Here is a 72,089-nt window from a genome sequence, read left to right as displayed (position 1 = left end):
TGGCCCTGCCGCTGCCGCGCCGCGCTCCGCGGCCGCCTCCGTCATCAGGCTGGAACATAGGGCGGCCAGCTCGAATATCTTGCTCATGACGAAGACTCGAGCGTCCACAGACACCTTGTTCGCGGGCGCCGAGCAGAAGGCGAGCACTTCAGCCTGAATATCCTGGCACCGCCGCTCGGCCCCGCCCGCAGGGCCCGCCGGGAGCGCCGCGGCCACGGCCGTGCCCTCCGAAACGGAGGATTGGATGTCGTCCTCCCCGCCATCGCCGGCCGGGGGCCGGTTCTCCTCGGCGACGGGGATCTGGTCCACGAGGGCACAGAATCGCGCGATAACCGCGTCGCCGTCCTCGGAAAACTCGGAGTCCCGCGAGCGGGGCGACCCCCCGGCGGCCGAGGGCCGCGGTGGCGAGCGGGACGGCGACGCGTTTTTGCCCCTGCGCGTGTGGGGCATGGCCGGGACTCAGAGGGTATGAGCCCAGGCCATTGTGAACCCGACAGCCGGCAGCAAGGAGATAACGAATAAATGCGAAATTAAGCCCCTTTTTGCCCCGGTTTTGCGTCGAATGTGTTCCCTACGTGTTTAAAAACAAGTCCAGCTAAAATTTGGAAAAGCCAAATGCGAAATACCGTATTTTTGGGAAGAAAAGCAGGAGCCCGATTCCACCGGCCAGCCAAGCACTTGCACGAGCGCTCGTGCAAGTGTTCGGCTGGCCGGCTGTATCGGGCTCTCGCTTTTTTCTTCAAAAACAAGGTATTTCGCATTTCGCACTTCTGAATTATAGCTTGGGTTACTTTTAAACGTGTAGGGGCCTCATTCGTTGTGAAAACCGGGCGGGGAAGGGCATTATTTTCGATATCTCGGTGTTTTCTTGGTCGGCCAGCCATCGGGCACAAGATGGCCAGGGCTCATACCCTTTGAGCCTGAGTCCGGCCATGCCCAATACTGCCCGTGACCATACGGTCTCGCCGTCGCCGCCTGCAACGGCCAGCGCGGGTGCGTCGCCGCAATCGGATTTTGCTCATACCCTTTGAGCCTGAGTCCGGCCATGCCCAATACTGCCCGTGACCATACGGTCTCGCCGTCGCCGCCTGCAACGGCCAGCGCGGGTGCGTCGCCGCAATCGGATTTTTCCGATGCTGGCGACGACATACTCGCGGCAATCGCGTTACAGGAAGGGACCGCGGACGGGACGACGCCGGCTGCGGCGGGCGAAGAAGACGACCAGCTGTCCTCGGTTTCCCTGGCGACCGCGGTGGCGTCTCCCGCGCTCGCGGGGGACCGCGGCGAGCGGGGGCAGGCTCGCCTGCAGGAGATCCAGGAGGAAATCCACCAGTACCTCTCGAACGCTGCGAATAAGGTGCCCGTCGCGGCGCGCAGCCTCATCTCGACCCGGCTCTACGAGATCGTCCATCTATTCTCGGACCTGCGGTCGGACGTGTCGATGGAGCGGGGCGCGGCCGTCGCCCTGCGTGGCGAGTTGGTTGAGGCGCGCCGGGAGGTCGCGGCGCTGCATCGACGGGCCATCGTCGCCGAGGGGCGCCTCGAGGGCTCCATCATCCTGGCACCCGGTCCGGGGTGTGCGGCACACGATCCCGGCGCGTCCGCGGCGGCTGCCGGCTCGGGCCCTGGTGTACCGGCCGCGGCGGCGGGCGCCGTCAGCTACGCCGCGGCGCTGAGGGCGTCGCCCGCGGCGGAGGCGGGCGGCGTCGGTCCGGCCGTGGCGGCGGGCGGCGGGGGCGCGCGGACGGCGCCGACGTTCGAGCATGTGGCCTTCCTCACGCCCACGGCACCGACGACGACACCGGCGAGAGACGCTCTACGCCTGTTGAAGACGAACATCGATCCGGCCGCCAAGAACGTCAAGGAGGTCACGCTGCGGCACACAAGGTACGGCCTGACAGTTTTTTCGCACGCGCGCGAATCGATAGATAATCTGAAGGCGGCGATCGCGGAGAATTCAGTCACGCGCTCCTCGCTGTTAGTCCGCGTCGGCGAGAAGCGGAACCCACACGTTAAGTTTAGCGGGGTTGACCCGGACGTCGCGCCGGACGAATTTCTACGTGTGCTCAACGAGAGGAACCCCGGCCTCGACCTGGACGTCGACGCGTGCAAGGTGCGTGTGACGTACAGGGAGAGGTCGGGTACGTGCGCGTACGTCGCGGAGGTTGACCCGCCCGCGTTCGCGCGCATCATGAGGCGGCCCCGATTGTCGATAGGATGGACGGCGGTGCGGGCGGTGGAGGACTTGCACGTTCCCACGTGCACTGTTGGGATCGCACCGCTGGCACGAGTTGTTGGGAACTCGGCGCTGACGCCCGTTGTTGCACCTGGGTCGCAAGCCCCAAGGGTAGCGTTGGCCTGGCGGCCTGGGGTACAACTGGAAGCATCCGAAGGTCCCGGCAAAGCATGAGTCGACTGGTAACAACAAAACAACTTGTTTATTCTAACATCGCAAAGAGGTGGCGGTCAGGTCGACCGAAGTAGAGAGACGGGAGAGCACGTTACTCAACAGAAGAAATCGGAGCCTCTCTTGGCGTCCGGGGGCAGCTGCTTTTATACTCTCGCAGTTGAGGGCAAGAAGGAACCCCTCTATAGACGAGCACGTGACTGTGCCGCTCGGGCACAATGGGATAAGGTAGCGCAGCCGTCGTGCCGGCGCCGTTCGGGCACAATGGGAAGAGAAGGTGGCGCATACGTCGTGTCGGCGCCGGTCAGACCCCTCGCTTACAGTTGGGGGAGCTCCTCTCCCCGGTTGCCGCGCTTCGACAAGCGTGGGCACCAACATGCACATACACACACACACGCACATGAAGACACGTGGCATTGGAACATGCCTGGACGCGCTTGGCAGGGAGGCGTAGCGGCGGCGCCGAACGGGCCAAAATGTCTGCCGCTTTGAACGAAGCCCCGGCGTCCGTTGCATCCGCGCCGGCTTTACCGCGCGTCGTAGGCGAAACGTAACAGACCGCCCCGCCGGGGGAAGGAGATCCCGATGGTCAGGGGACTGCATTCGCTGTCCGGAGGGATGTCGCTCGATGATGCTCATAACCGAAGTCGGGCGTCCCTCGACGTTTCTTGAGCGCAGCGCACAGAGAAGGCCTCGTTCTCTCGTTCAGGTTCACACAGGACACAGCAAAGTGACTTCGGGAGAGTTCACATTTTTGTTCTCGTTCCCGGCAAGCGTTAGAACTACGCCGAAACACAACCGCTCAGTCAGCAAGCACGGCACAACCCTCACTAAGCCCTGCCAGGCTCTTTCCCCTTCTATACCACTGCCTAGTTCCTTACAGTAGTCTAGCAGCACTCAGAACGCGTCCACAAATTGGAAAATTGCACTAGAAAGCACATCATCACTTTGAAACACTAAACAAAAGCAATATGTTAAAAATCCTGCCTCAGGAAGAAAAACATCAGTAACAAACAATTTTGAGGCTGATTCCTACGTTAGGGGCTTCGACTTAAGCCATCGGCGTTACCGTTGAGACTCCCCTTTTTGTAACGCACCTCAAAGGAATATTGTTGCAAAGCGAGGCTCCAGCGCAGGAGGCGGCCATTTTTGGGAGAGATGGTCTGCAGCCATTGGAGAGGGCAGTGATCCGTCTCAATGATAAACCTCGAGCCGGCTAGATAGCATGACAATTTCTGAACGGCCCACACGAGACACGCACACTCTTTCTCGGTGGCGCTATACGCCTGCTCACGACTGGTCAGCTTACGACTAGCATACAGGACGGGGTGTTCTACTTCTCCATTTTCCCGTTGGCACAGTACAACGCCCATGCCTCGCTCACTAGCATCGCACTGAACTACGAACCCTTTTGTGTAGTCTGGCGATCGTAGCACAGGCTGGCTTGTTAGGGCGCTCTTTAGGGCGCTAAAAGCTCTTTCCTTTGTCTCGTCCCAGACGACTGTTTGCGGCTCTGTCTTTCTTAGAGCATCCGTCAGGGGAGCCGCGATATCAGAGTACCTGGGGATGTACCTCTGATAGTAGCCGGCGACACCTAAGAACGACCGAATATCGGTCTTCGTGCGCGGTTGCGGGAAGTCTCGCACAGCGGCCACCTTTATTTCAGAGGGGCGGCGACGACCCTGACCAATCACGTGACCGAGGTAGACAACCTCGGCTTGTGTTAACTGGCACTTGGGAGCCTTGACTGTCAAGCCCGCTTCGCGCAGGCGGGTTAATACTGCCCGCAAGTGTGCCATATGCTCAGACCAGGATGCGGAGAATATCGCTACGTCGTCTAGATACGGTAAAGCGAATTCTTGCTGTCCCCGCAACACTTTATCCATGAGGCTTGAAAAGCAGTATGGCGCGTTCTTCAAACCAAAACTCAACACTTTAGGACGGAATGTTCCCATTGGTGAAATGAACGCCGCATACCTACTAGCCTCTTCTGTAAGTGGAACCTGCCAATAACCCCTGACAAGATCTAGGGTGGAAATAAACTGAGCGCTACTAACTTTCTCAAGGCGCTCCTCGATGTTAGGGATCGGATAAATTTGATCTTTAGTGATGGAATTAAGCCTGCGGTAGTCGACGCAAGGACGAGGTTCCTTGCCTGGTACCTCAACTAAAATCAAAGGGGAGGTATAATCACTCTCACCTGCCTCAATAACACCGAGCTGTAGCATTTTCTTTACCTCAGCCTCCATAATATCGCTCTGGCGGGGTGACACCCGGTACGCCTTGGATCGTACTGGCTCTGGGGAGGTAAGTTCTATGTCATGAGTAAGGACAGAAGTCCTACCAGGCCTCTCAGAGAACAGACCTTGAAACTCTTGTAAGAGCTGGTGTAGTTCGGTTTTCTGCTCAGGCGACAGCGATGCTCTACTGATTAAGTCACTAATGACTTGATCGGTGTCTTCCCTGTTCGTCACTGAGCCTAGTCCCGGAAGCTCGACCGGAAGCTCTTCAGGAACGTTTACCATCATGCACACCACTGCTTCCCTTTGTCTATAAGGTTTGAGCAGATTACAGTGGTAAACTTGCTGTGCTTTCCGCTTTCCTGGCAGACTCACCACGTAGTTAACGTCCGACAGTTTCTGAACAATTCGTGCTGGGCCCTCCCACTGCACGTCTAGTTTGTTGTTTAGCGATGTGCGCAATATCATGACCTCATCGCCCACCTCAAAACGACGGGCCCTGGCTGTCCGATCATAATAAACCTTGGCCCTCTGCTGGGCCTTTGCCATTGCTTCACCTGACAACTCCTGTGCCCTTCTTAAGCGTTCGAGGAGCTTAAGCACGTACTCCACCACGACTGGGTCGTCGCCCCTGCCTTCCCACGATTCTCGAAGCATGCGAAGCGGAGATCGCAGCGAGCGACCGTACACCAGCTCAGCTGGCGAAAACCCCGTAGCCGCATGCGGCGCGGTCCTTAATGCAAACATCACCCCAGGCAGACACAGCTCCCAGTCAGTTTCATGTTCAAAACACAATGCTCTCAACACGCGCTTCATGACGGAGTGGAGCTTCTCAACGGAATTCGACTGTGGGTGGTGGACTGAGCTGTGTAACAGCTTTACCCCACACCTTTCGAGAAAAGTTGTCGTCAAAGCGCTAGTAAACACTGTGCCCTGATCTGATTGGATTTCCGCAGGAAAACCAACTCGCGCAAATATGGACAGTAGTGCATTGACTATCTCAACTGAGCTGAGTTCTTTAAGCGGCACTGCTTCAGGGAACTTTGTCGCTGGGCAGATCACAGTCAAAATGTGTCTGTACCCCGGGGCTGTTACCGGCAGAGGTCCCACTGTATCAATAACGAGCCGTCTAAAAGGCTCCGTAATGATAGGTACCAATCTCAACGGTGCCCTCGATTCGTCCCCTGGTTTGCCCACCCGCTGACAGGTGTCACATGTCCTCACGAAATGGTCTGCGTCCCGAAAACACCCTGGCCAATAGTACTCTTGCAAGAGACGGTCCTTAGTTTTCTTAACTCCTAGGTGTCCGGACCACGAACCCCCGTGCGACAAGCGCAACAGATCCTGACGATAGCATTGAGGAACGATCAGCTGATCGAACTCCACTCCCCTGCGGTCTAGATACTTCCGGTACAGGACTCCACCTCTTTCCACAAAACGTGCATTTTTCCTGGCGATACCTTCCTTGACATTGCAGCGTATGTTTTCTAGGCTGCCATCCTTTTTTTGCTCGGCTATCAAAGCTGACCGGCTGACTTTTAGCAACCTATCAAGTCCGTCTGACGTAGGCGCGATGAGCAAATCTGCAGATAACTCTTCTAACTTTCCCGCATCGGCAATTTCCTCTCCAGTATCTGGTGCCTTTAACGTTACAGACTCAATTTTATTCAGTTCGGGCGTGCTCTGAATATCAGCTTGCTGCGCCTCTGACCCTTTTTCATTGTTTGATAACGTCGGCCCCGCAACTACCGCCTTTGCAGCGAGCTCCCGAACCTTCGATCTGGTTAAGGCCTGAACGCTAGCCTCACCAAACAAAAGCCCCTTCTCGCGCAGGAGGTGACCGGACCTGTTCGAAAATAGGTACGGGTACTGGGGGGGCAGCATAGATGACACTGCGGCCTCCGTCTCAAGCGCTCCGAATGGTCCTTCAATAAGCACTTTTGCTACGGGCAGACACACGCTATGAGCTTCCACGGCTTGCTTGATCCATGCGCACTCGCCTGTGAACATATCGGGTTCTACGTAGGAGGGGTGAACTACATCCATCGTAGCTGCGGAATCGCGAAGCACTCGGCACTCTTTCCCGTTCACGAGGAGGTCTCGCATGTAAGGCTCGAGAAGCTTCATGTTCTCGTCAGTGCTGCATATTGACAAAAACACAACTTTTGGTTTTGTTTCCGGACACTGCGCCGAAAAGTGACCCGGCTTCTGGCACGTATAACAAACGCGCGCTTGCCTCGTCTCGAACCGCTTTCTGCGTTCGGCTTCGGCTGCCGCCGTCTCCTTAGGTTCGGTCGCACTGCTTTAACTCGCATCCGCACTACGTGTGTTCCCCTTTGCTCTCATGGGTGTGAACTTTGGCCTCTCAAACTTCGAGCCAAATTCACCCTTTTGACCGTCCTTAGCTCCGCGAGCCCGACGCGTCACAAACTCCTCGGCTAGCTCAGCGACTTTAGCCACCGTACAAACGTCTGGCCTATCCAAGACCCAGTACCGCACGTTCTCAGGTAACCGACTATAAAACTGTTCTAGCCCGAAACACTGCAGAACTTTATCGTGGTCACCAAACGCTTTCTCTTCTTTGAGCCACTCCTGCATGTTTGACATAAGCCTGTACGCAAACTCCGTATATGACTCACTTTTGCCTTTCTCATTTTCCCGAAACTTCCGACGGAACGCCTCCGCTGACAGCCTGTACTTTTTTAGCAGACTCGATTTCACTTTGTCGAAATCCTCTGCCTCCTCTCTATTCAAGCGAGCGACTACGTCGGCCGCCTCGCCGGGTAACAAAGTGAGCAAGCGCTGTGGCCACGTTTCCCGAGAGAACCCCTGCTTCTCGCACGTTCGCTCAAAGTTAACCAGGAACAAACCAATGTCCTCTCCAAGCTTAAACGGCCGCATCAGGTCAGTCATTTTGAACAATACTCGTTCTCCTGCACCGTGTGCCTGACTTCCATTACGAGCGCGTTCCATCTCTACCTCAAGACGCTTCATTTCCAAAGCGTGGTCGCGCTCTTGTTGCTCTCGCTCTTTCTGTTCTTTACGTTCACGCTCTTCTCTTTCTTTCTGTTCTTTAATTTCGCGCTCCTGTCTTTTTGCCGTCTCCCTCTCCTCAATGGTCTCAAGGCATTCCGACAGCTCGTCATCCTCAGCTTCTAACTCAAGAATAGCCCTTAGCAGTTCAGGTTTTCTGAGTTTGTCTGAGACATCCAGACCCAACTCTCTTGCAAGCTCCAGCAATTTCGGTTTGCGCAACGACTTCAAATCCATGGCTGCTCTGAATGCTGCTTTCTCTACTGCCTATTATTGTCTTGCCGCAAACTAACCCGGCAGCAACAACAACCACAATTACCAGCTCTGTTTCTGACACTAACAAAAGCCTGGCAAAGCTCAGAAGAAGAAAGTCCCGCACTCACCAAACCTCGCAGCAAAGAATTCGGCGCAGTCGTTCCGCTGCAGGCAACCAGTCATCACACAGGGCTCGTTGCACTGCTCCCGGATGGTCGTTGAGCTGCTCAGCATACAGTCAACTGCATATCTCCGCTGCTGGCCTCCGTTGTCGCGATCTCACCGCTGGCAGACAGTTGTTGTAATCGCACCGCTGGCACGAGTTGTTGGGAACTCGGCGCTGACGCCCGTTGTTGCACCTGGGTCGCAAGCCCCAAGGGTAGCGTTGGCCTGGCGGCCTGGGGTACAACTGGAAGCATCCGAAGGTCCCGGCAAAGCATGAGTCGACTGGTAACAACAAAACAACTTGTTTATTCTAACATCGCAAAGAGTTGGCGGTCAGGTCGACCGAAGTAGAGAGACGGGAGAGCACGTTACTCAACAGAAGAAATCGGAGCCTCTCTTGGCGTCCGGGGGCAGCTGCTTTTATACTCTCGCAGTTGAGGGCAAGAAGGAACCCCTCTATAGACGAGCACGTGACTGTGCCCCTCGGGCACAATGGGATAAGGTGGCGCAGCCGTCGTGCTGGCGCCGTTCGGGCACAATGGGAAGAGAAGGTGGCGCATACGTCGTGTCGGCGCCGGTCAGACCCTCGCTTCACAGTTGGGGGAGCTCCTCTCCCCGGACAAGCGTGGGCACCAACATGCACATACACACACACACGCACATGAAGACACGTGGCATTGGAACATGCCTGGACGCGCTTGGCAGGGAGGCGTAGCGGCGGCGCCGAACGGGCCAAAATGTCTGCCGCTTTGAACGAAGCCCCGGCGTCCGTTGCATCCGCGCCGGCTTTACCGCGCGTCGTAGGCGAAACGTAACAGCACGTTCTGCGCCTCCTACGGTCACGGTAGGACGACGTGCACGCACAAGGCGGACGCGTCGAAAGCGGTCTGCATGAAATGTTGCGGCAATCACCTGGCCGTAACGTGCCGCGTGCGGATGGGGCAGCCGGAGGTCTGCTGTAACGAGTGCAGGAAGGCAGGCCGCGAGGCGTCCCATCCCGCGGGATGTCCTGAGTGCCCCATCCGCATGGAGAGGGTGGCGCGCCTTAGGGCCCGTACCAACTACGGCCCCCCGCGATAGAGCGGCGCGGGCAGCCGCGTGAGGGGGGGTGCCGGGGCCCTGGGGGAGCGGGTGGGGCCGGCGGTGCGATCCAGATGTGTCAATTGACGCTGGACCATGTCCGCCGCGCGACGGCTTTGTTAACTGATCATATGGCGCGCGAGGGTTGCGTGTTGGCGGCTATCATGGATCCCTACACGCAGCGGGGTAAGCTCCCGAAGCTTCCACCGCACTACCAGGCGTACGCGGCGGCCGACGGCCCGCTGTGTGCGATCGTCACGCGCCGGCCGCCTTTCGACGTGTTCCCGACAGACGTGTCGCGACTGGTGGTCGCGGTGGAGTGCTCAACGCGCGAGTTCGCGATTACGGTCGTGGCCGCGTACGCGCCGCCCCACAGGACGATGGACGACGTCTTTGAACACCTAGCTCACGCCATTGACAGAAGTCGCACGCCCGACATTCTGGTCATGGGTGACTTCAACGCGCACAGCGTCTTGTGGGGCCCTCGCGAGGGAGACGACAGGGGCACTCGGCTGATAGAGTTTGCGGCGGCTGCGGGACTGGTGGTCCTTAACGACGCATCCTCGCCCCCGACGTACGTCACCAAATACGTCGATAGTTGGATCGACGTAACTCTCGCGTCGCCGACGCTCGTGCGGCGCGGCTGCACGTGGCGCGTTTCCGATCAGGAGACGCAATGGGAGCACCGACGCTTGGACATCGCCGTCCACACTGGCGCGTACGCGACTGGCAGGCGCCTCACCAACTACGGTAGGCGTCTGTGGTTGGAGGCTGTCCGCAACTCGCGTTGGTTTGCGAGCGCGGGAGGCGCCGATATCGCCTCGCCGGCCGCCCTGAACGCGGTCCTGGCGAGGTTTTACATTGTTATCGATCGCGAGCGTGTCAAACAACTTCGGCCGGCGCGCGAGCGCAGGGGAGCGGGTGGTAAAACTTGGTGGACGCCTGAGCTGGACGGCGGACGCAGGGCGGTTAACGCGATGCGGCGCCGTTTTCAGCGGTGTCGCTGCGACCAGCTGCGGGCCCATTTCCGCAGCGAGTACAGCCGGGCGCTGGCGGCATACCGCCGAGACGTGGCGCGCGTTAAGGAGGAGGCGGACACGGAGGTCTGCAACCAGTGCAGCCGGCGGTCGCTTTTTCAGGCCCCCTTCCGGTTGTCCGGTTGGCTTTCGGGGCCGCCCGGTCGCATGTCATGCTGCCTCCGCTGACGAGGCAGGGTGGCGGCCGGACGGCGAGCGTCCTCGAGTCGGCGTCGCTGTTGCTCCACCATCTTTTCGCGCGCGACAGGCCCGAGACGGACGCGCCCGCGCACGCCGAGATCCGTGCGGCGATTGGCCGGCCGTACGCCACGGTGGAGCGGGAGAGGCCGTTTTCGCTGGGCGAAATTCAGGCGGTGCTAAGTAGAATGCCGCGCGGCTCCGCTCCTGGTCCGGACGGCCTCACGACCGAGGTAGTCAGCGAGTTATATGCCGCACACCCGAGATTTGCGTGTATGCTGATGAATGCGGCTCTGCGGTTGGGGTACTTCCCCAGGACTTGGCGGAAATGCAGATTGGTCTTTATCCAAAAGCCCGGCAAGCCGGCGGATTCGCCGAGCTCGTACCGGCCGATCTGCATGACCTCCATCCTGGGGAAGGTGCTGGAGAGGCTGTTACAGGGCCGGCTGTATTATTTCGCCTCCTCGTGCGGTTACACGCATCCCCACCAGTACGGCTTCACCCACGGCAGGTGCGCGGTGATGGCGCTGCACGCGCTGTGCGATTTCATCAAGCGCCACAAAGCCGAAGGCACGCCCGTGGTGCTAATATCGCTAGACTTCCGGGGCGCGTTCGACAGTGTATGGCACCCTCTTGTCATCAAGTATTTTAGGGACCGCGGCTGCCCGGCCAACTTGGTCGGCCTGCTCGGTTCATTTCTCGCGGGCCGCACTGTAGAGTACGCGTCGCACGCCGGTTCGGTCTCGGCGGAGACGTCGATCGGCAGTCCACAGGGGTCGCCCATCTCCCCGCTCCTGTGGAACGTGGTGGTGGACGGACTGCTTCGGTTGCCGATGCCGGCTGGGGTGCGGGTGCAGGCGTACGCTGACGACACGATCGTACTCGTGCCGGGTAAGAACAGGGCGCGAGTTATGGAGGCCGCGGCGGAGGCGATACGCCGCATCGAGGCGTGGACAGCCGAATGTAAGCTCGCCCTTAAAAACGATAAAACCTTCTGTGTCCTCTTCTCCTTCGGGAAGGGAGGAATGGAGAAGAGCCACCCGACCATCCGGTTGCAGGGCAGTGCGAGGGGACTTCCGTTTCGCTCGTCGGTCAGGCTCCTGGGGGTAGTGGTTGTCAGGCGCCTGTCGTTCTTCGAGCACGCCGAGCACCTGCAGCGGAAGGCAGAGACACTTGCCATCAAGTCTCTGTCGTTTCTGCGGATGCACACGACCGTGGACTCCACCATGCGGCGCCGCCTGTACCGACAGGTACTCCTGCCGGCGGTGGCGTACGCGTCCCCCATATGGTGGTCGCCGTCACCTGACTGCCGGCTCAAGGCCCGCATGATCACTGTGCAGCGCACCATGCTGCTGGCGATCACGGGCGCGTATCGCACAACACGGACGGCCGCGCTGCAGGTGCTCGCGAACCAGCCGCCCATCGGGCTGGAGCACGACAGGCTCAACGCGGAGTTTGACCTATTCCGCATGCGCCGAACGGTCACGTTCGGCGCGCACACCTTCGCGCCGGACGAGACGCAGTACGCGCACGACGCCTGGGGCGCCCACCCATCGGAGGCGCGTGGGTTTCCTTTCGCGCGGCTTGACGTCACGGCTGCTCGCGCGAGGTCGTGCGTGCCTGGCACGCACGTGTATACCGACGGCTCTCACACGTCGAGGTCCGCGGGCGCGGCGGTGGTGGTGTTGAAGCCGCGGGGCTCCATCGTCGCCGTGCGCAAATATCGCCTCACGGTCGCCTCGAGCGCCAATTGCGCCGAGGTGGTGGCGCTAGCTGAGGCTTTGAATTACCTGGATACGCATGCGTGGGAGCCTCCGGCGCATATTTATGTTGACAACTTGTCGCTGCTCGCCGCGCTGTGCAACGTGGTCACCAGGGACGCGCGCGTCGTGAGCATTAAGGGCGCGCTGTACCGTCTACAAAGACTTGTCGTTGTTCCACGTGCCCGCCCACCGGGGCATCTTTGGGAACGAGCTCGCGGACATCGCGGCGGGCTCTGCGGCGATCTCAGGCGTGGACCGACGGTCGCACCGGTCCTTCCGGGTCGTGGGGGCCGCGTTCTCGGCCGCCGTGCGAGCGCGATGGGCCGTGGAGTGGCGCGGGGAGCACTCCGACACCGAACTGTACAAGTGGGTGCCGGATATCACGCACATACCGCGGGACTTACCGCCGCCTCGGCGATTGGCGTGTCTGCTTACCGCCCACGGCAGATTCCCTTATTATTTCCATCGCTTCCGCATCTCGCAGGACATGCGCTGCCCCTGTGGGGCCACCTGCCGCGACGCGCAGCATTTTTTCGCGAGCTGCGCGTTAACGGCCGCTATCGTGGAGCGGATACGGGCGTCCGGGGGTGCTGTCGCGCCGAGCGATTACCCGCGCCTCCTCAGGGACCGGACGGTGTGCTTGCTGCTCGGGGAGATGGTCGGTATAATTAGTGATCACATGCCCGACCAGGGCCGGGTCGGGATGGCGCCGGACGCTTGGTAGGTCGCGCAGCGTGCCGGGGCGGGGCACCGTGCGTCGTGGGGGGCGGCTTGCGGACGCCTGTGCGACTTTCGTGACGGATCGCCCCTTTTGCTATTCGTTTTTAGCCGCCTTCGGGTTGTTTCGCGCGCGTGCGCGTGGCCGACTGCCGGGGGACCGGTCGTGACTCTGTCCTCTGGACGAGCCGGCCCCTGGCCGAGTAGGGCGGGGCTTTGGCCCCTGCCGGCTCTGCCGAGACAACGAGCGGCGGTCCTTGTGCCGGGGAGGGCACTGCGTGCACGGCGGCCTTTTTACGAGCTGTCGGGTTGTGCCGGGTGTGTCGTAGTGTGTGTGGGGCGGCCGTGTGGCGTTTGCTGTGGCCGGGCCTTCTTCGTGTAGGGCGGTGAGCCCCCCGGCGTGCCGGATGGGTCTCGGGACGACGGAGGCTGCGGAGCGGCCTGTTGTCCTGGCGAATGGGAGCGCGAGGAGGCGTTCCTGGCGACCGGACGGGCCCCCGTGAGAGGCGCGCTCCCTTCGGTGCACAGTTCCTGTCGACGGCCGCAGCTTCAGTGGGAGACACGCGTCCATTGGTGTGCCGTGCGGCTGCCTGCCTTTCCCCCGCCCCTTGGCGTGCCTGGCGTTCCCCGAGGTGATGCTTGGTTTGACGTGGCCGGTTGTCCCTGCGAATGAGAGCGCGGGCGGGCATTCCCGGCGACCGGACTGGCCTCTGCGAGGGACGCGCGCACCATGGAGCGCCGGCCGGGCATTCCCGACGAGGGCACTGGCGTGTGCAGGAGACGCGTGCCTTTTGGCACGCCATGGCGGCGTTCCCGGCACTTGGACCGCCCCGGCGAGTGCTGCGCGCTTCTTGGCGCGCGCCGTGCGTGTTGCCCGGATGCCTGCGTACTTTTGTTTTCTTTTCTTTCTCCTCCTTGTTTTCTTTACTGTGCTTTCAATGCTCGCGCCGGGAGGCGCCCCCGAAGACCGCCGCGACGCGCCCCAGACGTGTCGCAGCTGCTGGGTGTACAGCCGGACGTACTGCGACCGTGTCCACCGACCCGGAGGCGTCCCTGACGCCCGCCACCTTTGCTCGTCAGCACGGAAGGCGAGGGGACGTGCCCGGTTGCTGGGGCGACCACCCCGAGTCGCGTAAACCGCCGGGAAACACCCCCGAAGTCCGCGGCGGCCCCCGCCGACCACCGGAGCCGGTCTGCTTATCGGTGCGGCGTCCCGAAGCACAGCAGGCAGACAACGACGCCGCGGGGGTTCCTGGCACTCGGCGTCGGTGGTGCCGTGCCGCCGGGGGTCGCGCGCCATCTCGGGCGCCTCGACGGCGTGTCCGGCGGCGTCCGGACCTGTCGCTGTTCACGTTCTGCGCCCCGGCCCTTCTTTCGCGTCACTTGTCCTCTTTCCTTCCTGTCCTTTTATTTTTATTTAATGTTCGCGCCGGGAGGCGCCCCCGAAATGTGCTGTGACGCGGCCGGACGGGCCCAAGCTAGTAGGTGCGCTTCGGCACTTCCTGACCCGTGAGCATCGAAGCCGGGGGCGTCCCTGACGCCCGACGCCAGGTCCACTGCGTCCGCGACGCAAGGACGCGTCCCCTGGGATTCGTGGCGCCTCTGCCGAGCGGCGGACCCGAATCGTCGCTTCCGGGTGGCGAAGGCGTCGTCCGGAGGGCCCCGGTCTGCGCGGGAGCGTGCCTGGCAGTTGGCGTCGTCACCTCGCGTCGGGTGTGACGCTGGGAAACACCCCCGCAGTCCGCGGCGGCCCCGTCGACCGGCGGACCGGCTTCACCTGTAGGTGTGATCTACCGCCGAATGGACGAGGGAGAACGACGCCGGGGGTGTTCCTGGCACCCGGCATCGCAGGTGGCGAGCCGCCGCGTGTTGCGCGCCCTCTCGTGGTCGCGATGGCGTGCCCGACAGCGGCCGGAGGCGATCGCCGGCCTCGACGAACTTTTGTACATAGACTGTCGTCATATTCACCTTTCTCACTTTATTTTTTTTTACTTTCTTTTATCTTTACTTCATTTATGGCATGCCCTTGCCACCACGACTCAGCCTCATTATTCACGTTCATTAAATGCCCGGCGCGGGGGTTTCTGCCCTCGCTGAGACACCTTAGGACACATACGCGTTACCATTAGCCCACAATTTTATTTTTCCAATTGGCTTTTCTCCTCAAAAACATGCGCTTTGGGTTTTAATTCACAACCCCTTTTCATTTACTTTTTAATTGGCTTTAAACCTGGTATGCATTTTTGCAGGGACAGGTTCTCCCCACCCTTTATTTTTGCCTTTGCTTTCAGGAATGACGGGGAAGTAGTCGGCCGGGGCGGTACACCCGCCATATGATAACTGGATAGCGCCCGGGCAAGCTGTCTGGTCTTTGCAGCGGCGGCAAAAGCAGTCGTCCTTTGCCCTTGCCGAAGGCCGCACGGAACGGTTCGGAAAATAAAGATTTTCGGCTGCAGTCTTCGCACCGCTCGCGCTCGTCTTTTTCCTTCGCGTTCTCGATCCCGCGGCGGAATTTCGCGAGCGCCTCGCTGTACTGTTGTCGGTGGATCGGCCGAAGCGCGTCGTCGCGGCATCTCTGAAACCTGCGCCTAAAGGCCCGCGTTGTTTTCTTTTCGAGCTGCAGCTCCGGAGTCCACCAACTTTTGCCCGGTTTGTGCGGGAAGACCGGCCTTAGGTATTTGCGGCGCCTTTTCTCAATAATCTCATACATTATAGCGAGCATCATGTCGAGCGCCCGCGCCGATCTAATGTTCGCGCCGCTCGCCCGCTCAAACCACCGGATCTCTCGCAATGCGGCGACAAAGTTTTTCCTGCGGCACTTGGTCAAACGTCTGCCTCGCACGGAGAACTTGCTCGGAGAACGTTTCGTCCGACGACACGCGCCACTTGTATCCTCGACGGACGAGCGCTGCAGTCGCCAGCGTCACATCTATCCAGCTGGCCGTATACATGTTCGAATAGGCAGGGGGGGGGGGGGGGCGCCGTTCAGGACGACCAACGCTCGCGCCGCCGCGAACTCAATTACGCAATAGCCGCGGTTGTCGTCGGCTCGCGGGCCCCACATGGCATGTTTGTCGTTAAGGTCGCCCATGACGAGGACTTCTTGCGTTCTTTGCCCGTCTAAACACGCCGAAATTTCGTCTAAAGTGGGTCTATGGAGCTGTGCGGCGGCGCGTACGCCGCGATCAGCAGCCACTCGCGCTCCTTTTAGTGCATCGCACCGCGACCACCCGCCGGGAGACGTACACCGGAAAGACGTCGAAGTCCGGGAGGCGGACCAAGATGGCGCTGAGCGGCTTCTCTTCCACTCCAAAATACGCAAAATCCGGCGGCAGTTGCGGTCTCGCTTTTTTCGTACACGGCGGATCGTTAATGGCCGCGATGGAGATGTTAAGCTCCTGCATCCGACGCGCCGCGGCCGCCAGCGCGCGCTTCGCGTGGTCCAAGTTGAGCTGCATTAAGATCGTCGCTTCCGGTTGTAGTATGTCGTCGCTCGAGCAGGTGTGTCCGTGACGCTCGCCTGTTCTCTGTTGCATCGCTCTCCCCGTTCCCCCCCCCCCCCCACCCCTCGGCGCTCTTTTTACTTAGGTTCGCCGTACTGGGTGCGCGTTCGGAGGCGGGCCACCTTATATATAAGGACCGGGCAATCAGGGAATCCGCTGGGGTGGTTCTTGTCACTGCGGCCCGCCCTGCCACACTCCGAGCAGCACACCGCGACGTCACCCATCTCGACTTTACATGTTGTTATATCGTGCATATCACTCAGTACGACAGGAATTGAGACATTACTCATCCTCCGCGTTTATTCCCTCCTCTTTTTCCTCCCCCTTAGGTGGCTCCAAGCGCGCGCCTTCTCATGGCGCTGCGGTAGGCAGCGACGCCTTATATAACACATGTCACGGCGAGATGATTGCCGCCGCACTTCATACACCGCGCCTTGGCCCGGTCTGCCTTGTGCGGGCACGTCGTGCGCCCCTGTCCGCATGTCGCGCAATATGTGCACGTCGGCACGTGCAAGTGCTCCCTCGCGCGCACCGACGTCCAGCCCAGAGACAGGCGCGGTCGCGACATGATCTTTTGAAAGCCCTTTGGGTCGTCCTCGGCCACATACGCTCGCGTGCCCGCCCTCTCTCGGAACGTCACGCGGACCTTACACTTCTCGAGGTCTAACTCGAGCCCTTTGTTGCGTTCGTTTAGAAGTTTCAGAAAGTCGTCGGGGCCAATGTCGAGATCAACTCCCGAGAATTTGACGTGCGGTTTGCGCCGTTCCGCGACGCGCATCATTATGGCCACATTTGTTTTCCCCGCAGGGGCGTCTGCGTCAGCAGGCGTTTGGTGTGTTGCGACACCACGTACCCGAGCACACGAGGGTTGGACCCTCCCGCGTGTAGCCGTGCGCGGCTTAGCCGTGTCTGGGGAAAGGGGGATCCTGGAGGTTGAGCCGAAGCTGGGTGTTTGGACCTTTCAGGCCCCCCGGCGGAGGCAACACACCTCTTTGGCCTCTGCTTCACATAGACGGCACCTCCAGACTGACCCACCTGGAGGGAATCGGCAGTCGCCTTTTCCTGTCCTCCTCTGCAATCTTCGTCTTTCTCTCCCACTTTCCCATCTTTCCTGTCTTCTCTTCACTTCTTATTACTTCCGTATTTCCTGGCGGCAAGGGTTAACCGTGTGTGATATATTCAACCTTGGGTATATACATTAGGTTATAGTGGCGCTGTATAGCTGGCGTCTGCAGGTTTCTTGGAACCTGTAGCGTCCCCTTGTTGGGCTCCGTGGTGGGTGGCTACCACCGCCGCCGAATTTTGAAACCATCCAATGGCAGAAGCGTTCCCGCGACTTTCAGATCGGCCTCTGAAAAGAGGTCGCACCGAAGCAGCATTCCAGTTCTTTTTAAAACCAAGCGAAGACACATTTCCGAAATACCACGTTCTTCATAGTGAAGGCAACACCACCGTTAGAAAACTGTCACCATTCACAGTATCGAAATGCCTAGCAAACACAATTGGATCGGGTTACAAGGCCTCAAAGATGGCTAGCGGAGACCTCCTCCTTGAACTGACCAAGAAAAGTCAACTAGAAAAGCTCGCCGAACTCACCAATATCGGTGACATCAAAGTAACAATCTCTCCACACCGCTCACTCAACACTAGCAGGGGAGTTATATCTGAAGAAGACTTCTTGAACCTCAGCGACGAAGAGCTACTCGAAGGATTTCAAGAGCAAAACGTAATTAAGGTTCAGAGAATAACACTACGACGAAATGACCAACAGATCCCGACGAAACATGTGATTTTGACATTTGGTAGTAGCACTGTCCCTAGTTCACTCGACGCTGGATATCTGAAAATCAACGTCAGACCGTACATACCCAACCCAAGGCGGTGTTTCAAGTGCCAGAGGTTCGGGCATGCATCTCAATCATGCAGAGGAAAGGAAACATGCGCGAAGTGTAGTGCCAACGACCATCCATCCGACAACTGTAATGCTCCCGCACAATGTGTCAATTGCAAGGGCGATCATCCTGCTTACTCGCGGAGCTGCCCTTGCTGGAAAAGAGAAAAAGAAATAATTGCACTCACAGTAAAGGAAAAGATTTCATTCTACGAAGCGAGGAAAAGACTAGGACACTTACCTCAAACAAGCTATGCCAGTGTGACGCGGCAGGGGGCAGCGACACACCGGCCTCAGGAATCTACAGGGTCCACGTCCGGTACCCCTGTAGAGACCCCAACCGCCCCCTTGGTGGCTGCAGCCATTGCTGCTCCATCAGCAACGAAGACGGCCCAGCAGACCACAGTGCCGCAGGGCCCTAAGTTGAACCGCACTCCACGGCCCGAGACGCGTGTCTCGGCGCCTGGCTCTCGATCGTCCAGCGCCTCGGGAAAGGCGATGGATGTCGATCCGAAAACCCCTGCGTCATTGACGCCAAAAGACCCGCGTTCCTTGGAGCGCTTACAGAAGGATAAGCATATTATACCTTCGCTAAGAAAAGGAAAGGTAACCTGAACGGTTACCGCCTTTCGTAAGAGTAATCAGCTTTTAAATACATGTCACCTACAACTCTTAAGCTCACACAAACAAGTTTCTTTTTTTCAATCCCAATAACATGGTTTTCATCATTCATTGGAATTGCAGAGGCCTAATTCACAATTTAGGTGACATCAAGGACATTTTAAATAAGTTATCACCAGTGGCATTCTGCCTTCAAGAAACGAACCTAGGACCAAAGCATACAAATTTTCTTAAAGGCTTTACAATCATAAGAAAGGACCGCGAGCACTCCAGTCGTCTATCAGGAGGTGTCGCTATTGTCGTTCAAGGCGGCATTCCTACACGGAACGTTTCACTAAATACTGCCTTTGAGGCAGTAGCTGCCACCGTTTTAACTTTTAAGACTGTCACCATCTGTTCGTTATACATCCCTCCCCATACTCATTTCACGACTCGAGATTTAGAAAATTTAATTGACCAGCTGCCGGAGCCTTTTGTTTTAGTTGGAGATTTCAATGCTCACTGTACTCTTTGGGGTAGCGATAAGAATGACCAAAGAGGACAACTTATCGAAGATTTTATTTTGACTAATAACATCTGTCTTTTAAATTCAGGTGCGCCAACTCATTTCTCAACGAGCTCACATAATTTTAGCTGCATTGATTTAGCGTTTTGCTCTCCGGATATATTTAGCGATCTTAAATGGGACGTACTGGAGAATCCATATGGCAGTGATCATATACCTGCTTTAATCCACCTTCCATCAACACTACCCATTATAGCTCATAAACCACGCCGCTGGAAGTTACAAATGGCCGACTGGACTGTTTTTACAGAAAGTGCCAGGCTGGAGGAACTTAATTTAACAGACCTAAGCATTGAGGAAATTAATGAAAAGTTTACCAATTGCATAATTTCTGCAGCTGAAGAGGCCATTCCGCAGTCTTCTGGCGTGGTTCGGAAAAACCTGAATCCTTGGTGGACACGTGAATGCACCGTAGCAAAAAAGCAGCAGAACAAGGCCTGGGGAATTTTACGCAGATACCCAACACAAAACAATTTTCTCAATTTCAAACAAGCCAGAGCGAAAGCCCGATTTATTCGGAGACAGGCGGAAAAATTGTCTTGGCGAAAATATGTATCTACAATTAATAGCACCGTCACATCCAAAAGGATGTGGGACCAGGTCAGGAAGTTTAAGGGGGACTACTCATCATACACGATACCCATACTCACACCTTCAGGCACTCAGACAACACTACAAGAACAAGCGAATATACTTGGGGAACATTTCTATAACGTCTCTAGCTCGGCTAATTATACAAACAGGTTCTTAAAATACAAACTGTCGGCAGAAAAAGAGAAACTCCCAACTACTTGTATGTCAAGGGACGAATACAACGCTCCATTTACGTTACAAGAGCTTAACAGGGTTCTCTGTACTGGCAAGAAAACTGCAGTAGGTCCGGACCGGATCCATTATTCTATGCTCGCACACCTGTCCCAAGCATCCGTAGATGTTCTCCTTAAATTTTTTAACAAAATATTTGAATCTGGAAGCATGCCAAAAAGTTGGAAAAACGCAATAGTTGTGCCATTTTTAAAACCAGGTAAATCCCCCACATCCCCAAGCAGCTTTCGACCCATTGCCCTGACAAGTTGTTTGGCGAAAACATATGAAAGTATCGTAAATGCCAGATTAACTTTCACGCTTCATATACGGAACTCCATTGATTCTCATCAGTGCGGCTATAAAAAAGGGTGTTCAACGACAGACCACCTCGTCCGACTTGAACACGAAATACGTGAGGCATTCGTACACAAACAGCACTGCCTGGCAGTGTTCTTCGATTTAGAAAAAGCGTATGACACCACGTGGAGGTTTGGAATCTTACGTGACCTCGCCGCGCTAGGAATCCGTGGCAAAATGCTAAACTGTATCGCAGATTTTATATCCAACAGAACATTCCAAATCCGTCTAGGCACTGCGCTCTCCCGCACGTTTATCCAGGAAAACGGCGTGCCACAGGGTTGCGTACTTAGCACAACACTCTTTATTGTAAAAATGAACTCTATCAACAAAGTCATTCCCACTTCTGTTATGCACTCCATATACGTCGATGACTTGCAAATAGCCTGCCGCGCTTCAAACTTACCAACATGTGAAAGGCAGCTCCAGATAACAATAAATAAACTAATGGAGTGGGCTGAGAAAAATGGCTTCCGCTTCTGTACTCAGAAGACTGTTGCAGTGCTATTTTCGCAAAAACGAGGGTTGTACTTAGACCCAGATTTAAAGTTGAATGATGTTGCGCTGCAGGTAAAACAGGAATATAAATTCTTGGGAGTAATCTTCGACAAAAAACTAAACTTCCTTGCCCACATTAGAGCACTGAAGGTTAAGGCAAATAAAGCATTGAATATCCTCAAAGTGTTATCTCATAAGCACTGGGGTTCCGACCGAACGTGTCTTTTACGTATTTACCGGTCTCTTGTTCGTACCCTTTTAGACTACGGCTCCATTGTTTACGGCTCAGCCAGACAATCCTACATCCAACGACTTGATCCAGTACATAACCTTGGACTGCGACTGGCAAGTGGCGCCTACAGAACGTCACCTGTCCAAAGTTTATATGTTGAGTGTAATGAACCCTCATTACAGCAGCGCAGAGCATTACTCACTTTTTCCTACGTACTAAGAATTCAGTCATCACCACAACACATATGCTACAACATCCTCACACAATGCAACTCACGCCTACACTATACAAATAAACCGAACATGATTAAGCCGCTTGTCCTGCGATATGAGGACTATGTCCGGGATTACGACATTCCACGCGAACTGCTCCAGGTTGCCACAAAGCCAAAGCGTTTGCCCCCATGGCACGACTTTGAACCGCTGTGTGACTGGACATTAACACATTTAAAGAAGAAAGACACCCCACGCGAACATATTACACAAGAATTCCGTGAACTTCAGAACAAATATCAAAATAACGTGCAATATTACACTGATGGCTCCAAAACGAAAGAACACGTGGGTGTGGGGGTCATAACGGAAAATTGGGAAAAATGTATTCGATTGCCACAACACGCCTCTGTTTTCACGGCGGAAGTTTTCGCTATATGGGTTGTTGTTAAAAAAATTATCGCTGATAAACACATAAATGCAGTCATATATACAGATTCTTTAAGCACAATGAAGGCACTACATCTGAAATCTGAGCGTGAACCCCTGATTGGAGACATTTTAAACATGGTGGCTTTTAACGAATACGGGAGGTCAATTCGTTTCTGCTGGGTCCCAAGCCATGTTGGGATACCGGGTAACGAAGCAGCTGATCGATATGCATTGAAGGCAGCACACAAAGACATTACAAACACAACACTCCCATATAGAGATAGCATCCGCGCAATTAGAAAAGCCTTAACGGTAAAATGGCAACGCGAATGGGACCGTTGTACCGACAACAAGCTACATCTCACGAAACCCGTAGTTGGGGAGTGGAAGTCATGCTACCATCAGGAGCGGTTCATCGAAGTAGTTTTATGCCGACTACGCATTGGGCACACACACCTCACACACAATTACCTACTTAGGAAAGAAGATACACCAACATGCGAGAAATGTCAACAGCCGCTAACAGTTATACACATATTACTCACATGCACGCAGATTGAAACACATAGACGAACACTTTTGCACAAATTATATAAACTACACATACCGTTACACCCTGCTCTAATTTTAGGTGATGATCCGCTAGTCCCATTATGTGACGTCCGTAAATTTCTAGAAGACACTGGATTTTTACATAAAATATAGGTTCTTAACATAGTCTTTCACTTTATAAACTGTATTTTAGAACACCTCGTGTTTGGCGCAGCATAGCCTTAGCCGCTTTTGCGCCATTAAACCCCCATTTAACTAACTAACTAACTAACATTTGTTTTGAGCAGTCAGAGCACGTCTCGAGCCGGCGTCTGGGTCGTCGCCACCGGCGTCAAGAAGGCGACGTGCTTGTGCTGCGCGCCGGGCCTCCCTGCCTCGGCGCTCGCCGCCGCACCGCCACCGGGTCCAGCCCGGACCGCGCTGGCAGAGGGGGGAATGCCCGCCTTCAACGCGGCCGCGTAATCCATGCGGCCCGCGGGCGCGCCCACCGGGCCGCCAGCGCCCGAGGGCGCGGCGACCCCGCCTGCAGGCGCGGCAGGACCGCGACCGGCGAGCCCCGGGCCAGTCATCGCGATCGCGGGTCCTTCCAGCGCGGCCTCGGTGACCGCCAGGCGTCTCCGCAACTCGGCGGCCTCTCGACGCGCCTCGACAAGTTGGCCCTGTAACGCAAGGGTCGCGCCGCGCTCCGTGGCCGCCTCCGCCCATAAGTCGGAGCTTAGGGCGACCATCTCAAACACCTTTGTCATGAAGAACTTCCGTGCTTCCAATGAGACCCGGTTCGCCGGCAAGGTGCAGTATACGAGGACCTCCTCCTCGATCTCCCGCACCCGCCTCTGCGTCCGCGCCCCGAGATCTCCCAAAAGCGTCGCCGCCACGGCCGTGGTCTCCGAGACGGAGGAGAGTACTTCTTCCTCGCCACCGCCAGCCGGGGGCCGGTCTTACTCCGCAGCCGGCAGCTGGTCTATTAGGGCACAAAATCGCGCTATCACCGCGTCCCCGTCTTCCGAGAAGTCGGAACGCCGCGAGCGGGGTGACTCCTCGACGCCGGAGGCCGTGGGGGGGACTGGGACACCGAGGCGTTTTGGGCCTTGCGCGTAGTTGGCATGGCTGGGCTCAGGGGGCATGAGCCCAGGCCATTGGGCCCAACGGCCGGCGGCAAAAAGATGACTCGAAACCGCTAATGAAACCCCTTTTTCCCCCGGTTTCTGCGCCGAATAGGGTCCCTATATGTTTAAAAACAACCCCAAGCTAAAATTTTGGATGATCGACTAGAAATACCTGATTTTTTCGAGGAAATTGCAGGAGCTCGAAGTGAAGGCACAGCGACATGTTGCGCGAGCGCGCGTGCAACTGGTCGGTGCAGCCAGCGCTTCGGTCTCCTGTATTTCGGCAAAAAGGTCAGTTTCTACTGCTTATTCACTGCTAATATTAGGTTGAGGTGAACTTTAACTGTATAGGGGTCCCATTCGAGGCGTGGACAGGGCGGAAAAGGGGCTCTTTTGTACAATTTTAGAGCATTCTGGCCGGCGGCCGCGGGGCCACAAAATGGCCGTGGCGCATACCCGGTTTTGCTAGCGGGAAATGGCGTAGGCCGCAATTGCTGGGCGAAGTAATGCCCGCCGCGGGCGGGCCCTCAGGTTCGGGGGGCTTGCCTCGTTCGGAGGGCGAAGGCTTTTCCCCTCTTGGCGACAGAGTTCTTGAGGAACTAGTTATTGATTTGGAGCAGATAGAGAAGGGGCAAGGAAAAGAAGGCTGGTGAAACAGTCACTCAATTACTGATGGGCGCGACAACAGAAACGGGTATGAGCCCGAATCCTTCGGGACATGTAAATAGACGCTTTTCGTGTCTAGAGGAAATTGCCACGCACCAGCGGCGCATTGAGGAGATAATTTTCCAAGAAAAATCCAGTTTCAAATCCTATCCGGGCTGAAATAATAAAAGAAGTAAACAGTATGGTCCAGATTTCTGCAGAGATACACGCAGTGGTGGCGAAGAGTGATGGTGTTGTCGAGTAGCTGCGCCGGCAGCTGAACCAGCCAAGGCGGGAGGCTGCTGATCTCCGCATACGGGTGGCGAGTTCGGCGGCGCCGGTGGAAGCGCCGCGATCCTTTGCCGCGGTGGTGCGGGCGCAGGTTCCCGCCGATCGGATGCCATGGATTGGCGGAAGGCGGCGGTGTCCACATGGTCGCCGTCCCGTCCACCTCGCTGGACGTGACAGGCGGTGAGGTGGCCCCGGAAGACCCATATCTGCACGGACACATCGCATTCCTCATGCCAGTTGGTGAGTCGCGCACGCCTGCTAAAGATGTAATTAAGACACTTAAAGCAAACATAGAACCAGGAGCAGCGGGTATCGGGGAAGTTACCTTACGTAGTACACGCTTCGGCGTCACGGTGATAGCTAAGGACAGTACATCAATTGAGAATCTTAAGAAGGCGATCGATCAGGGCACGGTTACCAGAGCAAGCGTAATAATGCGTATTGCTGAAAAGAGAAAGCCACATATAAAACTAATTGGATCGGACCCAGAGGTAGCGCCAAACAGGGTAATTCATGAAATAAAAGACCGAAACCCGGACCTAAATATTGATCCGTCAAAATGCATCCTTAAAACTACTATCACGGAACGCAGTGGTAACAAGTCACATGTCATAGAGTGCTTTCCCATGGATTTCCACAAATCCATGCAACGCGGCCGAGTTAATATTGGTTGAACGTCAGCGCGCGTGGTTGAGGACCTTCACGTGTCCCTATGCACACATATGCGCGACATACGGGAATTCGCGGCGGTTCTGCCCCGACAAATCGGAAGCTTCGAAAGCGGTCTGTACAAAGTGTGCAGAACCACACCTGGCCCAAATGTGCACTGTGCGCATGGGCGACGCAGCAGTAAGATGCGCGGTGTGTCTGAGCGCGGGACGGGAGTCCGCGGGACATCCGCTGGTGATCGCAATTGTCCCTCGCTGGCCGAGAGGGTGGCGCGCATTCGCGCGCGCACAGATTATGGCTAGTAGCCGGATTGGGGGCGCGGGAGGACATGGCTCGCGGCGCGGCGGGGTTCACAGCATATCCACGAGTCACACGTCCAAGGCAGCGCGCGGTAGGCGCGGACTGATAAAATTTAAATCAACAAAAACTAGGAAAGAGGGGGGTGGACGCAACGATCCGGTCCCTCTCGTCCAAAAAATAGAATGACTATGGTTTCTCAGTGAACCCCGTCGCGCGTCCCTCCTGCGCGATGCAATGTATTGCAATTCCCAGGCGCACAGCATCGCGGGGCGGTGCGTGGGGCAACGTCGGGTGACACGAGGAGTGTGTGGTGGACGCGTTTTGCGGTCAACGTGGTGGGCTTCCGGAAATGATAGCGGCCAGCATGAGCGAGTTGTGCAGCGATCGGTTTCTAATAGGCGCCTAACGTCGCTTGTTCTGGTTAATGATATCGTGTACCGACTTTCATGATGGCACTCAATCCAACAATTAAATTCATACAAGCGAATCTGGATCATACAAAGCACGCCATGGCGGTTCTAATAAGGACAATGGAAACCAAGTACATTTCATTTGCGATAATCAGTGACCCTTATGTAACAGCGAACGAAATCATTGGTGTCCCGCCTAGTACTCTTCAATTCAAGGCAAGGCAAAACCTTAAAATGGCAATATTATGCGCAGGACATGGTTACGACTGCTTCCCAGTAATAATTTCCACGCATGTCGTGGCGGTTACATTTTCATCGCCTTCAGTCGCATCTACAGTTATAGGGGTTTACGCACAACCACACACCGACATAGACAACTACTAGATAGGATCACTGAATGCCTTGTCCGGATCGGGCCGGGAATGGCAATCACAGCTGGCGACTTTAACGCCAAGCATACCCTCTGGGGCCGAGGAGGGTGCGACAGTAGGGGCGCAGCAGTGGTACAGCTGGTGTGTCAACACGGGCTACAGATATTAAACGACCCCGCAGCCACATTAGAAAATCACTACAATGCCAGTTGGATCGACCTCACTATGGTGACGTCCTCGATGGCATCTTTAGAATACGAGTGGCATGTTAGTGACAAAGAAAGCCTCGCCGAACACAAACACATTGAATTCGGATTCAGTCCAGAACAGCCACCTCCATTGGGACGTTTGACACTTGCAGGCCGCGCCAGTGTCTTACAAGTCCTTCGGGATATGAATTGGTTTTCGCAGGTTCAGGGAGCTGACATCCCTTCCGGTGAGGCGTTAGAACTCATTACTAAATTTTATACCTTTTATAACAACCTGATCCGCCGTAATTCTCGCTTCATAAAACATGGTCCACGTACCCCGAAATCCTGGTGGACCCCGGAACTAGGGGTGGAAAGAAACAGGGTACGTGCCATGCGACGCAGATATCAGATGGCGCGTCACCCGGCCTTTCGTACACAATTGCGGGCCCTGTTTGCTCGGCCGCGAGGCACATACAGAAAACATATCGCCCAGGCTCAGGAGAGTGCTATTAAGCGATATTGTGAGGAGTGCTCGAAGAGGTCTATCTTTGGTCTTCCTTTCCAGAAAGCGTTTAATAAAATTAGGACGCCTATACATCTGCCAGCGCTCACCCTACCGAATGGTGAGAAAACCACGGACACACTGCAGTCAGCAGCTCTGCTCCTCCAAGCTCAGTTTCCAGCGGACGGAACGATTCACGATAATGCTTTACACACGGCTATCCGACTAGTAGCCAACAGCCAAGCGGTGAGCCGCACGGAGGACAGGGCCTTTATCCATACTGAAATAGAATATGCGATCGCGCAGGGAAGGTTCCGCTCCCGGTCTCGACGGTATTACTCTTCCCATGATCAAAATTATTTTTCAATTTCATCCAGATTTTTTCTTGTTTATCTTTAATTCGGCATTAAAATTGGGTCACTTTCCTCAAACTTGGAAAAAGGGCCGGATTATATTTCTTCCGAAAACAGGTCGTCCTCCTGATCTGACGTCATCCTATAGACCGATCGTCATGAATTCTCTATTCGGTAAAATTCTAGAACGGCTCCTTAACCCTCGAATTTATTTATTTCTCTATTCACATGGCCTTATACATCCTAATCAATTCGGCTTCACACATGGGAGGACTGCCGTCTTGGCCCTATGTGCCCTGCGAGAGCGCCTCATGCAACTTTAACAGAAGAAGATACCGGCATTGATCGTTGCACTTGACTTCAGGGGCGCCTTTGACTCCGTGTGGCACCCGCTGGTGCTTTACTTTATGCAAAAACACGGCTGTCCACGTAATGTTTAATCTGCTAAAGAGCTTTCTCCGTGACAGATTAGTAGTCTATCGATCGCGTTCGGGCGAGGTTTCTGCGTCACATACGCTCGGCAGCCCTCAGGGCTCTCCGTTGAGCCCACTTTTGCGGAACATAGTGGTGCGTGGCCTATTGGAACTCCCAGTTCCACGGGGAGTTGTAATACAGGCGTACGCGGACGACATAATCATCACCATTCCGGGCAAGAACCGGGCGGTCATCGAGACTGGGAGAGGCGGTTTTGACCTCGGTAAATGACTGGGCGCGGGTGACACGCGTTAAGATCAACACGGCGAAATCGTTCTTCATTGCGTTTCCGCACGGATGCAGCTCAATGAAGGCGAGTGCTCTCCGAGTGGTTGTGGGTGATGACCGGTTACAAAGGAAAGAAAAGCTGAAAATTCTTGGGGTGCTATTCGATTCAAGATTAGGTTTCAAAGAACATGTTGATTATATTCGAGAAAAATTGGAACTTAAATGGTTCCCAAAATTACGGCATACTTACAAATGCATCATTGGGTAAATCCTCTTGCCATAAGGTTACTGTACAGGCAATCAGTGCTTCCGGTCATCACATACGCTGCACCGGTCTGGTGGCCAGAATTTCCAGACAGCCTATTACATGCAAAAATAATATCATTACACAGAGTTCCATTAATCACTCTGACAGGGGCTTACCGCACGACGCGTACGTCAGCCCTACAGGTGCTTTTGCGAGCGGCACCGCTTCCTTTAGAGTTGTAGCGGCTTCGTGCCGAGTTTCATCTATTCATGCTTCGACGGCCGACCTGCTACGGTACCGAATATTAGATCCCTTTAACAGTCGATTATCCATACGATCAATGGCTCGATCACCCAGCAGAATGATACAGATGCTCCTTTGAAATACTGAGCAACACAGAGGTAACAATGAAATCGACCGAGCAGGCACTACACATATATACAGACGGCTCGTATTCCGAAACCTCTGCAGGGGCGGCATATGCAGCAATGGGCCCTCGAGACAGAATTCTGAAAATAGGTAAATTTAAAATAGAAAGAGCTGGCGGTGCGTACTGTGGGGACGCCATAGCGTTTCTCGAGGCACTCAATTACGTGGCAGTGTCGCGAACTAACAGGCCAGTTAAGATTTATTCCGATTGCCTCTCTCTGTTATCGGCAATCGCGGCACTACGGTCGGTTGATGCTCGCATAGTAAACATTAAGAGAGTGCTATGTAACCTGTCAACTCACACAGACATAAAATTATATTACGTACGGGGCCACTCCGGTGTTTTAGGAAATGAATTGGCCGACGAGGCGGCAGCGAGTGCTGCGCGATACGGTTTGTTGCGCAGCGCTTCTATATCTATCCATTCCATCAGAACAAAATTCTACAAACAGATGGATAGAGAATGGCAAAGCGAATGGGCCACTGAGAACGCCAGTACAGCAACTTACTTGTGGATACCGACAATAAAATCCATCCCGGCCTTTTTGCCATCTTACAAATCAATAGTTCATATCATTACTGGACATGGTAGATTTCCGTACTACTTGGAAAGATTCAATCTTGCACCACATAACATGTGCCTCTGTGGGCTGGTCTGTCAATCGTTTGAACATTACTTGACTGAATGTCATCTAACAGCGGCACTCGCGGGGCAGCTTACGGGCGCGCCGGGGGGCCGTCTTGACAGGGCCGCGTATACCCACACATTTTGGGTCCCAAACAAAATCGGGCCATCCTCATCAGAATCACCATATTATCTACGAGGCGTTGCCAGATTATCCACGGGGCGCACCGCGTGTGGACGCGTCGTAGGACGCGCTGTCTGCTCCGCGTTCTAATACCCGATACCAATTTCATTTTTCATTTTCCTTACCTTCTCAAATAAAACAGCGAATACGTCTCAGTTACAAGCGCAGCTGGGCAGGAGCACTTTGTTCTACGGCAAGTAAAGTCCATGTTCTGGCCGGCCAACTCTTGAAATCACAATGAGTGCGCCGGTCATGACCAAGGGTCGTAACGCAAGGCCAGACGTGCATGCCCGGTGTCGTGGCTGACACTGAAATCCAGCGGCTGGGACGGCCGTCGGCCATTGCTCCGGCAAAGGGATCGGTCAGCGCCTACTGCTGCCAAATTCATAAAGACATCGCTGAACATCCCCACCGGTCGGCTTGGGGGTCGTGGTGGACCCTTTACTCCAGCGGCTTGGAGGGGTATGCGAGCGTTTACTAACGGCTCGGACGTCAATGGCAATTTAAGCTTGAAACACACCAGTCTGGCACACGGCACAGGTGATCTCATTAAAGCTCACACACAGGTGTGACTGAAGAAGATACCGAACGCACTTACATTCACGGCGGACGAGTGGCACGTCTCAGCAGACGGCTGTTTCAGGTCTTGAATGATATTCATCAACTAAGCATCTGGGAAACGCCCGCCCACGCTGCGTAAGAACGGACGTCTTCGTTATTTTTTTTAATTGCAGTATCATAGTAAGGCTCTTTATGACCTCTGCTCTTTTCACCTTGATGGAGCGTGGGCCTCAAGTTTCGAAGATTAAGGTCGGTTGCGTGGAGCGGGCGGAGCGTCTGGCGTCGCGTTCGCACTGCGCGCTTGCCCGGTGGAAATCTAAAGGGATGAAGAAGAAAAGGAAAGAAAAAAGAAGGAGAAGGAAGAAAACGAAAAGGAAATTACTATTTGCATCGGATGGGCCGGCCTGGGTGCTTATACTCAGCAGACGATACTTGTTGGCCTGATTACTTTGTGCGAGACCCAGGGAGACGGCGCTTCGGACGTTTGGCTGTGACGCGAGGATCCGCAGCGGCTTCGTTGTCCTCAGCAAATCGGGTAAAAGGTACACAATGAATAGCACATAAGGAAATGATCAGCATTCGATCAGTACGCAGCCCACAGTAAGCACGACTATTAGCCAAATACTTCGGTTCAATCATAAGTGTCTCACCCAACATACCCTTGTTTCTTATCACGACACATTTTTCTTTTTCTTATTATGTTGTAAAAAAACTGTCTATAGGCTTAGAGTTCTGCCTTCCCGCTTTTAAGTGTGTGTTAGTTGAGCGTCTTTACGGTACGCTCCGCTCCGAGCTGCCCCGCTAAGCCACAGCGGAGCGGCGGTCGATTTTCACGTTTTAGTTACACGTTTAGCGTAGCGGAGCGAACCTTTCGTAGTTGGAGCGCCCCCTGGCCAAATTCAGGGTAATGAAAGAAAATAAAAACACCTCATGATCACTCTTATACAGTAAAACGTATATATGTATATATATAACTATTCATCCATGAAGTGTCTAGACGTGCGCTTGTAATGCGTTACCGGTCCGTTTTATCCAATGCAAAATAAAGCGCCGTCTTGGGGAACGCCACGTGTTAGCCAGCGCGCTTGCTTTTTGCATCCAATCCAATCCGTTCTGACGCCAACGCTAGCCAAAGCGCTGCGAGGCACGCTCCGCTCAGGCAGCTTCTAAGCGGACCGTGTTCCTCGCTCCGCTAGCCCGCTTACGGCTAAGCGGACGGCGCATGCGCATTCGCGCTTCCGCTCCGCTTACCTGCTTAGCGGAGCGTAAACGCGCTCAACTAAAGCTCTCTATAAGCGTGTGGATGGGAGGCGCAGCTGGTGACAGCTCGACAGACCGTTTGTCGAGCTGTCACCAGCTCGACAAACGAGGGTGGGTAGATAGCTTTATATCCTGGCTAGATTAATAAGGACTTAACACACTCACCATCAGTTGTTCATGATATTACTTTTTTCAAAAAGGGGAAACAAAAGGAAACAATTAGTCTGTTCGCCCAGAGCCCTGCCTTCCAGCTGGTAGGTGCGTGGATGGGAGGGGCAGCGCTCGGAAACAAAACGACAGACATAACCCAGTGGCCCATTCAGTACAAAGTTTGTTAATACCTTCACATTGGAAACAAATTATTGAATTCAGTATTTGATTTACTACTATTATGATTTGTATCATTAATGACCACTAGATTGGTAGCCTAGGAACATTCTGCTGGTCATTACCATTGACCTATTCTTTTCCAAAGTTTTCCAGTGTCTTTTCCCAGCACATGCATCCAGTCTTTGCTGCTTTCGGAATTCACAAGACAACCAAAGCTATCAATCGGGCACCTGTTCTATGGTCTCTCCACATCGTCGTCACATTCTTCATGGTACATCAACGCTTTATGCGGGGCTTCTCTGTCCTCGCGGAAGGAGTTTTGGGACATCTGCAGTTACCGTGCCCACCATTTATTTTTCTAATTGGCTTTTATATTACATTACGCAGGTAGGGCTTTTGCCCCTCATTTTTTATTTACCATTGGCTTTAAACCAGTTATTGCTTTTAGTAGGTACGGGTCTCCCCACTTTTCTTTAGTTTGTTTTTATTTTCGGGGAAAAGACGAAATCCGGGGCGGTACACCCGCCACATAACTCGATAGCGCCAGGGCAAGCTCAGCGCAACAAACAAGGCGGAAACTTCAGTCCTGGGGTGCGATCGCGCAGACAGCTCGCTTTTCCGTTCGTTCGGTCTGGCTGCGACGTCACAAAGTAGGCCGTCCGCAAGATTTGTGAGAACGGGAGGGAGAGCACAGCCAATAAACGAGCGAGCCCAGCCCCGGAAGCTTGCGTCACCAGTTTGGGCTTCGATCGGGGACGATACAATAAGTGCAGCATGTTTGTGATGCTTTAACAATTAAACACGTAATATAAGAAAAAGTTCTTACTGTTGCAACATATAATCTGCCTCGGAAATGTCATGCGAGAGAAGAAAACTAATTTAAGCGGCATATATTTTGGTTTAGTCCGCTAGGTGGTATCGCACACGCCAAAACAAATTGGCGGGAGCGCGCAGTTCAATTGCATAATCGCCGTTTGTCGGCTGCTAAATGTCGTCCCACAAGAATGTCAGGCTTGGCCCTCACGTGTCGCCACACCAACGTGAACTGTTGGTGGCCTTCATGGAGGGCCACCCGTACCTTTTGCGGACATCGTGCGCTCTCACACAGGAGTGCACGGTGGAGCGTAGGCGGCAGCTTTGGAGTGAGCTCGCCGCCCTGCTGAACACAGAGGGCCCGGCCGCCAAGGCAACGGAACAGTGGCAGGTGTTTTGGCGGAAGGAGGTATTTCTCTCCCCCCGAGATGCCGCCGCAGCTTCCGCAAGTCAAAGGTGAGTGCGAGGAGTGGTTCTGTTGCTCGCGATAATTACAATGCTGTGCGTAATTGCAGCGGCACGGGTAGAGGCCGTCTGCCCGGCCTTCGTGGCCGTGTCATCGCCTTGGTTGGCACCTCCACGGTGACGGGAGTGTGTGAGCCCTTCTTCCAACCGCTCGACAAGGTAAGCCATTGACAAACGCGCCAAAAAACGGGAGGACGCGACAGCAATTTACAGTAGTTGCGCCGTGTGTACTGCATCGCGTAAGCAGTGTTATACCCCAATCACGTAGGCCGCTTCATTCGCGATCGCGCCCAGTTTAGATAGAATTTTTCGACAGCCATTGGCTCCTTTCTTCATTCCGCGGAAGGGAGGCAATAGAAATAGAGAAATTTTGCCCCGATCGGGATCGATTCAGACCAAAAGTGCCTGCGTGACACTGGTATAACAGATATAGTTTTTCTTCCTTTATGTGCATGTGTTTGCTGCTGGCATGCACAAGACGGTTTACTACTGGGATTTCAAGAGATTTTTTTTTTCTGCTGTCATAACTCTACGTTAGTTGCACATTGGGAGGAGCAGATTACGCAAACTTGACAAAACTGCTTCTTCGCATCTTATACATAAAGCAGCCCGCCATGGAGGTGACCGTGCGAACACAATCTGTGGGCACTACGGCTGGCACAAGCGGCCTTTCACGTGAAGGTAAGCTTTTGCTCTTCCCTGTTGCCTTCCTGTTTGTGGCATCTGTTTCGTCTATAAGGAACGCAAACTATTTCTACTCTAACCGTTGAGTGAATGTACCCTTTATAACCAATATAGGAGCACTGCAGCAACCAGAAGTGGTCCCTGCCGAGCCACTGCCCCGAAGCCCTCCAGCCACTGCACAGCCTGCAGCTGGCCCTGGCGGAGTGAGAAGCAGTAAGCGAAAAGGAAATATCCTGCAATGTCACAACTTGAATGCACTGGACGTAACGTAGTTGTGCGTTTAGTTCATTATAAAGTGGTACTTTTTCCAGGCTACCAACCCCGCGTGCAGCGCCGGTCTCGAGGCCCTCGTCGGGTATCCCGTTCAACCAAGGAGGCCTTGGTTGAACGGCTCGCCGACGACTGCGCCAGAAGCGTCGTACAGAACGACGAGACAAACGAAGTGCGTGCGCCCTTGCCTGCTTTATATGGTGGAGCGTAATAGAATGACAGTAGACAGGTGTAAAATTTTTTTAGCAATTTGATGAGCTGCACAGGTCACTAACTCACATACATGGCTAACACGTGTTTCAATAGCTGAACTGAAAAAAAAAAGACTAAGGGAGACGGACGAACTAAGGGAGACGGACGAGAACATCATCATACATTATGTACATGGTCATAAACACGGTCACTTGCAATCATTAACACAATGTAACAGCTTCAAACACAGTAATCACTGCCATTAGCATTTCTGCAACAGGCAATAACTGGGTGGACTAGACAACAGGGACACTTGCAATCAATCACACAATAACAGCTTCATACATTCCTATTTCCACTAAAGCTCTTTCTTTTGAGCAGTTTCACAAACATGGCAAGTTGCCTGTAATTAAATCACTCGTTTTAAAACACTGACTCGTATGACTTACTCGTTTCAAGCCTTGGCCGCCCGCTTTGAAGTATTAGCTAATGAATTTTTTCGCATATGCTGTAATTGCACCACACACTTTAGATTGCACATGCAGTGTGATAATTCTCCCCCATCACATAAAAATATTCATGTCTGAAACATTTTTCCCGAGGCAGCGGGGTAAATTTAGTGGCATATGTAAAACACACCTAAAATGCTCTGGGCCCTTCATCTTCATAATTATTTGCAAAGGCTGTAGCTAACTCACAGTTCAAATTTAGCCTGCACATCGCCGTAAAGTTTCCTTTATTTTGCCGCACTTAGAAACACTATAGCTTGCATAGTTCATTGAGGACGATGGAGAACACAAACCTCAATAAACTATTGAAACATAAAAAAGGAGAACACTGTTGATTAATGAGTTGCAATGGTTGTAATTAAGGCAGTAACATGAAAGCTTTGCCACACAATACACTCAGGACTGTGGCTATTTGCACAAAGTTTGAAGTTGGCAACTTGTTCGTGAAGGCTGGCAAACATCACGCATTATGGCAGTGCGACAGCTTGCAATGCTTGAATAACAATTTATATACTGGGTCCAATACATGCTTTTGCAACAAAATGCAACATAGGGCCTAGCATTCTTTGCTACAGTGATACATGTCATCGTCGCTTGCCCATCTGCAATCCCAAATTCATTGCTATGCAACTTTCCGGCGGCTCGAAAGCATAAAAGTACATATGGTATTGATATTTCTTTGCACAACTACATGAAAAGCAACAACAAAAGCAGATACAATGGTGCAGACAGACAACAACATAGAAAGTGTTTGTCCTTGTCCCCATAACTGATGAACATGTGGTAATCTGACTGAGCATACATGCAGTTGAGCGCCTTTATACCTAAAGTGCTTGGGACCACCAAAATCATCAGTTTTACAGCTCACTTTGTAAAGATCGTGCACAGCACGCCTCACACTAGGAACCGACCGAACATAATTACTCTTTCGTTATGCAGGTCACTTTGCTGTAGAGGTGCTTGAACGATTGTGCGGGAATGGATGCTGATGTAATGATTTCTTTATAGCTCCTTCGTGGTATCCGCCAGGGCGTGGACCGGCTGGCTGCAGCTACTGAGCGGGTCGTGGCTGCTGTGGAGCGGCAGGCTGACCAAGTTGCGGAGGCACTGCGGCCAGTGGGCCAGCTTTCGCAGCTCCTGGGCCAGCTAATGCAGGAGTGAGTGGCTGCAAGGAGGCAGTAAACAATGGGAAGTTTTATAATTTATTACTTTTATTTTTTTATTATTTATTATTACTAGTTCATTATAACTTTGATCTCGTTTTCTACATTTATATATTTTTTTACTGATCTCTAAACTTTGAGATGTTACTCGAAGGTAGCAGAAATAAAATAGTTATCTTATTTCCGTTATGTGCACAAGAAATTGCATATTATTTCTGTAACTTTATCGTTAGTATGTTTTAGCATTTTTTGGCAAGTATCATTAATATGTTAAGGGTGTTTCAGTCATATGAGTTTGATGGCAGTCAGGCTAGCGTTGCTCTTTCTGTACTCTGTGTTGTTGCACTGAGGTCCAATTTTTTTTTCTTGCAAGGTTCCATATCCAGCGTCTACCTGAAATCACTAGATGGCTGCTTTAGAATTGTTACACATTACATATAGTGAAGCTAACTCTTGAATGGAAATCATTATTTGGCGCCTGACGGGGAGATTCTCCAGCTAACAGTTGATGCCTTGTACACGGAGAAAAACAGTATTAGTGATATTGTTTTCAACTAGATCGTGTTATTCCTGCCATTTATATCGAAGTACAGAATGCTAGTCAGGCTTGCATGATGTTTTTTATTTGTATGCTTACCACTTTTATAATGAGAGGGTAATAAGTGTTACATGAAGCACTTCTGGCTAGCCACATAGGCTCCTGCTGTGATATTTTTTTGCTACTACTTCCATGTAACTTTATATATGCTAAGCTGCAGCTATGGAGTGTTTTACTGTACCTGATACTGAAGAGTAGTTCAAGGTGCTCTGATATGCTACAGCAGCACGTTAGTCCAGCTCATTGTGACATATTTCGTCACTGTTACTACTTCAGAAATGTTGTATGTGGGGTGTATCTGAATGCAGAAATTGTAGTGGCTGACATTTATCTGTATTTTTTTTTGTCACACGAGCATGTTTACAAAGTTGAAACCATGGAGTACATTAATGTAATACCATTTCCTTGAGCTACACCATGTCTTGGCTTTACTCCATACTGGCTGAATATACTACATGAACAATGTGCCCGTTGCAGTGTGAAACGAAATGTTCTTGTGAAGTTTCAATCTAGCTACCCAGCTGCCTACAGGGGTGGACAAAAATGTCGAAATGGCGCGACAAGTCTTCGTGCAAAACCTACCTCTGTCTGTTTTGTTTGCAAAATTCCCTGTTATAACAGTGTGTCATTTTGTATTTTGTGTTTCTAGTTGTTTAACAATAAAATTACAAAAGAAAAAAAGAACCCGGAAAAGAGATGCAGCAGCACACCCGCTCAGGTGCTTGTGCTGTTTTTTTGTATTCTCCTTGAATTCGCGTTCCCATAAAGAACTAAGTTGCCCAGCAACACTTTTTTAACGTCTCTCTTAAACTGTTTCTAAACCTTTTGTTACTGTGACACACCCTGTGAAAATCCGCAATGGAGATTTCAGTATTAATCAAAACAAATATTTTTGAAAATGCCCTGCATCCTTCTTATCAAGGGCGACCATTTCAATTTTTCAATGGCATTATGAGGTTTGCCTTTTCACGCCTATGTTGGAGAACTCACCTGGCTTTACGGTTGAGCCGTGCGACGAGTCTGCTGTTGCTGCCTCAGCCGACGATGCAGCGCACGCAGGTGAGTGGTACGTCAGGTATAGGAGCCGCAGAGAACAGGTTGACAACCTGGCTCCTCATCTGCTCTGCCCTCATCAGCAGCTCCCTGGGCGTTTCTTGCCGGCAGGTGTGGTGCCCTTCAGACACAGGCAAGCCCTGTTGCAGCGGTGGCTGGTTGTCCTCGGCCTCCTCATCACTGTCCTGCAGCTCCGGCTCCCCTGCCTTCAGAGCAATGTTGTGGAGAGCGGCGCAGGCTGCCACGATTGTGGCTGCATCCTTCGGCTCATAAAGGAGTGTCCGGTACCTTTGAAGGCACCGGAACCTTGCCTTCAAGACGCCAATACCCCTCTCCACAACGTTCCTCATGGAGGCATGGGCCCGGTTGTAGCGCCCCTACGGAGTGTCAATGCCTGGATGGCCTGGCACAGGTGTCAGCAGCCATGGCTCAAGAGGGTAGCCTGAGTCTCCTGCATGTTGGAAACATAACTGTGTAATATACTTCACTGATTGCAACATGTCTGCAGCACTCGCCAAGCACCCATTCTCCACGTCGCAGGTTACGTGTGAGGCGGCCTAACTGTGGTGAGTGCCTCCACACGTACGAGTCGTGGCAGGATCCGGGGAAACGGGGATCGATGTCCACGATGCGCATGTGGGCATCACACACCTGGAGAACAAACGGGCGGAAAATGGTTCAGAATAATCAATTTGAGCTGGAATATTCTCGTATTTCACGTCATGCTGACAGATAAATAGTCTGAATGAAATGTTTTTGCACCAACATGATTTCATAATTCTTTCCCAGACACAGCTGCATTCTTTCTCACATTAGTAAAAAGCAATCTCCGAAATAGTCTTCTTTAATTATTGCAAGAAATTTGCAAAAAGCTACATTCACGACAGATTTGTGAATTAACGCTCATCATATCCGCCTTGGTTGTTCAATGCATACTCTTATACCCGTACCGCAAGGGCACTATCGATCGATTTGATTCGGTTCGAAATTATCAACCGCGATTACCTGCCTCCCGCAGCTTAAGCAAATGTGTCAATCTGGACCGAGAAATCAAATTCCGAACGGGCTCGATCACGATCGATATTGCTTTACGTGGTACCTGTATTGTACGCACTACGACGGCATTACATAAAACCGATAACCTATATAAAAGATGAAAGCGTGCAAAAAAATGTCAGATCGTGAGTACTTACGATCATGGTATTCAAGGCGTAGAACCCTTTTCTTGACATGAAGCCCGCGGTCTCGCCCGGGCTGAGTCCTTCGGGCTGTTTGATCGCTATGAGCGTCCCGTCGACACAGGCCACTACACCGGGAATGCGGCCGCGATCCACAAAGGCCGCCTTTGCACTAGCCTTGCCGGCCGTTGTCTACGGGAAGCTCACCCAACCCTGTTGCCGGCCCACCACGGTTATTGCTTCCGCAACTGCGTGAATGCTCTCGATCACGGAAGCCTGCCCCATGGATACGAATTCTTCGCTGCCGATGGATCTTTGGAAGCTCCCCGTCGCGAAGAAACGGAGAGCACAAAGCACCCTGTCTTGCGTCGTGATGCCACCGGTCCGAAGGCCACCGATGGCGTCTTCCAATTGCTCGCAGAGCCAGCGCACAGTGCGCTTCGAGAGCCTGAAGTGCTCGCGGAACTCTTCCTCGGTAAGCTCGTAAAATGCGTCCGGAAAGATGCGTTGCCCAGGCTGCCCGAGAGACTCCAAAAGCGCGACGATAGGAGTGGCCATCGCGACTCGTGAGCGCCAAACAAACCGCCGAACAATGAAGGCGATTCTCTGAGCACAACGTGAAACGGCGAGCATTCTCGACAAATGCACTCGGATCAATCAAAATTAAAACAGCGCTATTTATATTTATCACAGCGCAGGCGCAACATTTAATTTCATTGTGTTAACAGTTGTTTTCAATAATTAACATCGCTAACGTTCGACGATGGGGATGGCGTTTTAATCTCGAAAAACTCGACCCCCCCCCCAGGGCCAGCCATGTTCGGCGAGCGACGACATTATGAGCAGACGACAGGCGCATCGTCTGCTACTAGCGCTGCTATGGCAACGGCCATTCATTCTTCGAAACGAATGCTTTTGTCGACCGTTCCACGCTAGCGGCCGTTTTCCCTCGCTTTTGGAATGATTGACAGGAGTGTGACAAGCGCATTTTGTGGTCCCGCCCCGGGGCAATGGCTGCCGTGACGAAACGCGCGGGCGCCAACGAATCGCGAGAGGGCAAGCGAGAGAAAGGAAAAGCGAGCTGTTTGCGCGATCGCACCCCTGGATATTTTCCTTCTTTGAAGGGGCTGAGGTAAACGCGAGGACGGGTTCCAAAAAGGATTGTTGTATCGGGTTTTATTAGAGTGCGCTATACCGTACGAAAGTGTCAACAGCGCTGCCGCGTACAGTTTGCCGTATATGGCTAACTAGAGACCAACAGAAATAAAGTTTACTGGGGCGGTAAAGCCGCCACATGATAGCTCGATAGCGCCAGTGCAAGCTCAGGCCAACAAACAAGGCGGAAACTTCAGTGCTGGATATCTTTCTTGTTTGAAGTGGCAGAGGTAAACGCGAGGACGGGTTCAAAAAAGCATTCTTGTATGGCGTTTTATTAAGAGTGCGTGACCATACGAAAGTGTCAAGAGCGCTGTCGCGTCGAGTTCACTGTATATGGCTCACTTGAGGCCAACAGATATAAAGTTTACTGGGGTGGTACGGCCGTTACTATGCAAACTAATTTATTCTGGGCGAACCTGTGCCCGTCAACAAAAACGTCCCTTGAGCTTCGCTTCTTCTAACGTCGTTCTCTTTGTCCCTCCTGTCGCGCGCCAGTCCGATTCTCGCGCACGAGCCGTCGGTCTGTCAGCACCGGCCCAGCGTTGCCTTGCGATGCTTTTCTTGACGCTTGCGGTGTGGCGGCTCTTTGAAACGCAGTTGGGATGTGGCGGTCGTCTTGTGTTCTCGCAATGCTGGCGGCATCAGCCCCTCCAAAGAAGCATCGTCCCGATGCGTAGAAAAGGCCTATAGAGAAGCCAACTGCTTTAAAACGACAGTGGTCAGAGGATGGCTGGTGCTAGGCTTGATCGTACGTGCAAATTCTAGTAGTCAATGCCTTTCATGGTAAGGCTTCATTCGTACTACGTGTACGACCTCTGGGCGAGTCCTGCGTCGTGTGGAGCAGACTTGGCCTTCAGGAGTTACCTCGTAATTTAAGGGACTTAGCCGGCGAAGCACTCTGTAGGCGCCAAAGTAACGGCGCAGTAGCTTCTCCGAAAGACCGGGCGTACGTATAGGCGTCCATATCCACACTTTGTCGCCGGGGTTGTACTGTACCTCTCTTCGCCCTAGGTTGTATCGGTTTGCGTCGATGTTTTGCTGTTGTACGATACGATGCCTTGCCAACTGCCGTGCTTCTTCTGCCCTTTCTATGTACTCGCTAACGTCAGGGTCGTCTTCAGCGCTGTTGTCTACAGGTTACATCGCGTCTAGTGTCGTTGTTACTGTCCGACCGTAAACAAGTTGAAATGGCGTGAAATGTGTCGTTTCTTGTACTGCAGTATTATACGCAAAGGTGGCATATGGTAGAATACTGTCCCATGTCCGATGCTCGACGTCCACGTACATTGAGATCATGTCAGCGAGCGTTCTATTGAGCCGTTCAGTCAGGCCGTTGGTTTGTGGATGGTACGCTGTGGTTTTTCTATGAGCAGTATGCGTTAGTTGCATAACAGACTGCATCAAACGGGCAACAAAAGCTGTTCCTTTGTCTGTTATGAGTACTTTAGGTGCGCCATGTCGTAACACTATGTGTGTGACAAAAAACTGAGCCACTTCAATGGCGGTTCCTTTTGTAAGAGAAGATGTCTCAGCATACCGAGTCAGATAATCGGTGGCTACCACAATCCACCGCTTTCCTGAGGTTGATACGGGAAATGGTCCAAGTAAATCCACTCCTATTTGTTCAAAGGGTGCTGCTGGTGGCTGTATCGGTTGCAGAAAACCTGCTGGTTTGAGTGGCGGTGTTTTGCGTCTTTGACAATCTCGGCATGATTTGACATAGTGCTGCACTGAATTCATCAACTTCGGCCAGTAATATTTCTGGCGGATTCTCGCCAGAGTCCTACTAACGCCCAAGTGGCCAGCTGCAGGGTCATCATGGCAAGCTTCTAACATCTCAGCTCGCAGCGATGATGGTACGAGAAGTAGAAACGTCTCACCACTGTGCTCGAAGTTTCGTTTGTAGAGGACGGTGTTCCGGATGACATACGAACACAATCCGCGGACGAAAACTCGAGGCACTTTCACTTGTCGACCCTCCAGGTACTCGATGAGCAGGAGTGCTTGGCTGGCTGGTGGAATCGGGCTCCTGCTTTTCTTCCCACAAATACGGTATTTCGCATTTGGCTTTTCCAAATTTTAGCTGGACTTGTTTTTAAACACGTAGGGAACGCATTCGACGCGGAACCGGGGCAAAAAGGGGCTTAATTTCGCATTTATTCGTTATCTCCTTGCTGCCGGCTGTCGGGTTCAAAATGGCCTGGGCTCATACCCTCTGAGCCCCGGCCATGCCCCACACGCGCAGGGGCAAACACGCGTCGCCGTCCCGCTCGCCCCCGCGGCCCTCGGCCGCCGGGGGGTCGCCCCGCTCGCGGGACTCCGAGTTTTCCGAGGACGGCGACGCGGTTATCGCGCGATTCTGTGCCCTCGTGGACCAGATTCCCGTCGCCGAGGAGGAGAACGGGCCCCCGGCCGGCGATGGCGGGGAGGACGACATCCAATCCTCCGTTTCGGAGGGCACGGCCGTGGCCGCGGCGCTCCCGGCGGGCCTTGCGGGCGGGGCCGAGCGGCGGTGCCAGGATATCCAGGCTGAAGTGCTCGCCTTCTGCTCGGCGCCCGCGAACAAGGTGTCTGTGGATGCTCGAGTCTTCGTAATGAGCAAGATATTCGAGCTGGCCGCCCTATGTTCCAGCCTGATGACAGAGGCGGCCGCGGAGCGCGGCGCGGCTGCGGCCCTGCAGGGCCAGCTTGTGGCCGCGGTGCAGCGACGGGCGGGCGTCGCAGAGTGCAGGCTGGAGGGCCTTGTCGGGGCCGTGACTGGCCCTGCGAGTGCCGGCCTTCCTAGCGCCGGGGGTGCTGCGGCGGTGGGCGCCGCGGCGTCGGCGGCCGGGCGCCCGTCGTCTGTTGGCGTCGCGGGCGCATGCGCTTCGGGCGCTGCGCCGATGGCGCCCGGCGCGGCGAGTTACGCCGCCGCCCTGCGGTCGGGCGGCCTCCCCGATGCCGGCGCGGCGCCGGGTGCGCCCGGAGGCGCCGCCCGGGGGCCCGGGCAACCCCTGCACGACCACGTCTGTTTCCTTACACCGACGGCCCAGACGACCACGCCAGCGAGGGACGTCGTCCGTCTGCTCAAGGCAAACATCGATCCTGCGGCCAAGGGAATCAAGGACGTGTCACTACGACACACCCGGTACGGCGTTACGGTTTTTTCAGACATAAAACAGTCTTATCGACAATTTACACAAGGCCATACAGGACAATGCCGTCACTAGAGCCGCGCTAACCGTCAGGGTTGCGGAAAAGCGTAATCCGCATGTTCGTTTTTCGGGAGTCGACCCCGACGTCGCGCCGCAGGATATCATCGCGCGGCTTAATGATCGCAACCCGGGACTCAATCTCGACCCCGACAAATGTAGGATGCGGGTAACCTTTAAGGAGAGGTCGGGCACCAACGCCTACATAGCGGAGGTTGACCCGCCGGCTTTCCGCGCTCTCATAGGTCGTCAACGCCTTTCTGTGGGCTGGACTATGGTGCGTGCCCACGAGGACCTTCACGTCCCCACGTGCACCTTTTGTGCCACGTATGGTCACGGCCGCACCACGTGTCCGGTTCGCGCTGACGCTGCGAAAGCAGTGTGCATGCGTTGCGCGCAAAATCACCTAGGCGGCTCATGCAAGGTGCGCATGGGAGACGAGGCGGTGCGTTGCGCAGAGTGCGATCGGGCCGGTTTATCGTCTGCCCACGCTGCAGGATTCCCGCAGTGCCCTATCCTGATGGAGAGGGTGGCGCGGCTGCGAGCGCGCACAAACTATGGCGGGCAGTAGCGCGACGAGCGCTGCGGGAAGGGGGGGCGGAGCGCGAATGGGGGAGCGGTGTGGCGCGGCGCCGGCGGGCGAGCGACCCGGCGGGGGGAACGCCCGACGGGACGCGGCGCGCGCGGACACGGCGGTCAGCATCGCGTTCATCCAATTAAATCTTGATGATGCCAGACTGGCCTCGCAACACTTGGGCGACCGCATGTCGGAGACGGACGTCTCGCTGGCGGCCGTGTCCGACCCTTACAGGCCCGGAGGCAAGCTACCACGTATGCCGCCGGAGTTCAACGTGTATGCCATCGATCGGGATCCGGCGGCAGCGGTGGTTACGCGAGGGCCGCCATACGACGTTTCCCCCCTGTTACTCCCCAAACTGGTCGTCGCCGTGTACTGTGAGGCACGCGATTTTCAATTCATGTTTGTCTCTGCGTACGCGCCGCCCCACCTACCGATGGACGAAACCTTTCGGGGCATCGAGGAGGCTATCGGGAAGGCCCGCACGCCTAACATCGTCGTCGCGGGCAACGCGAAGCACCCGGCGTGGGGTCCCTGCGCGGGGGACGAACGCGGCGCCCGCCTTATAGAGTTTGCCGGGGCGAACCGCCTCGTCGTCCTTAACGATCCCCAGTCGCCACCAACGTACGAGACGCGCTACGCGGCCAGCTGGCTCGATGTCACACTGGCGGCGCCGGCCCTCGTCGCGGCTGGGTTCGATTGGACCGTTCGCGAGGACATCACGTTCTCCGAGCATAAGAACGTTGCGGTTCGCATCGGCGCTGTTCGCGACAACCGTCCTCGCCGTCTCACCCGCTATGCGCGGGAGGAATTGTTGACCGCCCTCGCAAGCGAGCCGTGGTTCGCGCGGGTTTCGGGGGCTACCCCACAATCACCGGGCGCCCTCGACGAGCTACTTGCAGGGTTCCAACGGCTCTTTGACCGGTATTACCGGGCACACCTCCGCCCTGTCAAGGGCCCGGGGAGGCCTTGGTGGACCCCGGCGCTGGCGCGGGAAAGACGTGCCGTGAACGCGTTGCGGCGCAGATACCAGCGCTGCGCGGCAGACGAATTGCGTGCGCAATTCTGGACGGCATACAGCAAGGCCCTCGCGGTTTTTCGCTGCCACGTTCGCGCGGCCAAGACCTCGCACCTCCGCGGGTGGTATACTAGTTGTACGCGGCGCTCTATCTTTTCCGCCGCGTATCGGGAAGCGTTCGGCAGGGCGCGCCCGCGACAGTGTTTGCCGCCGCTCGAGCTGCCGGACGGTACCCGCACGACTACACACCTAGAGTCGGCGGCCCTCTTACTGAGGACGCACGTGGCGGTCGATGATCCCTCCTCTGACGGGCCCTGCCACGCAGAAATCAGGGTGCTAGTGGCGTCGCCCTATTGTACGCGGGTACGCGACGCGCCTTTTACGGCAGCCGAATTGCAATGTGTCCTTCGCAAAACGATGGACGCATCAGCACCCGGGCCGGATAAGATTACGCCCTATATAATCAAGGGGCTCGCGCGGTCGCATAGCGCTTTTCTGCTCGGGCTCTTCAACGCGGCGCTTGCGTTGGGATACTTCCCCCGTTGCTGGCGTACGGGGAGAATCATCTTCCTCCCGCAACCGCAGCGCGCGCCCGAATTACCCACCTCATACAGGCCGATCTGTGTCACGTCGGCACTGGGCAAGGTGCTTGAGCGCCTCTTGAACGGCCGGTTATATTATTTTTTGAAGAGCGGCGGACACCTGCACGAACAACAATACGGGTTTACCCACGGCAGGAGCGCTGTCATGGCTTTATATGCATTAAAGACCCGCCTGCTTGCACTCAAGGAGGCCAAGACACCGGCCATCCTAATGTCGCTGGATTTTCGCGGCGCCTTCGACAGCGTGTGGCACCCCCTCGTCCTTAAATTCTTTAGGGACCGGGGGCTACCGACCAACTTATACCATCTCCTTCGCTCTTTCCTTGAGGACCGCCGTGTGGAGTTCACCTCCCACGCGGGCGCGGTCGAGGCCAGGCCGTCGTTGGGCAGCCCTCAGGGTTCGCCACTGTCTCCACTTTTGTCGAACGTCATCGTACATGGGCTCTTCGAGCTTCCCATGCCCGCCGGAGTGACCGCACAGGCGTACGCCGACGACACAATTCTTGTCATTTCGGCTAAGACGCGTGACGGGCTCGGCGCGGCGGGCTCGGAGGCTCTTCGGCGAGTGGTAGCATGGGCCGAGAGCGTCAAGGTCTCCCTAAACATCGATAAGTCTTACTGTGTTCTGTTTTTTCATGGGCATGGCGGCATGGAACGCGTCTACCCTACCATTCGCCTGGGCACCTCGGGCAGAGGCCTGAAATTCGTGGAGGCCCTCAAGGTCTTAGGCGTGACTTTTGACAGGCGCCTCCACTTTTTAGAGCGCAGCTCTTTGGCGTCCGTTCCTGGGTTTCGCGTCGTCGTCGGCGTTGTCGTCGGCCTCGTAACCAGCTCCGCCCCCCTTTCATCCCCCCAGCGCTAGCAGCGACCGACTGATACCGCTGGATGCCGCTGACGCCGCTAGAGAGTCAAGATAACGTGACTGCATAGAACACCGTCGCCGCCATGCAGAAAGAGGAGGAAAGGGTCCCCCCCCCCTGTTCTTGTGTGGCGGATAGGGTGCTCTGCAGTTGCCGACGCGCCGGTTATTTCGCTGGTCACGTCGACGAATACGTGACCACCTTCCCACGGCTAGACCTGGTTCTTAGCGCTGCGGAAGCGAGGGTATCATATTGTTTCTGTCGGCATCGGCGGCGTTGTCCCTGAAACCAACTCCGCAGCTGGGGTTGACTCACTATCGGCGTCAGCGGCATCAGTCAGTCGCTGCTATCTCTTCCCTCCTCCCTTTATCGTGTTGTCCGCTTGCTGTGCGCGCTTCTGCCCCCATCGTTTGCCGCTGGGTGTACACGCCGCCCCCCTCTTCCTGCGAGTCTCCGGTTGTCAAAGCGCCGGCTCGAACTTAATTCCTTTCTTCGCTCCTCCTCCAATGCAACCCCTGTGCGGTGGCAATCAGAGAGCCAGATCGGTGGCGGCGGATCTGTATATGTGCACCGCCCGAGCCGAAATTGCCGCTGCCGTTCGCCCTGTGCGGTGGCAATCAGAGAGCCAGATCGGTGGCGGCGGACCTGTATATGTGCACCGCCCGAGCCGAAATTGCCGCTGCCGTTCGCCACTGCGAAATTATCTGCCAGTTCTTTCTGAGCCATGAGCGAGACGACCGATGGAAGTCCTCCGTCTGCTGCTGCTGCTGCTGCTGCTAAACGAGCTGCCAGAGCAGAGGCCCAGCGCCGTCGCCGTCAGAATCCAGAGGTGCGTGCCGCCGAAGCAGAAGCTTACCTAGTGGAGTCTTTGTTAAAGGAATACGTTTGAAAAATAAAAAAAAAATTCTGTGATAGCGCATACATGTGTTGCTCGATTTCTTTGCCTCAATCTATCGAAAAGGTGAAACAGCTTATTTGGTGCGCTCAAATTTCGCATTAGGAAGTAACGTAATCGTCGGTAATTTTTTCAACATGCCGACAGCCTCAAGGAGAAGGCCGAACATCTGGCCTGCCGGGCGCTGACGTTCGTGCAAATGCAGGGTACCCTGCGGCCGGCGGCATTAATACACCTTTACCATCAGGTGATGCTGCCGGCCCTCACGTACGCGTCGGCAGTGTGGTGGTCTGCCAAGCCTGACTGCAGACTCAGCGCCCGCGTAACAACCATGCAGCGCACGATCCTGCTGGCGTTGTCGGGCGCGTATCGGACGACGGGCACGGCTTCCCTTCAGGTTTTGATGAAGGTGCCGCCACTGTCACTTGAGCTAGACAGGACCTCGGCGTAATTTAGGCTCTTCGCGCTGCGCGAGGCCGTCGAGTTCGGCGACCTCGCGTTCTCCCCGCGCGATATCCTCTACCCCGCCGACCCTTGGAGAGTACACCCGGCCTCGACGCGCGCTTTTTCGTTTGCGCAACTGTCGGCGCCGGAGGCGCGCAGCAGGTCGCGTGCCGCGGGCCTTCATGTGTTCACCGACGGCTCCTACACGCCGCACTCATCGGGCGCCGCCTTCGTCGTCCTCGGCCCGCGGGAACGGATCGGAGCGGTGGGCCGATTTCGTGTGTGCGCCGCCACGAGTGCCTATTGCGCCGAGGTAATCGCCTTCGCGAAGGCCTTGAATTACCTGTGCGGCCGCCGGCAGACGGGCGCGGTATCTTTATATACCGACTGCCTATCTCTGCTGCAAGCGATCGCGACGCCCGGCTCGGCCGACCCCCGCATTGTCCGTGTTCAGACCGCGCTCGGGGAGGTTGCCTGCTTGTCCGAGGTGCATCTCTATCACGTGCCCGGGCATTGCGGCGTTTTGGGCAACGAGCTCGCCGACTTCCTAGCGTCACGGGCCGCTAGGTACGGGCTCGATCGCAGAGCGCCCATACCTTTCAGATCGATCCGAAATGTATTCAGGGCGGTCCAACGAGAGCGGTGGGCACGGTTATGGCGCGAGAACCACGCGGACAAGGCGCTATTTCGCTGGGTGCCGCGCCTAGAGGAGACGCCATCCTTTTTTTCCTCCCCCTCGGGCTTTGGTTACCCTGCTTACGGGGCACGGCCGCTTCCCTTTCTATTTCTACCGTTTCGGCCTCGCTCACGACTCTCTGTGCCCATGTGGCACAGAGTGCTCGTCTTTCGATCATTACTTGGGCGAATGCAGCCTCACTAGACCGTTAACCGCCTCTCTCGAGCCGCAGAGCTCTTTGACAAGACTAGACCTGCCTGTGCTTTTGCGCTCCAGTCGTAATCGAGCGATTTTGATTCAAATCGTACGGCTCATTAGTGAACACCTGCCCGACTACGTCCGATGACGTCTTCACACAGACACGCTCATTTATGATCGAAGTTAACTGCCTACCGTTTGCGCGCCGGCCATGGCTGGGTGGGCTTGAGCGATGCCTCCGGGGAAGCGCCCGGCGCCTCGCTGACGACTTCCGTGTGGGCGCGGAATTGTCCTGAACACATTTTTATTTTCTTTTTTTTATTTTTTTTCTCTTATATAAAAGTACACAAACATAAGTCGGTTTGCGGAGGCCGCTGTCGTCTTGTCGACCGGAGACGGCGGGGCTTCGCGCCCCTGGCGACACGACCTCGCGCAACCGACCGGCTGTGCGACCTTTCGGTCGGTGTCTGAAAAAACCGTTACGCTGTGCCACTTTGTCTTTCACCCTTGGCCAATACCGCAATCTTCGAGGACGGACGCGCCCCGTAATCGCAGGTTTCGAGCACCCGCTGGAATCCACCGTTACAAGGCAACTCGCCTTACTATGCGGCGATTACCCTCCGTCCTCTTCACGAATGAGGCGGGAGCGCCCTTATCGGCCAAACCTTCATTCCGGAGGGCTGCCGCAACGGATGCTAACAACCGGGCGTCGTCACAAGCATATCGGAAGTTCGACTCTCGCCTGACGCGCCGTGCGCTGCGCGGCGGCATCACCCTACACTCGCCTGACACAGTGATGGACCGGTTCAGCACCACCTCCGGGATCGGCCCCGCCATTCCACTTCGGAGGACTTCCCTTGGACTAATTAACGGCAGTCTTCCGTGGCATCCGTGCGAGCCTCTCGGCCATAGGCGACCGTGCCGTATACACCGTGGCGCAAGCGACGAGGACAAGTCACGGCACAGCATCACAGTGCCAGCTGTGTGTTTTGTGTACTTCTGTGTACAGTGTTTTCTTTTTTATCTATTTTCCTTTTGTTTTTTCATTTTATTTTATTTTTCTCCCTCTTGTCCACACCATGACTTTATTCCTTTTGTTCACGATGCATAGTCCATCCATTTCTTGCCTCTCTTTTTACTTTATTCTTGCCCTTCTCTTTCCCCTTTGATTTCCTGTTGCTTGTTTATTTATTATTTCTTAGTTTTCGTGGGTTTTTCTTTCTTTCATCATTTTCATGGCCACGTCCATGCCCTCACGTCTCCGCCTCATTCATTCATTAAAAGATAGCCCTGTGCGAGGGTTTCTGCCCTCGATGAGACACCTTGGGACACCTGTGCGTTACCTATGCCCACACTTTTATCTTTCCAATTGGCTTTCCTTCACCAAAACATGCGCTTTGGGTATTACTTAAAAACCCCTTTTCATTTATTTTAAATTGGCTTTAAACTTAGTATGCTTTTCTGCAGGTACAGGTTTTCCCCACCCTTTATTTTTGTTTTGCTTTCAGGAATGACGGGGAATTAGTCGGCCGGGGTGGTACACCCGCCGCATAACTCGACAGCGCCAGGGCAAGCTCAGCGCAACAAGGCAGAAACTTCAGTCCTGGATATTTTCCTTGTTTGAAGGGGCTGCGGTAGACGCGAGGACGGTAATCTGCACTTGCACGAGCGCTCGTGCAAGTGGCTGGCTGGCCGGCTGCATCGGGCTCCTGCATTTTTCCTTCGAAACCAGGTATTTCTGATTTGGCTTTCATAAATTTGGGGTTGCTTTTGAACGCGTAGGGTTGCTTTTGAACGCGTAATATTGTATTTATTCGCGATTTCTTTACTGCCGGCCGTTGGGCCCAAGATGGCCTGGGCTCATACCCGCTGAGCCCCGGCTATGCCCAACACGCGCAAGGGGAAGAACGCGTCGCCGTCTCGCTCCCCCCCGAGGCCTCCGGCCGCCGGGGAGTCGCCCCGCTCGCGGGGATCCGATTTTTCGGAGGACGGCGACGTGGTTGTGGTTGTCGCGCGTTTTTGTGACCTCCTTGACCAGCTTCCTGTCGCGGAAGAGGGGAGCCCGCCCCCGGCTGGCGGTGGCGAGGAGGTTCTCTCCTCCGTTTCGGATGGCACGGCCGTGGCGGCGGTGCTTCCCGGGGACCTCGGGAGCCGCACGGAGCGGCGGTGGCGGGAGATCCAGGAAGAAGTCCTCGCCTCTGCTCGGCGCCGGCAAACAAGGTGCCCGTGGAGGCACGCAAGTTCCTGATGAACAAGGTCTTCGAGCTGGCCGCCGTTTGTTCCAGCCTGAGGGCGGAGGCGGCCGCGTAGCGCGGCGCGGTTCTGGCCCTGCAGGGCCAGCTCGTGGAGACGCGCCGGGAGGTGGCCGAGGTGCAGCGACGGGCGGGCGTCGCGGAGTGTAGGCTGGAGGGCCTCGTCGATGCCGCGACTGGTCCTGCGGGTGCCGGCCTGCCTGGCGCCGCGGCGTCGTGTGCCGGGCGCCTGTTGTCCGCCGGCGGCGGGGGCGCGTGCGCTTCGGGCGCTGCGCCGATGGCGCCCGGCGCGGCGAGTTACGCCGCCGCTCTGCGGTCAGGCGGCCTCCTCGATGTCGGCGCGGCGCCGGGTGTGCCCGGGGGCGTCGGGGCGGCGCCCGCGCAGCCCCTGCACGACCACGTCTGCTTTCTATAACACCGACGGCCCAGACGACCACGCCTGCGAGGGATGTCGTCCGCCTACTCAAGACGAACATCGACCCGGCGGCCAAGGGGATCCAGGACGTGTCGCTACGACACACCAGGTACGGCGTCACGGTTTTCTCCAACATCAAACAGTCCATCGTTAACTTACATCAGGCTATACAGGACAACGCCGTCACTAGGGCCGCCTTAATTGTTAGGGTCGCGGAAAAACGTAATCCGCATGTTCGTTTTTCGGGAGTCGACCCCGACGTCGCGCCGCAAGATTTCATCGCGCGGCTTAATGATCGCAACCCGGGACTCAATCTCGACCCCGACAAATCTAGGGTGCGGGTAACTTTTAAGGAGAGGTTGGGGACTAATGTCTACATTGCGGAGGTCGATCCGCCGGCTTTCCGCGAGCTTATAAAGCGTCGGCGCCTTTCCGTGGGATCGACCATGGTGCGGGCCCACGAGGACCTCCATGTCCCCACGTGTACCTTCTGCGCTACGTATGGACACGGCCGCACCACGTGCCCGGTTCGCGCCGACGCTGCGAAGGCTGTGTGCATGCGTTGCGCGGGGCCTCACCTGGGCAGCACATGCACGGTGCGCATGGGGGAGGAGGCGGTACGCTGTGCAGAATGCGATCGCGCTGGCTTGCCCTCTGCCCACCCTGCGGGATTCCCGCAATGCCCCATCCTGGTGGAGCATGTGGCGCGGCTGCGCGCGCGCACGAACTATGGTGTGCAGTAGCGCGGCGGGCGCCGGGGGGACGGGGGCGGCGCGCGAATGTGTGAGCGGGGTGGCGCGGCGGCGGCGAGCGGGCGGCCCGGTGGGGGGACTGTCCGTCGGGACGCGGACGGTCCTGAGCATCGGATTCCTACAGCTCAACTTCGACCATGCCAGGCTGGCCTCCCAACACTTGGGCGACCGTATGTCAGAGCCGGGCGTCCCACTGGCGGCCGTATCCGACCCTTACAGGCCCGGAGGCAAGCTGCCACGTATGTCGACGGAGTTTAACATGTACGCCATCGACCGGGATCCGGCGGTAGTGGTCGTTAGGCGAGGGCCGCCGTACGACGTCTCCGCGCTGTTGCTATCCAAACTGGTGGTCGCCGTGTATTGTGAGGCACGCGACTTTCAGTTCGTGTTTGTTTCCGCGTACGCGCCGCCTCACCGGTCGATGGACGACACCTTTCGCGGCATTGAGGAGGCCATCGCGAAGTCCCGCACGCCTAACATCGTCGTTGCGGGTGATTTTAACGCGAAACACCCGGCGTGGGGTCCCTGTGCAGGCGACGAACGCGGCGCACGCCTTATAGAGTTCGCCGGCGCGAACCGCCTCGTCGTTTTTAACGACCCCCAATCGCCACCAACGTATGAGACGCGGTACGCGGCCAGCTGGCTCGACGTCACATTGGCGGCGCCGGCCTTGGTTGCGGCTGGGTTCGATTGGACCGTTCGTGAGGACCTTACGTTCTCCGAACACAGGAACATAGCGGTCCACATCGGAGCGGCTCGCGTCCGCCGTTCTCGCCGTCTGACCCGCTACGCGCGGGACACCTCCGTCCCGTCAAGGGCCCGGGGAGGCCTTGGTGGACCCCGGCGCTGGCGGAGGAAAGACGCGCCGTGAACGCGTTGCGGCGCCGGTACCAGCGCTGCGCGGCGGAGGAGCTGCGGGCGCACTTCCGCGCTGATTACAGCAGGGCCCTCGCGGTTTTTCGCTGTCACGTTCGCGTGGCCAAGGCCTCGCACCTCCGCGCGTGGTACGCCAGTTGCACGAGGCGGTCCATCTTTTCCGCCGCGTACCGAGAGGCGTTCGGCAGGGTGCGACCGCGGCTGTGATTGCCGCCGCTCGAACTGCCCGACGGTACTCGCACGACCACACCTAGAGTCGGCGGCCCTCCTGCTGAGGACGCAGGTGGCGATCGACGACCCCTCCTCCGACGGGCCCCGCCACGCAGAGATCAGGGTGCTGGCGGCGTCGCCCTATCGTACGCGTGTAAGCGACGCGCCTTTTACGGCCGCAGAACTGCGGCGCGTCCTTCGGAAAACGCTGGACGCATCAGCACCCGGGCCGTACAGGATCACGCCCTATATTATCAAGGGGCTCGCGCGTTCGCATGGCGCATTTCTACTCACGGTCTTTAACGCGGCGCTCGCGCTGGGTTACTTCCCCCGCTGCTGGCGTACGGGGCGGATCATTTTCATCCCGAAACCGCAGCGGGCGCCCGAGTTACCCACCTCGTACAGGCCGATCTGCGTTGCGTCGGCGCTGGGCAAGGTGCTCGAGCGCCTCTTGAACGGCCGGCTGTACTATTTTTTGAAGAGAGGCGGACACCTGCACGAGCGCCAATACGATTTTACTCACGGCAGGAGCGCTGTGATGGCCCTATACGCTTTGAAGACCCGCCTGCTGGCACTCAAGGAGGCCAAGACACCGGCCATCCTAATGTCGCTTGACTTCCGCGGCGCTTTTGACAGCGTGTGGCACCCCTGGTCCTTAAATTCTTTAGGGACCGGGGGCTACCGAGCAATCTGTACCATCTCCTTCGCTCGTTCCTCGAGGACCGCCGTGTGGTGTTCACCTCCCACGCGGGCTCGGTCGAGGCCAGCCCGTCGCTGGGCAGTCCACAAGGTTCACCGCTGTCTCCGCTGTTGTGGAATGTTATCGTGCATGGGCTCCTTGAGCTTTCCATGCCCGCCGGAGTGACCGCGCAGGCGTACGCCGATCACACCATTCTCGTCATTTCGGCTAAGACGCGCGACGAGCTCGGCGCGGCGGGCTCGGAGGCTCTTCGGCGGGTGGTGGCATGGGCTGAGGGCGCGAAGGTCACTTTAAACATCGACAAGTCCTACTGCGTGTCCTGTTTTCCCACGGGCATGGCGGTATGGAGCGCGTCCACCCTACCATCCGCCTGGCCACTTCGGGCAGGGGTTTGAAATTCGTGGAGGCCCTCAAGGTCCTGTGCGTGACTTGATAGGCGCCTCCACTTCTTTCAACACGCCGACAGCCTCAAGGAGAAGGCCGAACATGTGGCCTGCAGGGCACTGACCTTCGTGCAGATGCAGGGTCCCCTGCGGCCGGCGGTATTAACACACCTCTACCATCAGGTGATGCTGCCGGCCCTCACGTACGCGTCTGCGGTGTGGTGGTCAGCCAAGCCCGACTGCAGACTCAGCGCCCGCGTGACAACCATGCAGCGCACAATCCTGCTGGCGCTGTCGGGCGCGTATCGGACGACGCGCACGGCCTACCTACAGGTTTTAATGCGGGTGCCGCCACTGGCGCTCGAGCTGGACAGGACCGCGGCGGAGTTTGAGCTCTTCGCCCTACGCGAGGCGGTCGAGTTCGGCGACCTCGCGTTCTCCCCGCATGACGTCCTCTACCCCGCCGACCCTTGGGAGGTACACCCGGCCGAGCTGCGCGCGTTTTCGTTTACGCAACTGTCGGCGCCGGAGGCGCGCAGCAGGTCGCGTGCCGCGGGCCTTCATATTTACACCGACGGGTCCTATACGCCGCATTCTTCGGGCGCCGATTTCCTCGTCCTCGGCCCGAAGGGGAGGATTGGAGCGGTGGGCCGTTTTCGTGTGCGCGCCGCCACGAGCGCGTATTGCGCGGAGGTTATCGCCTTCGCGGAGGCCGTGACTTACTTTTGCGGTCACGGGCAGACGGGCACGGTGTCTGTGTATACCGACTGCCTCTCGCTGCTGCAAGCGCTCGCGACGCCCGGCTCTGCCGATCCTCGGATTGTTCGCATTCAGGCCGGGCTCGGGGAGGTTGCCCGCTTGTCCGAGGTGCGTCTCTATCACGTACCCGGTCATTGCGGAGTTTTCGGCAACGAGCTCGCCGACTTCCTCGCGTCGCGGGCCGCTAGGTACGGGCTCGACCGCAGAGCGCCCCTACCTTTTAGGGCGGTTCGCACTGCGTTCCGGGCGGTTCAACGAGAGCGGTGGGCGTGCTAGTGGCGCGAGGACCATGCGGACACGGCCCTGTTTTGGTGGGTACCGCGCCTCGAGGAGGCGCCGTCCTTTTTCCCCCCTCCGCGGGCTTTGGTCACCATGCTCACGGGGCACGGCCGCTTCCCTTTTTACTTCCACCGTTTCGGCCTCGCTCGCGACTCTCTGTGCCGTTGTGGCACTGTGTGCACATCGTTCGACCACTACTTGGGCGACTGCACCCTTACGCGCCCGTTGACCACCTCGCTCGAGCCGCAGGGCGCGTTGGAGCGACGAGACCTGCCCGCGCTTTTGCGCCCCAATCGTAATAGGGCTCTATTCATTCAAATTGTACGGGTCATCAGTGAAAACCTGCCCGATTACGTTCGCTGACGTTTTCGCATCGACGTGTTCGTTTATGACCCGTGTTCGGCGCTTACCGTTTGCGCTCCGGCCGTGGCCGGGTGGGTTGGAGCGAGGGCTCCGGGGATGTGTCCCGCGCTTGCTGGCAGCCCCCGCGTAGGCACGCACGGTGCCCGCTGGGCGCGAATGGTGCGAGGGGACATCGCGACCCGTGACGGGACCCCTCCTGCGCCTGCCATCCAGCCGCAACGCCCTCCGACCCCTTCGGCCTGGTCCCGGCGGCCCTGACACAGGCTCATACCCGCGCCCACCCTGCGGTTGGGGGTTCGATCCCCACTGACGGGACTGTCCTCACACTGCACATATCTTTTTTAAATATATCTGTACAAGTACACAAACACAAGTCGGGTTGTGGGGGGCCGTTGCTGTCCTGTCGGCCGGAGACGGCGGGGCTCAGCGCCCCTGGCAGCACGGCCTCACGCAACCGACTGGCTGTGCGACCTTTGGTCCGGTGTTTGAGAGAGCCGTGATGCTGTGCCGCTGTCGTCATTGACCCCTGGCGGACGCCGCCATCTTGGCGGACGAGCGCGCCCTGCGGTAGACGGTTTCATCATGGAACACCCGCTGGATGGCCGCCGCTCACCGGCGGCCGCGCCTTTAAGCGCCGCGCGTTGCCCTTCGTCCTCCCCACTACCGAGGCGGGCGCGCCCTTACTGGACCCACCATCTTTCCGGAGGACGCCGCTGCGACTGCTGTCACCTACCAGTCGTCGTGCCCCGCTTGTGTGAGGGGCGCCTGCCCGCCCGTGTGCGCCGCGGGGGCACCGCGCTGCACTCGCCGCCGCAGTACCCGTGTAATGCTCGGCCCGGTTCTCCACTACCTCCGGGTTCGGCCCGCCATTCCTTTCCGGAGGTCGCCGCTGTGTACTGTGAACCGCGCCGTGCGTACTGCGGCGCCCACACCGTGGAAACGACTCGGCAACACCGTGCAGCTATGTGTTTGTGTACTTACGTGTACTGTGTTTTTTTTGCTTCTTTCTCCTCTATTGTCCCTCTCGTCCCCTCTAAGACTTTGCTTTCACCTGTTCCCAATGGATGGTTTCTCCTTTCCTTGCCTTTTATTTTACTTTTCTTCCCCTCCCTTTCATTTTCCCTTTGCTTTCCTGTTTGTTTATTTATTCATTTCTTCCTTTGTTTTCCTATTTTATTTTATTCTCTCTTTTTTTTATCATCTTCATGGGCGTGTTCATGCCCTCACGTCTCCGCCTCATTTATTCATTAAAACATAGCCCTGTGCGAGGGTTTCTGCCCTCCTTGAGACGCCTTGGGACACAAATGCGTTACCTATGCCCACACTTTTCTTTTTCCAATTGGCTTTTCTTCAATGATGATGATGTGTGGAGTTTTATGGCGCAAGGGCCAGGTGTGGCCAAAGAGCGCCATGTCTGTGGTAATGAGTTTGCGGTGTAATTATGATTGCTATGAAGTTGGTGTGAGGTGGCTGTAAAGAGGCCTTAAAATATACGCTCTAAAGTGCGTAAAATCTGTGTGATAAAATTATGGCTATGACGTATGACTTGTACTATGAAAATTTAGATGAATATAGAAAGAATGATACGATAGGTAAAATATATCACGATTGTAAGAAATGCCAGAGCACTACTGCCTCCTTAGAGCCCTTGAAGCACAAGGGCCTGGAGGCATGTGCTACGCAAAACAATTATCGCAGTGGCATCCTCTCGAGAGAGGAGGCGCTACGAATTCATGGGACTAATAACATGTAAGACGACATCTCTGAGGAAACCTAGGACACTGTTTGTATTAAAAAGCGGTTCTGGACCGAGAAACATTAGAGGATGAAGAGGGATGTGCCGGCGGTATGCTAAGGAAAAATATCTCTTTCTCTCAGATTCGGCTCCCGGACACTCCAGGACGACGTGGAGTACGGTCAGCCTCTCCCCGCATCTACCACAGGTTGGAGGCTCACTTCCGTTGAGTAGAAAATTATGGGTGCCAAACGTGTGTCCTATTCTGAGACGACAGAATAGGACATCTGTTCGGCGCGATTTTGTAGTAGAGGGCCAGAATCCTAACTGTGGTTTTATCAGGTGGAGCTTATTATCCGTTTCCGCATCCCACATGTGTTGCCTCCTTCGCAAGAAAGGCCTCAGATCTGTGACAGGCACCGCAGCGGTATGGTTAACAGCGTGCAATGTGATTGATGTGGCCATCTCGTCCGCCAGAACGTTACCTTCGATTCCCCTATGGCCAGGGACCTAGCATATTAGGATATTCTGGTTAGATGAGTACGCTTTGCACAAGACCGAATATAGTTCATTAAATACGGGATTTTTATGTTTGCTGAGTGACATTAAGGGCTTCACGACGCTGAGAGAGTCTGTATAGATCGCTGCTTTTGGAAGTTTCGATTTTCTTATGTGCTTTACAGCAGAGAGTAATGCGTAGGCCTCGGCCGTAAAAATACTTGTTTCCGGATGCAGTACATCGGATTCCGAAAACGATGGGGCGACGGCTGCATAGGATACCCCGGCATTTGACTTGGAAGCGTCTGTGTAGAACTCTGCACAGGAGTGCTTGTGCTGGAATTCTAGGAAATGCATTCGGATTTCGGCCTCAGGAGCGTGCTTTGTAACTTTTATAAAGGATATGTCACATTGTATCACCTGCCACTCCCAAGGAGGTAAGAGCTTGGTTAGATGCATTAAGCGATGCTCGAGGAGTGGGACATGCATTTCATCGCTAAGCTCCTTCACACGCAGCAAGAAAGGCTGTCTTATGGAGGGACGATTGCTGAAAAGTGTAGCGCACGTCATATCAGTAACGGTATCAAAACATGGATGTTCAGGATTAGAGCGTACTTTAAGGAAATATGTAAAGCTAATGTATGATCTCTGTAGGTGGAGAGACCATTCATTTGATTCTACATATAGACTTTGTATGGGACTCGTTCTGAAAGCGCCAGTGGCCAGTCGGATTCCTAGATGGCGGACAGGATCTAGGATCTTTAGTGCGCTCGGGGCGGCAGAGTTATATACTACAGCACCATAATCCAATCGAGACCGAATTAGGCTCTTGTATAGGTTCATTAAACACTTCCTATCACTACCCCATGTAGTCTGGGATAGAAGTTTCATTAAGTTCATTGTTTTTAGACATTTTTCTTTCAGATATTTAATGTGTGGAATGAAAGTGAGTCTGTAGTCAAGTATGATTCCTAGGAATTTGTGCTGTTTGCTGATAGGTATTCGTTGTCCACACAGTTCTAAGGAAGGATCCGGAACCAGGCCTCTCTTTCTTGTAAAAAGAACACAAGAGCTTTTGTTAGGATTGATCTTAAATCCATTCTTGTCTGCCCACATTGAGACTTTGTTCAGGCCTTGCAGTACCTGTCTCTCGCACACTGCGAGGTTACAGGATTTGAAAGCTATTTGTATGTCGTCCACGTAGACAGAATAAAAGATTGCCGGTGGTAATGAAGCGCGAAGCGTGTTTATCTTCACGATGAAGTGTGTGCAGCTGAGCACGCCTCCTTGCGGTACACCCGTTTCTTGCGTAAAAGGACGCGAAAGTGCATTTCCTACTTTTACCCGGAAGGTACGACTGGGCAGATAGCTTTCTATTAGGTTTAGCATATTACCATGGATGCCCATTTCTGACAAATCTCTTAATATTCCGTAACGCCACGTCGTATCGTACGCCTTCTCCATATCGAGGAATATGGATAAGAAGAATTGTTTGTGTACAAATGCGTCCCGGATATTTCCTTCTACACGTACAAAATGGTCAGTTGTGGAGCGCCCTTCTCGGAAGCCGCACTGATAGGGATCAAGGATTTTGCTCAGTTCAAGGAAATGGATGAGTCGCCGATTAATCATTTTTTTCAAACACCTTACAAATGCAACTTGTGAGGGCTATCGGGCGGTAACTTGCCACTGAGGAAGGGTCCTTGCCTTGTTTCAAAACAGGGACCACAATGGCTTCCTTCCGTGCGGTTGGAAGGTACCCTGCATCCCAAATGGTGTTGAAAAGTGTGAGTAGTGTAACCTGCGTGTCATTGTGTAAGTTTTTGAGCATTTCATACACGATTCTATCAGATCCTGGTGCGGAGCTGTTGCATACGCTCAAGGCAGCTCTCAATTCAGCAATACAAAAAGAACGGTTGTAAGGCTCATTCTCTCGACCTTTTCTTGTTAATGGCTTACGTTCTTCTGTTTCTTTGTATTTGAGAAAGGACTGTATAATTTGTTGGACTTGACACGCTCTCAAAATATTCCCCAAGTGAGTCTGCCTGGTCTTGCAGTGTATCGCCCTTTGTGTTTACCAGGGGGAGTGAATGAGTTTGCCGCCCTCTAATCCTATTTACTCTGTTCCAGGCTTTGGCCTCATCCCTAAACGAATTAATACTCGATAGATACTTTTGCCAGCTTTCTCTTCTGGCCTGTCGGCGGGTTCTCCTACCTTGGGATTTTACTTCTTTAAAGTTGACAAGATTTTCTGCAGTGGGCGAAGCGCGTAGCAACCCCCAAGCTTTGTTCTGATTCCTACGTGCGATTCTGCATTCATTTTTCCACCACGGGACATGCCGTTTGCATGCCGAGCCTCTTAATTCACGTATGCATTTAGATGCGGCATCTATTACGAAGGCTGTGAAGTACTCCACAGCAGCATCGATTTCTAAAGAAGACATGTCATCCCATGATATACTAGTTAAGTTTCGGAACCTCTCCCAGTCTGCTGTGTCAATCTTCCACCTGGGAGCCTGTGGGGGATATTCGTTTTCTTTAGGTGTTCTTAATAGTATGGGGAAGTGGTCGCTTCCGTAAGGATTGTTCATAACTTCCCATTCGAGTTCAGGCAGAATGGACGAGGAAACTATGCTCAGGTCAATAGAAGAAAAGGTTCTGTTTGCTAGGGAGTAATACGTGGGTTCCTTTTTATTCAGCAAACACGCACCGGAAGAAAAAAGGAACTGTTCAACAAGACGACCTCGTGCGTCTGTACGAGTCTCCCCACAGGGAGCTGTGCGCATTGAAATCGCCAAGAACAACATAAGGTTCTGGCAATTCGTCTATAAATGACTGAAATTCATGTTTGTTTAAATTGAAGTGTGGGGGTACATAAAGCGAGCAAATGGTGACGAGTTTATTTAAAATAACAGCTCGATCCGCCACTGCTTCAAGGGGCGTTTGTAGCTGTAAACGCTGACAGGAAATACTTTTATGAACCAAAATGGCAACCGCCTGATGATACGACTGCACCATCGCGATCTTTGCGAAACTTGACATACGGTCGGAGAAAGTTTGTATGTTGTGGTTTTAGGTGTGTTTCCTGCAGACACAGCACTGTTGGATTGTGTTTTTGGATAAGCTCTTGCACATCATCAAGGTTCCTTAGAAGACCTCTGATGTTCCACTGAATTATTTGTGTATCCATATTGGAGGTCAGTAGGTGCTGTGTGTACAGAAACAGAAGTAGTGATTATCAAAATCACAGAGATTAAATTACAGGGCCCTTTCGAGGCCCTGTAACGGGAGTTTTGCGCTTTCTGGAGCGTTCGAGGGAGCCTCACCGCTCCTTAGGCGCTTGGTGCGCCTTGAGGATAGGTGTTGTGTCCATTGCCTCTAGTGAGGCTCCGGACACGTGCTCTTGCGAGCGAGACGTTTTCAGAGGGAGTCCCGCCTTGGAGGGCAATACCCCAGCGCCCACCAGCCCGGAGGTCGATGGGGCTCCCTGAGGGATTTGACTGCGCCGGCTGTGGCCAGCGCTGGAAGGGGCCGGGGAGGTTGTGGCAGCCTCGGCTGCGCCCACCTTCGCGGTCGATGGTCCCTTCTGCTCAGTTGGCGGAGCAGCGCTAGCTGCAACCACCGTGGGGGCAGATGGCGTAACTGCCGACTCACTGCGTGTGGGTCGGACAGCCGCCGGAGGCCGTTGTGACGCTGCCCCCTGACGCGCCACTTCGGCAAAGCTTTTCTTTGGCAGGTATGCTACCCGCCTACGTGCCTCTTTGAACGATATATTTTCCTTGACTTTGATTGTGACTATTTCTTTCTCTTTTTTCCATGATGGACAGGACCGCGAGTACGCGGCGTGTTCCCCATCACAGTTCACGCAGTGTGGAGCATTCTCGCAATTGTCAGATGGGTGTTCTTGGGCACTACATTTTGCGCAAGTCTGGCGGCCTCGGCAGTTCTGTGAACTGTGGCCAAATCTTTGACACTTAAAGCATCGGAGAGGATTGGGGATGTACGGTCTGACTCGGATCTTTATGTAGCCAGCCTCAATGGTCTCAGGTAGCATACTTGATGCAAAAGTTAAAATTAAGTGCTTTGTCTCAATCTCCTTGCCATCGCGCCTGATTTTTATTCTCTTGACATTGGTCACATTTTGATCGCTCCAGCCCTCCAGTAGTTCGGCTTCAGTCAGTTCCATGAGATCGGCGTCGGAAACGACTCCGCGGATGGTGTTCATTGTGCGGTGCGGTGTGACCGTCACTGGAAGATTCCCAAAGGATACTAGATTAGAGTTTCTCGTACTGTATCTTATCACGCAGTTCTAAGAGGAGGTCGCCACTTGCCAACTTAGAGACTTTATAGCCTGGGCCAAAAGCTTCACTAAGTGTCTTCGCAACAAGAAAAGGTGAGATCATTCTCGCTGCCTTTTCTTTTTTCTCTGAATGTACATGAAATCTTGGAAAATTGTCATTATTTCGGCCAAAAAACTTGAAAACTTCTTCGGTGCGCCCTCGTTTATGAGGGCAATCAGGAAGGGTTGGAAAAGAACTTGCCATACATGTGTAAAAATTCGGCAGCGCCGCCAGCCACCCACCATGGAGCCCAACAAGGGGACGCTGCAGGACCGCGAAAAGACGGCCTGCACGCGACAGCTGTACGACACTACTATAACCAAATCTGTTATAACCAAGGTTGGCTATCCCACACAAGGTTAACCCTTGCCGCCGAGGAGAATGAAGTAAATGGAAGGGAGGAGAGGACAGGAAAGGTCAAAAAGTAAGAGATAAAGACGAAGATTCGAGAGGAAGAGACAGGAAAAGGCGACTGCCGATTTCGCCCGGGTGGGTCAGTCCGAGGGTGCCGTCTATGTGAAGCAGAGGCCAAAGAGGTGTGTTGCCTCAGCCGGGGGGCCTTAAAGGTCCAAACACCCAGCATCGGCTCAACCCCCAGGATCCCCTTTTCCCCAGACACGGCAAAGCCGCGCACGGCTACACGCGAAAGGGTCCAACCCTCGTGTGCTCGGGTACGTGGTGTCGCAACACACCAAACGTCTGCTTGCGCAGACGCCCCTGCGGGGGGCTTTTCTTCAAAACATGCGCTTTGGGTCTTACTTCGAAACCCCTGTTCATTTATTTTAAATTGGCTTTAAACCTGGTATGCTTTTCTGCAGGTACAGGTTTTCCCCACCATTTATTTTTGCTTTGCTTTCAGGAATGACGGGGAAGTAGTCGGCCGGGGGTGGTACACCCGCCACATAACTCGACAGCGCCAGGGCAAGCTCAGCGCAACAAGGCAGAAACTTCAGTCCTGGATATTTTGCTTGTTTGAAGGGGCTGAGGACGGGTAAACGCGAGGACGGGTTTCAAAAAGTATTTTTGTATGGCGTTTTATTAGAGTGCATGACCGTACGAAAGTGTCAAGAGCGCTGCCCCGTCCATTTTGCCGTATATGGCTAACGGGAGACCAACAAAAATAAAGTTTACTGGGGGTTTTGGGTACTAATTAAAAACTCCTATTCATTTATTTTCAATCGGCTTTAAACCTGGTATGCATTACTGCAGGTACAGGTTTTTCCCCACCATTTATTTTTGCTTTGCTTTTGGGAATGACGGGGAAGTAGTCGGCCGGGTGCTCGCGTATCTCTGTGTGTTCAGGCAGGTCCGTGCAAACGGCATCTTTGGCTATTAGGGTATTTAAAAGCAGTGCGGCCGACTGCAGAACGCTTTCCGTCCGACCGCCGTCTGCTGTCTTCAATGGCGGCAAATGCACTCGCCCTTTGCCCCTGCCGAAGGCCGCCCGGAACGGTGCCGAAAAGAGCGACTTGCGGCTGCAGTCGTCACACCTCTCGCGCGCGTCCGACGCCTTCGCGTGTTCAATCCTGCGACGGAATTTTGCGAGCGCCTCGCTATAACGTTGGCGGTGGATCGGCCGCAACGCGTCGTCCCGACATCTTTGAAAACGGCGTCGTAGGGCTCGCGTTCGGCTCTTTTCAAGCTGCAGGTCCGGCGTCCACCAGCTCTTTCCCGGCTTGTGCACTCTTAAAAAAAAGGTAGTCGCAAGCGACTCTTTTCGGGGTGTATCTGCTCGTCGCACATATGACCTTTTGGGTGGTAACCCGTACTCTCTTGAAAATACAGTGCAGGCGACTCCCTCACAGTACCGGTGACTCTCTCCCGCAAGACCTACTGAGGTGTATGTATTACTCCCAAAGCAGGAGTTGATGCGAGTACCTCAGTGGTCCATGCAAGTACCCCTTGGTAGTCAGCGATACCCCTTTGGAATGGCAACAATGACCCTTCCTAGGGTAGTCATCTGAAGACTCACAATGGTGGTGTACATGACTACCATGGCAAGAGTTGGTTAAACTACCTTTTGGGTGGTAACACGTACTCTCTTGGAGACACAGTGTGGTCGACTGCCTCAGTACCGGTGACTCTCCCGCAAGAACTACTGAGGTGTATGTATTACCCCCAAAGCAGGAGTTAATGTGACTACCTCAGTGGTCCATACAAGTACCCCTTGGTAGTCAGTGGTACCCCTTGGAATGGCAACAATGACCCTTCCTAGGGTAGTCATTTGAAGACTCACAATGGTGGTGTACATGATTACCATCACAAAAGTTGGTGAAACTACCTCCTGGTACTTAACCAGACCCCTTGTAGCAACTGCTGTGACCTCTGCCTGGGTAGTGAATAGACTATCTCTACACTAAGATGGAAGCTCACAACATAATAGATTTTAGTTTGCATGTGCAACAAATGCGTAGTTATTCAGCCACCATTATATGTTATGATAAACTGCAATACTATAAACAACTAAAAGAAACACTGAGCACATAACACTACATTGAGTGAAACACCAAGAGCAAATATTTCGCTGCTATCACTGTATTAACCTCAAATGCATCAATGGACTATACCTGGCAAAAACAGAAGACAACAGTTTGATTTGCTAAATTGGAATCAATGGCCAACCTTGAGAAACATTATGCTTCAGTTTACAAAGCATACTAAACAGCTGCAATATGTCCAAACTTATGACGTAATTTAGCATTTCAGGCATTTGAAAAAGGATTTAATCCTTTGCCATGACAAATGACTCATTTATTTCAATATGCCATGGAGGCATACATGCACAGAGGAATTAAATTTCAATATTGATATTAAGCGACAAATTTACAATCTCACCAAATCAAAGCAATCATACAGCACTGATGCTAATGGAAGAAAAGAAATATGCCTAAAGGCCAGATAAATACAAAACCGGACATTATAAATAGCGCCAGTTCAATATCCTCGTGGTGCCGGCATAGTAAGTACATCCCATAATGTTTCAAAAGTGCAACTTCTTGGCCGTCATTTCATCCAATTTGTCAAAAAAGACTATTGTCTCACCTCCTAAATGTTTCCATTAGCACTGCCTCCATGTTTGCGTCAAATGCTGCCTGCTCCGGTTAAGATCTGAAAGAACAGCACAACTGTTAAAACTTTGTAAACATTTTATTCAATAAGAACATGAACACATTACAGTAACCTTTAGCAAGAGCACATATAGTAATCACAAGGAACACTTATTTCTTATAAGCAGAGAATCCAGTTTACAGCAGGAAGAGAGGAGCCAGAGAATAGCTATAATGCATCCGTAGATGTTCTCTTTGAACGAACCATAAATGGCCTTGCCATCAGGGCATATCACAAGCCCACACACGTGGATACACAATAGGCAGAACATATTTAAATAAGTATAAGAATATATGTATAAGTTCATTTTCCAGATTCAACTGGAGGGTAGGTTTTTGGCAAAAAGCTGCCTGCACAGCTTGACTGTCCAGAAAACCCCTACAAGCAGTAGCACAAGAGTGGTGCAGGAAATCTTCAACAGACACACATAGAATAGTCACATTCAATAAAGAGAAACATTCACTATTTATGCATACAGAGTCTATTAATCTTTGCACAAAATTTGAACAGTAAAATCGAAACGCTGAAATGGTCACGCATATGTTCAGAAATAATAAAAGTAATAACCAAGCAAACATGCAGCATCTACTAGCAAAGACATAAAATCACATTTCAACAAAATATTTCCGCAGCTCAGCTTTGGTATACCCTTTTGTATGTTTATACGTGTTTAGAACATGGGGCAGGTTATAAGACAACATTTGAAATTTATAATTAGCGCAAAAACATGGTATATTCCATGTATTAATAGGTCTTATGTGTATGTTAGCACGACACATGTCCAAAGATGCCAGAGTAGAATGAAAATTGGCAGTGGATGCCATTGAGAAATAAATTTTTTTTAACAACTTAAAGTTATACAAGTGATTGATGCGGACAGTGTTATGTGCTTCAAAAGCACACTTGGAGGTAGTTGTATTGTCAACATTAGCGATTATTCGAACAATTTTCTTTTGCAATACGAGAACATTATGTTTCTTTTGGTCATTGTGGCCCATACTAAACTGCACATGTACATTGTACATGGCTTCACTTTGCTGTAAGTAATTTGAGACAACAGCTGTCTTCCAATAATGGGGCTCACTGCTGTGAACTTATAGCATAATGCCCTCCAATGTCACATTTTCACATGAAATCTACAGAATGTTTCTATTATACATGAATGAAATGCAAGCTGTGATTCTATAGGGGAATGGCACTGAGCTAATGCCTACTAAACAATCTGCGTAAGTGTGAATGACAGCATCATTAACAAGACTACCCTGCTGCTTTGCAAGGAGTCACTCCATCTCAGTAACATCAAAAGCGGGTTGCGCTCATCACGGAGATGAGACAAAGTTCCAAATAAGGGCCAGAATTATGTAGTATTGTTTATTGATCAAATAATGCTCACTATGTTCTGTCAAGTTAAAAATGCCACAGAAAACAGCTAATTATAATGGCCACCGGCAACTCAGTGCTGTGACATACCACGTCTAGCGACTGCCTCATAACACATTATCCTTATGTAATACTCTAATGGCACTTTCCTTTTGCAGCAAGCAGTTAAAGTATTAAAGTACTGCAATGCACTTGCAAAGCAGTTATTTCCCCATAGTGGGATCAAGACCACATAATAAAAAGTACACCACAGGTACAGCATAGAAGTGTATTCTGCAGTACTGTATAAGTGCTGAAACTTCCTTCTTGGTACTGCTGAGTGATTTTCATGCTGCCTAGTTCCTGTTTCGTGGTCTCACAAAGATTATGGAATGATCAACACATTGTGACTAGAGTCGCTAAAGTTATACATTCACATTCATTGGAACCACTTTATTTGTTTAACCCTTTAATGAGCACGCATATATATACAAAACAAATTATTTTATACCTAAATGTGCAAAAGACATTGAGAATAAGCATAATCAACGAAAATAAAGGATATTTTTTAGAAACTCCTTTAGTAGTATGGGGGAAGAAGTGGGCTTCTCCCCAAGCGACATATGGCTGCGTTTGGAATCTGTACAGAGAGCTCTTTGCATTGTGTGTCTGAGGTCACTACAGCAGATCTTGCACTGGTCTGTCTCCTCTGACCGTGCTTTCCAAAGAAAATGAGTCCCATGTCCTTTTTTTCCCATCCTGTGTTCCTGCTCTAAACCGACAAATGACACTTGCTGCCATTCAGTGTTGGCTCAATACATTTAACAAGAAACTTCTTACTCAATGCCAAAAATCAGCAAGAAAAATTTATATTTTTTGGTATGCTGTATGCAGAACTCATCAATGAAGGGTTAAAACAACTGAAGTGTCAGAGCAGCATAGCCACACACTTTTCACTACATCTTAGTATGTATATCAATACACATTACAGTACGAATGCTGTATTACTAGTCTATAAATGCATCTACCACTACATCTTGAACTAATGTTTCACTCTAGGTTCAAGGTGGCGATGCGATATGATATTTTGCTTCTTTGATCACCTACAAAATCTATGACAGCATTGCAGATATAGTTGCTATAGCTGGATTGCATGTTTGCATTTGTTAAAGAAAAAATGTAAATGAAACGAACAAGTACATCGAGAGAAGCAACTTAATGTTTCAACTAAGCCACATAACAAAGAAGGAGAGTCAGTTTATCTAGTGAAATATGCATGCAAACTTGCAGCTGATCACCCGTCTTCAAAATCCAGATTTTGAGCATGTGTCACAATTTCGCTTGCCTTTCTTGCTTTCTCTTCTGCATCGACTTCAGGGCATCCTGGTGGCATTCACTTTCGCATGTTTTTGTACTTGTTTCTTGGGCACATATACCATGAGAACTGGAATGAAATGAAAGAAATTGACTTTACATACCTAATCAACAGTTCAATGACTTCCAGTTTTCAGGTTTTTAAAGAAACTGCAAACACAGCACAGTTAAACATGGAGTTGCCCTAACCTTAGCTTGCTTTTTGCACTGTTTCCTTCATGTTCCAAAATGTACCAAGTGAGCTATTTTAGCACACCTTCCAACACAATATCTGAGAATTACTTTCAGTATTGGTGTTGGTCAAAACTTTAATGCATGAAAACGGCTACAGGTAAAAAAATGTATTATTTAACCAAATACATATTTAGCTGAGCATGCAATTAATTTTACAAGAGGTGGCCATATGCATGCCAGATGCAGAGGTGCTGTTGATATCTTCATATTCAGTTAAGCTGCAAAGCTTTAAAACCACCACATCTCTACTCAATCACAAGCACACAGACCTGAACAGCTGCAAGCAAGGATGGCCATAAACTTTACAAAGTAGTAAGAAAGGCTTTGGCAGCATGCTTAATGTAAAAAAAAATTATGGGGTTTTATGCGCCAAAACCACGATCTGATTAAGGGGCATGACGTAGTGGGGCACTCCGGAAATTCGGATCACCTGGAGTTCTTTAACGTACACCTAAATCTAAGTACACGGGTGTTTTTGCATTATGCCCCCATTGAAATGCGGCTGCCTTGGCCAGGATACGCTTAACATCTAAAAGTGCGAAAGAAATAATAAAAAGTTATAAGAAAATGCTATTACATGGCCAAGGTGCAATGTGTCCCTCAGAGCTGGGTACTTGTTTACAAGGCTCCTTGCAGCAACATTGCACAATTTATTTGGGTACCTGATGTTTAAAAAAGCATGGATCAACCTTCGACATCAAACAATACACAAAAAACAATATGCAACATTTCCATGAAATAATATCAAACAGTTCAACTGTGAGTCATCAGATGGCAGAATTTAAGTAAATTGCACCATGAAAGCATTAGGTACGTGACAAGGCCGAGGTTAGAAAATTGATCAGATGGATTTGACACAGGACAGGGGTAACATTTAATCCTTTTGTCCTGCAATAGCCAAGATAAACGGATAATCATGACCAGAGTTCACAAACTCTTAAAATACTTTCACCAAACAAGAGGTTATAAAAGGTTTTAATTAATATTTCAAATTAGCTTATTACTGAAACATGCACACAAGGGAAAATTAGCCAGAAATACAAACTTGAAGGAGCATCTCCTATAAGAATTTACAAGGGCAGCTTATTAAGCTAGTTGTTGATCCATTATCATGAGTGTACAGTGCAAAGGTTAAACGAGGACATAGACACAAGCACTGACTACCAATGGAGGTTTTATTGCTGAATACACACAATAGTGATACAGCTATCTGAAAAATAACTACTAAAAGGAACAAAGCAGATCATCAAGAGGCACACGAAGAAATGTAGAGTTGCGTAAAAAATGCTGGCCGTAGGTTTGACTTCCCAGAAACTTGAGCTCTCTTTCAGATAAGGCAATGGATGGCTTGTTGATGCATGCACTCGGCTCCCATGCCAATTGTGCTACTTCAAGTATGATGTGGGTAAGACCATCCCTCTGCTTGTGAATAACTGACATTCTTTCAAACCAAGGAGTGCAGCCACGCATGCTAGTATGATGTGCCAAAAAAACTTTCTCTGCCATTGCGCACATTATATGCATGTTCGCACAACCTCTCATGAAGGCATCTGGCAGTCTGCCCCATATGACAAGCGCCGCATGAAAGAGAAATTTCGTACACAACATTTTATGTGGATTCAACATGCCAAATCTTGCGCTTGACCTTGCAGATGCCTTTCTGACTGCCCTATCAGAAAAAGAGCTAAAGTTATTCTGGAAGTCACGTGAACGGCCTGTATTTGTGATGCAATCATATTTTTTTCGTATCTGGATTTCCAGCATAGTTCATTTTTTGGCCACTCGTCTGCTTTTCTTGTTCTATCTTCAGAAGTTAATGTTTTTCAGATAGCTCTTTCACTTGCTTGGGTAAATTCGGCACATTGAATAATAACCTCTGTTGACAGTCGGCACTTCTGTCTATGTACCGTTTACCTTTGTGGTGTACACTACCTATAAGAACTGTAACCAGCAGCTAAAGAAGCTTTATTCAAAGCGCCATTCTAGCGCCCTCGCCCACTTATTAACCCAAGACTCATGGCAAGGAAACCACGGAGGATATTGCTCCATTGAAGCATGACATAAATTATGACTGAGTGTTAACCTTCCTGTAGCTTTCATGACTGTTTTTTGTGAAGGAAAAGGAATGGAAGTAGAAGAAATGCTGCTGGTGGTAACCGAACTCGCAAATTTGACATGACGCATGCAGCACTGTACGAATTCATCTAGCCACAACTGTCTTTCCATCCAATTCAGTTGGTATTTGTATACCCGCATAAAATGTAGCGCTGCTAGTGTCAGGGTTCATGTTGCTCGCCAGAATAAAGAAAATGGGCTCAGGGCTGCAATGTCGACATTGCCATTGAATATTTAAATTTCGAGGTTATGAGTGAACTGTAATTCAGAACTAGTCAACGATGTATCAGTGATAAAAAAATTTCGAACCAACAATGCCATATACACTGCTAAACACTTAAAAAGGCACTGCACAATTTGGACATTGTTCACTGCCCCAACGCAAAGCTTTAGGAAAACAATTTTTTTCCCCTCGGTTATCGAGCGTTTTCAAGGGGAACTACGTAGCAACTAAGTTATAATCATGAATTAGACAACAAAAACTTGTTTTGATTATAGACACCTTCCACTTGCCTTAGTGACATAACCGCATGAGAATGGAGCGTAATACGCTAATTAACATTGTGCTTACCATTCATATTGCAATACAAGGTTGGGAAAAATGCACGACTGAACATAATTGAGATATTACTGTGGAATGAATTCTCATTAAGTACATTCTATCCCAACTTTATTTACATCTGCCATAGGTTGGCAAACTGACGCATGAGTCGACTCACTCAGACTGATCTCGAAAGTGAGTCTCAGTGAGTCCGACTGAGTTGAATTTCTGTAGGTCTTAGCCCGAATGAACCCGGCTGAATAGAATTTTGGTGAGTGTGAGTTCTCATTATTTTGCTGACCAATGCATCCAGGTAATTGTTGTGACTTACATTGTCTGAGATGACGAATTGTAGGCAATCCATTCAATTTTCTTTTGAAGATTGTCAGGCATGCCTCCTGCTGTAATATTTCAGAGGTGTGCAGCAACGTCAATGGGCATCGGAGGCAGTGTCTACGTTGACTTCCTTGTACTCCTTTGTACTCTTTCCATTCCTTGTACTCTCCTTTGACTGCATTCTCCGCATGTCGAACTGCACTACCACACAGCCTTAAAAAGAGAAGTATTCATTGAAATCAACAACAAAATCCAGTGCTAGAAAAACATAAGATGTGGTATCACAGACTATCACTCCACATGCTCAAATTTACCTACTATATAGTTAGTGACGAGCTAAGAATACAGGAAGGGCTCTTGATAAATATGGGCACATTTGCCATAGCAAATGGAGCCCATTGCTTTTCAAGGATAATGATGTACGAACAGCAAAAATCACTGACTGAGACAACTGACTCATTACAGCATGAATGGGCTGTTAAAACGAAATTTAAAGAGGAATTTTATCACCCCCTATACAGATACCTCCTTACTAACACACCATGATCCCTCTCCCCCTTTTCGCATTGGTACCATGCACAAGGAAGGCGCATTATTGGTCCCTTCACAGACATTGGTACCATGAGCAAGAAGCTCCCCCACCAAGGTGAAATAAGTAACCATAGTGACGCACCTGCAAACATTCCTTCTGAGGAAAACTTATTGCTAGCTAAATCGTCTACACAGGTATTGCTTTGTGAAGGACAAATACTGGGCCATAAAGTGCCAAGACCAGACTAGCATTGTCTTGGGACCAGAAAGAGAGAACAAACCCAGGTCATATGAAGGCCAAGGATGATTTGATAGAACAAAAATATACTAGAACATTCTGGTTCTCAAATACACAAACTAGACCGCTTGTGTTTATCCAAACATTATTAACTCCCTATCACATTTCTGGTGGCTAATGAATTAATATTTCAATGAACGCATTTTTTCTGATAACTTCTTGGTGCCTTTGCTTATAAGCTTTTTTGGTGAAACATGGCTATTATTTCAAACAGGAAGTCAAATTTTCCCTCAGCATTACATAAATCTGAGCTACTGAGATAGATACAAATGTCAAGGTCGGATAAGACTTTGAAGGATGATACGGAAGGATTGAGGAGTCGCAAACATGATTGTGCTTCTTAAGCTCTTCATATATCAGTTATATT

General features: G+C 53.1%; 1 protein-coding gene across 1 annotated transcript; it reads right to left on the bottom strand.

The window, feature by feature from the left end:
• Positions 1-35,336: 35,336 nt before the first annotated feature.
• Positions 35,337-37,817, bottom strand: LOC142563462 (uncharacterized). Its single transcript, XM_075674014.1, has 2 exons — positions 37,405-37,817; positions 35,337-35,818 (listed from the first exon to the last, which is right to left on the bottom strand). The coding sequence occupies exon 1, from the start codon at positions 37,815-37,817 to the stop codon at positions 37,449-37,451; it is 369 nt and encodes a 122-aa protein (XP_075530129.1). The 3' UTR covers positions 35,337-35,818; positions 37,405-37,448.
• Between the last annotated feature and the right edge of the window lie 34,272 nt (positions 37,818-72,089).

This window comes from Dermacentor variabilis, chromosome 11 (genome assembly GCF_050947875.1).
Source record: "Dermacentor variabilis isolate Ectoservices chromosome 11, ASM5094787v1, whole genome shotgun sequence".
NCBI classification, from domain to species: Eukaryota; Metazoa; Arthropoda; class Arachnida; order Ixodida; family Ixodidae; genus Dermacentor; species Dermacentor variabilis.
Note: the sequence above shows the minus strand (reverse complement) of the source record. Positions and strands in the feature narration are given on the sequence as shown.

What these genes read in the sequence shown, in the direction of transcription:
- LOC142563462 (XM_075674014.1), bottom strand. Translation starts at nt 37,817, where the DNA reads ATGAGGAACGTTGTGGAGAGGGGTATTGGCGTCTTGAAGGCAAGGTTC.